Genomic DNA, 72,089 nt, shown 5'->3' on the forward strand with positions numbered 1-72,089 from the left:
CAGAGTGCAGATTCAGAGTGCAGATTCAGAGTGCAGATTCAGAGTGCAGATTCAGAGTGCAGATTCAGAGTGCAGAGTGCAGATTCAGAGTGCAGATTCACAGTGCAGAGTGCAGATTCAGAGTGCAGATTCACAGTGCAGAGTGCAGATTCACAGTGCAGAGTGCAGATTCAGAGTGCAGATTCAGCCCTTTGTGTGGTGAGGAGGGCCCCTCAGTGTTTCACATGCTTTTACGGAGGTTTAGGGACCTTGTTGCTTCACTGCTGATTGGGCTCTGAGACGACCATCCTGCCTAGTTGCCTGTTGTGAATGGGTATAAACAATAAACGTCCGATTATGGTGCCGGTTGGACCTATCCCCCCTCAAGAACACAAAGAACCTACTGACATTTTCTACCTGAAATAGACCATCTAATTTGGAAAGACCACCCTGTGTCCTTCCTGATTTTATTTTCACCCAGTCACTAATCTCAAACTTATACTCCTTTCTCTCCATGCTCACATTTGTCCCCTTGCCTCCTACACCATTTCAACCTTTCAGCCATGCAGGGACCAATTTAGTACCAGGTAAGCATCACACATCTATTGAAATGGGGGTCGCAGTGTGTAGGGCTTGCAGTGTGTGGGGGGGCTCTGTGTGGGTGTGTGTGGAGGGCTCCGTGTGGCTGTGTGTGTGGGGGGCTCTGTGTGGGTGTGTGTGTGGGGGGCTCTGTGTGGGTGTGTGTGTGGGGGGCTCTGTGTGTGTGTGTGGGGGGGGGGCTCTGTGTGTGTGGGGGGGGCTCTCTGTGGGTGTTTGTGGGTGTCATTTGCGAGAGATAAAGCTAGTTGCATTGTAAATGACAATGCCATTTATTTATGTTTTAAAAAAACACATAAATAAAAATAATGTCAAGAGCAATGCCAATAGCTCTAACTTTAACAAAGGCAAAACCATTGCATTGTAAATGCTTGTTCTGTAGAGTGATCTGGAGGAAGAGATGTCCAGACACACAAGTATACTACTTTGTAGTAAATTTGGGACAGACCAGTTGAAATGGAACAAATTAGGATTGTTTGTTTAAAGATGGGTGGGGAGCAGGAAAATTTAAGGAGTGTTTTAGAAGGAACATGCTAATACAAATCACACACACATAAAAGAGCAAGACACCACAATTCATTAACATTAATACAGCCTTAAAAGTGTCCAGTCAAGTCACATCAATAATTTTTATTTGGTCAGAATCTGACCATAAAGACACATAATAAAATATTTGATACAATAATCATCAAGAACGAAGAACATGATACAAGCTCTAAGAAGTACAAAATCATACAATCATAAAAAGCATCTTATTAAAAATGATAACAACAGGCAATGGAGTATTAAATTTACAAGTAAAATTTCATTTCAAGAGGCTAATTTATTCCAATCAACGGGTACATACAATCCATAATACAAAATACCTTTTAGCTAGGGCATAATTATAAACCATATTTCTTCCTCAGATTCAAAGCCTCAAGGATATAGTTTTAAACAGAGAAGCAGATTGTCGGAGAGAACAAGCTTTGTAATAAATGCAAACCCTCTTTATGAGCCTTAAGAACCATATCACTTAAGATGGGGTCTGAAAAATGAGCACTTAAAGTGACAAAAAAGCATAACGTGTATAGTGGATTGCACAGACACAGCACCACAGGCACAACATGGGAGAATAGCGAACAAAAAGCCTGACCTAGGAAATGCAGCTATGAAATGGACCTTCTTAAGTCGAAGTCATGTAAGATAATATCCATGTAATCCATGTCAAATTTGGCTCCATCCCAGAGGATTTAGAAATCAGCACATACATAACAATCATAACCATACTGGGAGCCTTAACTATTCTTACTGTATCCCTGTCCTTGAGAAGCCTTTCTTTCACCAAAACTTTTGACCTGGGGTTAATACTGCCTGGGTGGTCAAAGGTGTCACTTAGCCCCAATTGGGAAAAAAATGTTTTTAACATATGCAAACTAAGGGATGGCAGACATTTGAGTCAAATTCATACAGTCCTTTATCACCTTCCGTGAAAAGCTGGTCTCGGCAGTAGACCAGACTTTAAGCCAAAGAAAAAGTGGGGCCAGTCTTACTTGGACATCCAAAAAAACAAGAGCAAGTTCTTGATGTGAAATGAAACTGGGTGTGGATTTCGGAATGGCCAAGAGCCTACAAAAGAAATTATTCTCAGCTATCAATACTTTACCTATGCCAGTGTACCCCAATGCACCCGCACCATATGTACCCGATGGAAGGCATTTACTTTTATACAGTGTGCACATTTCTCTGAGGGGCTCGTGACCTAGCTTAGTTGCAAATCTACAAACAGTATCACACAAAGCCACAATCTTCTGTGTTCTTAAAGCAATTATCATGTCCCAACTCAAGTTTGCACCAAATAAGATACCAACGTAATTAAAACTAGGCATCTTAGCAATAGGGCTAGACCCAATACAAAAGCTCTTGGATAATAGTTTACTTTGGACCACCAATATCAATTGACTCTAGATACTAGGGTGGACACAAGAGCATTAATATAAAATAAAAATGGTGCAGAAATGGAAACCATGCTTTAGCCCTCTAGTAACCTTAATAGGAAGAGTGCCTTCACCATTAGGTGTATAACAAACTTTAGTCAATGTGTCCCAATGAAGGTGCCTAAGAAGAGCCATTAAAAGTGGATCAAATACCAGCTTGGCACATTAACTCCAATAATGTACCTCTGTCGTCAAAGGCACAAGAGAGGTCCATAAAAGGCATGTGTACAGGACATCTCCTGGCCTTGACGTACTTCCAAAGGATTAAGGATAGATTTAATGCCTGATCAACAGTGTCTAAACCGGGCCGGAACCCAAACTGGACTTCCGAAAACAAGTAGCTATACAAGGTCAATTCTTCCAGTTTGCCCACAATTAGCTGCCCAAGGATTTTTGAAGAATGTGGAAGCAATATTGTACAGTAATTAATATAAAGGTTATGGTCACCTTTTGTTTAAATATAGGCACTATGATTGATTCCTTCCAGGACTCAAGAGGACCGGATTTAAACACAGCTCTCAACACATTAGTTAATAAAGGGGCCCAAAAAGCCAGGTTTTGCTTGAAAAGGTCTATTGGCAACCCATCAGGGCCAGGGGCCTTTCAGGCAGCAGCACTCAAGATGGATTTTAACACGTCTGCTACGAGGAAAAAACTCCTAAAATGTTTTATCATCAATTACTAAGGGATCAGCTTCACATTGGGTGAAAGATTGATTTTCTACTGGGGGGCTTGGTTTGAAGATGTGTGTAAAATGGGCAACCCAGTCACCGTCCAGTAGAACACCCTCCATGCCTGTGGTCTAGTGATCTAAAAAGAAGAGGAGATTAATGACCTCCCAAAAGACTCCATTGTCCCTCATCTGTGCTGCGCCTTCTGGGTTTTCCCAAGCTTTATTTCCGATATCCTTGTTCCGTGCATTAAGGGCGCATTTATAATTCTCTCTTGCTGCCTTAATATCCACAGGATTACTTGCTATTAAGTTGGTATTTTTTTAGGGTTTTGTAGGCACTTATGCAGTCCTGATTAAACCAGGAGTAGGGTGACCCCAGTATTTGTCTCAAATTCCTAGCTAACATGTGACTGGCTGCACCGCTAATCTCTGTAAACGATCATAAACTCTCGTGGGGTCTGCATGTGGAAAAAAGACAAGAGACAATGTCTTCATAAGTAGCTTTGATCAAGTTCTCAAAACATTTGTGTGGATCCACTGAGGTCCACTTCACGTGGACCTCTCTATTAGCAGAATAATGTAGAGACAGCCTAATCTCAGGGTCATTTCTAGGGTAAAAAGCAGAGGAGAAGTTTACATTAATTAGGTTGTGATCACAGAAAGATTGGGAGGCACCTTATAAACAGAGTTTACGAGCCAAGTCCTTTGAAATGAAGATGAAATCTATTATACTACCCTTATCTCTTCCAAACCATGTGTGCAGTTTAGCTATATATGAACTAATACATTTGGATGAAAAAGACAGGTTTTGAGTGAGAACTATCCGATTGAGGGCCACCCCGTAGATTGGGTGTACAAAGTGAATGATGTTATCACTTTGATCATTTGAAAAAACACATGTGTGCTTACCACTGTGAGTATATTGAGCTATGTTAAAATCCCCTGCCCAGACAAGTGATACATTAATCCTGTGGTATAAGTTAACTCATCGACAGACTTTCAAACTCTTCAATAATACCAATCAGTGAGATGTAAAAAAAAGTTACAAATTAAGAGAAACACATTAAATGACCTATGCAGTGATAACTTAAAAATCTGGTAAAATATTTTATTCCCAGGGATCTTGACCCTCAGATTCTTGATATCGACAGAGACCAGGACAGCTAAACCTCCTTTCCCCTTCCTGCAGGAGAGGGGATGGCAGTGGTACAGTAGGATTTAAAGCCTTCGACATGAAAAGGATCAGTAGACCAGGTCTCTTGACAACATATTATATCAAAGTGATAAATAAAACAGAGCTAATCCATATAAAAAAATTGAATGAATCCCAGAAACATTTCAGGATTTAAAAATCAGGACTAAGTTATATTAGCCAAATTATGGGCCACATTCAGGTTTAAATCTAGTGTTGAAACAGACAGAAAGTCTTGAGCAATGATTATGTGATTATGGGTGCCAGAGGCAGATGGGGATATTGGGATCTCAAAGTCAGCGAATGCTTCAGGCTTAAAAGGCACAGCACATCCCCGATTCAGAAGCATATTAGGTGAGGCTCGCTTTCCATATACTGTCCAATGTCTGGGAGTCAAGGCGGCTCTCAAGTCAGCCTGGCTCCACCATGTCAGTCAACCTCATTACAGTCTGCAGTGTGGTGTACCTGTTCTTACACAATATGCCACAAAGTGGCTGAAGATGAGGCTGTGGAGCAAATGTAGGTAGGCATACAACCTGAATTGGCTATTTATAGGAATATCCCAGCAGTATTGTTACTACGTTAGTTCTAAAGGATGCTCTTGCTAAATTTGGAATAAATAGTTTCCCCACACAAATTGGATGCCTATTACAACTATACAGTATCCAGTTATGTCTTTAACAGCTCGACTGATCCAACTGTCCCTGTGGACTATTAAGATAACATTTCCATCTGGATTGTTAAAGTTTCTGTTTCCTTCCAAGCCAATGGATGACCTTATTTCAGGTTTGATCCTAACTCTCTGTTTGGTATGGCTTCAGGGCTGGCATGCCTATAGGATTAATATGTAGGGAGTGGCCTCTGGTGGTAAATTTATATGCTCTAGGCTAGGCTTGTTCACCTCGGTTCACATTCCCATCTTTAAAAGAGCTGTATTATTCTGTACTGCTGGAGTGCACAGGGAAGTACTATTTCTTGTGTCAATATTGACTCCCATTGTGCGATGGCTTGCACTAGAAGAGGCCGCAAGGTCACCAGCAGGGTCATTCGATTTAAGAGATGTGGGAGGACACATGGTCCGAGTGGATACAGGCTTCTGGGAAAGTAATGGGGTGGAGTTTGGCTGAAACATGCAGGCACATGCGGAGATAGCAAAACCCTTAGAAATTGTGGGCTGTCAAATTGAGCTTAAAATTAGACGAAGAGTGGGAATCAAGGAGGATGGCTACATGGTTCTCAATTTTTGCCAAATGTTCCATTAAAGGACATAACTGCTTCTCTAGGATTAACTTGAATGTGTTACATATTCCCTCAATGCTGAAGTCACTAATTGGAGCCAGGGCCAAACCCTTGTCTGCATTCAACCTAGCTGATTGTTGTCTCGTATGTGGAGCTCTACTGCCCATTTTTAGGTCTCGGCCTGCATAGGCTGCGCTTGCGCAGTCTCGCTGGGTGAGAAATTATGTCTTAGAGTAGGGAGGTAAAGGAGCCAGCTCTTCTCCCTTGGCTGGCTTCCTAAACAGCCATTGGGGAAGAGCTCCGTCTGTCCCTTTAAGCCCCGCCCGTTTCGGATTGAGGGGCGTGTTTTTTGCGGTTTTCTCTCCGTCACTCAACAAAAAACACGCCCCCCGAGTCTGAAAAGGACGGGGCTTATCTGCAGCTGCTGCCACCATGTTGCTTGTTTTCTCCCTCGCCGTTTTGTTTCATTTTCGTCTCTCTCTATCACCCTGTGGCCCCTCACCCGCTTCTATCTCTTACCCTGTCACCCCCTCCTCCACTTTTGCCTCATCCCGTTGCCCCTCCCTGCCCCCTCTCTCTCACCCCTGCTACCCTTCATTCACGCCACACTTTCTCCTCTTCCAGTCCATCTGTCGTACCACATTCCATCTCTTTTTAGGACTGGTGCCCTGGAGCTATATAAATGTTACCCAATGCCACATGATTGTCCACTTAAGTTTCCGCCAAGAGCGTAAGTAGCTTTGTAAATCGACCCAACATGCGCAAGCCGAGCGTAGCCCTGGCTGGTTAAAAGTGGTGCAGTGAACTGGGCTGGTTTACTCTTAAACCCCCCGCCCTCTGCTGGCCCAGGGCTATATGCTCCTATTTTAGGATATCAGCAGCACGGCCTCTGGTTTTTTGTATTTCTTTTTTCACAGCTAATACCTTGCAGATGTTAGCAGCTTGTTTTGGTGTTAAGCACATTGTCTCTACGCATGCCAAACCGCGAAGACATTTTATTTGAACAATTTACAGTTCATGGAACCCAGAGATACTTATCGACAACAAACAGGTATATGTGCGTGCTCCCCTTCCAGGCATCGCGCCGCTCGCTCTTTTTTACTGTAATTGCAAGCCGCTCGCTAGCTTTCTTCGAGGCGGGAAAGAGACGATGCGCCGAGCAGCTCTCGTTACATACCTTTCTTCCAATCTGCGAGGTAATTGTGCATTTCACTGTGTCGCCAAGACACAGATTTTGAGTCACTCGAAATGTAGATCACTTGATTTGTGTCAATTATGGGCGAGTAAAACAATCTGCTTTAGGTGCCTGCTACATTTGAGTGGTCCTTGCTTCGCTGAACTCTGCAGAACGTTGACACAGAAAAGCAAGTCTTTTGAGATTCAAACTAAGTCTGTTTGGAATTTAAAAGCAGATATGAGCTATCAGATTCAGAGACGCCTATAAGTGTTATGTATGAGTAGTCTGTGATCGCTCATCGACGGCAACATTGTTTTGGCTCTAAAGTCACCGGTGTTAACACTGCACAGTCCCAACTCCTGCTCGTCAATTCTACCTCGCTGACTCGGTCTTTGTGACGCAGTTATTGAGCAACAGCACCCCCTGGTTCTGTTCCCTTGAGCCCAGTGCGCTGCCCCCCCGGCCCGTGCTCTTTCTGCAGTCCCCTCCTAGCGGCCTGACGGCTTATCCTCCAGTTCCCTCTGCTTCCTCTTGGAGGCGGCGTTGCTGAGCCTGTCTTTGCACAGTGACAGGCGAGGCTGAGGGAGCACCGGGCTGACCCTGTGGCTTCAGGGCACCGACTGTTCGTGTACGCCGTGTGCTTCTGCTTTGAGTTTGGCAACCTGCTGATCCTGTGTTTAAAGTGGGTGATGTTTCTGATGGCCCGACCCACTCACCCAGCGGTGGGAGTTTGTTTACCCCTCAACCAGTTTGGCCCCCGCCACAGCAAATTGCTCTCCGTTCGCATTTAATTGCCCCCCTCTTGCCCAAAGGCAGCGCCTCGGGCAAGAGGGGGGACTGACCCAGCGCCAACATGAGCGACAGCAGCGAGGACATCACCTTCTCCATGGCCCACCTCCCTGCTGCCGGGCATTTCGCTGCAGGAGGGGCCGCCTCGGGGCGCCCCCTGCAGACCCGGCGGCTGGCAGCCTCCGGCACGAGGTGAAGGAGGGCGGCGGGCAGGCAACTGGGTGTGCGGCCCTGCTGCGGTCCAAGCCCTGGTGCATGAACTCCTCCGTGGTGTACGTGGTGAAGGAGGCCAGCCCCGGGGTGCAGGCCTGCAAGGGCGCCGCGCTGGAGAGCCTGCGGGAGGCGTACAAGGGGGCCGGCATCCGCCTGGAGATGCTGCCCTTCGGCAAGCTGGACTTCGGGGAGACCGGCGTGCTGGACCGCTTCTACAATGCAGGTGAGAGGCCCTTTTCCCTCGTTGTGCTTGCTTTTCTGCCCCCTCCTGTTCCCTCGTGATCGTTTTTTCTGGCCTCTGTGTGTGTGTGTGGGGCTCTGTGTGTGGGGCTCTGTTTGTGTGTGTGGGGGGGGGCTTTGTGTGTGTGTGGGGGACTGTGTGTGTGTGTGTGGGGGGCTCTCTGTGTGTGGGGGGCTCTGTGTGTGTGTGGGGGGGCTCTGTGTGTGTATGTGGCTCTGTGTGTGGGGCTCTGTGTATGTGGCTCTGTGTGTGTGGGGCTCTGTGTGTGTGGGGGGGCTCTGTGTGTGTGGGGGGGGGGCTCTGTGTGTGTGTATGTGGCTCTGTGTGTGGGGCTCTGTGTGTGTGGCTCTGTGTGTGTGGGGCTCTGTGTGTGTGGGGCTCTGTGTGTGTGGGGCTCTGTGTGTGGGGTGGGGCTCTGTGTGTGTGGGGCTCTGTGTGTGGGGCTCTGTGTATGTAGGGCTCTGTGTGTGTGGGGCTCTGTGTGTCTGTGTCATCTGATGTATGTAAAACATATTGTAATTTCTTTACATAAAAAGGGTTTACCATATGAAAATGCAACCTACAAAGTGAAAGGAAGCTTTTTGTAACCTTTCACTGAAAAAACCCACCTATCTAAATGGTATGCTATTGACATATTTTGATTTAAATATCAAGCAGTAAAAATATCATACCCAAAATAGTGACTAAAGATTTAGTAAACTAACTTCAAATGTAAGACTAAAAGCTGCAATATTGTGACTGGAGTCCACAAAATGCACTCACACTGATGATGTAGGGAGGTTGCAAGAGAAAAATCTCCTTAAAATACTCCACCAATTGAATATTTAAAAATAAGCAAAAAACAGTCTGGTCATCCAGTATTCCAACATTGACATTAATCAAAAAACATTCTCCTCAACTGGGAAGATATTAAACACTGCATAGAAGACAGTTCTTGAAAACAAACTGACTTTGAGACTAAGTTAACACTGAAACAGGCAAGGTGAATAATCCTCAAAATGACCAAGGGATAAAACCCAGAAAAGATGGGGGAACACAGTGGTACTTGCAAAATGAACACAATGACATTAAGAAAGGTGCTACAATAGAGTAATACAGCACTCCGGAAATGGGACACACACACACACACAAAATAACACAGAACCCCACAGTATTGTCAGGGGGGTTGTCATTGTGATCTAAAATTAATAACTTTATGGTGACAGTGCTGCTGAAAGGAGGCTACTCAGAGTCCTGATACTTAACCAGGAACTACAACTCCCTAAACTGCTGATAGTCATAGTAGAGTGGGGCGCAGACCCCACCGGTCTTGTTGTTAATGGAGATTTACAAGGAAAGGAGATTGTCTAACTTGTTATTAATTGGCAAAATGTGCTGAAGAATTTTTGATTGGTATTGGATGTGTTTAAATGGTAAACAGAGGCACCTGGTGGATTGTTTCTGGAACATAGACACAGAAGGAAATTTTGTCAAAAAATGAAGGGTAGTCACTTATGACGGATACATGTATTCTGCTAATTCTGCTCATCGCCAGAGAAGATGGTCAGAGGAGTTGGCACTTGTCTGTGCCTGTAGTGGATATATTGTATTCTGGGGCAGCTTCCCTGTCCAGAATGCTTCCAGTCACAAGACTGTAATATTTTCTGGATGAAGAGATTAATTTAAGGGACACATTTTCTTTGAATACTACACTAGACATCAACACTGCCTCCTGTATCTGCATTGTGGACACTGATGAGCGCTACTACTGTGCCCAGGAAGGACTCATTTGGATGTGGGCAGAAATCAGATGTAAATATTCTCTCTTGGAGAGTATCTTCCTTTAACATCTAGAAGCACCCAATGTGAGTAATCAGTCACTTTCCATCCTTCACTTCTTCTGACATTTTGTAAGAATCCGCCTTTTCAAAATTGAACATCCTCTTTGATTTAAAAGCTGACTGAGTCTAAAATTATAGCATAAAGTGCCGGGTCTGCAGTGCTACTGAAATAGTAAGCAATGTTGGAAACTGAAATTTCATCCTCAACTGAGACTTTCACCTGAAACACCAGTCACATATTTACATCCCCATCACTAACGCTAGCTCTGCGACTTCCTTAACAAACTACTGGGTAATTACCTATACGTGGAGTACATTTAAAAGAGTGTCCTGCATTGACTTAGATAGAATACCTAGGTGATTCCTCACACAATTTCTTTTCACACAAATTTTTTCTTATGTCCGGGTTTATATATGTAGAATAAAATATTGTTTCTCAGCAGCAGACAAACAGGCACTTTTTGTTCACACAAATGCTCCGTATTTAAACCCATGTCCTTAGCAATGTTTCCAATAATGAAACCTTGTTCACTACATCAGTAACTGAGTATTTCAACCAGCCTCGGATTGGTAACGTGGGCACTCGGGCAATGCCCGAGGGGCCGACGTCTGAGCTGCAGCTGTGGGCTGCTTTTTTGGGCAGCCTGGAGTCGATTTAGGTGGTTTCTGTGTTGTTAGGATGCCGCCAGCGGGTGCCGGAGTGGCCTTTGTGGAGGCAGATGGGTGTGCAATCCATGACCTCCCTTGCATCAACGGGCAGAGGTGTCACTCCCATTCTCTACCTGGGCCGGCCGATTTATATATGCTGATTGAGCAGGGGCAGGGGGCCTAAGGAATTGTTGCCTCATTTACCTCATTTGTTTCAGGTGCGGTTCAACAGTGTAAACTAATCAGTGCTTTTTTTGTAACCCCTCCCATCCCCCCCTTTTTATAAAATGTTGTCGAAGCAGTGTTGTGGTGAAAGGCAATATGTAAATGTGGGCCACTTTTTTTTTGCGTGCCCGGGCCGATTTTGAATCCCAATCCAACCCTGATTTCAACTGCCTGTTAAGTCACTCAGACTGAGAGAAATACAAAAAAAAGACGCCAGCTTTTACTATGTGACTGTCACTTCAAATTATGCGGTGTGGACACAATGAAAAGCTCGATTGGGTTGCGAGTTTCCGTTATTAAATATGCGCTTGTTCATGCAGGTACAAATCACCAACTCATTCTCTAGCAGTACAAGTGTAATCACATGCCTTTAATCTCAGCTAAAGAAGCAGGACTAGAGCCGCCCAAATTGTAGTGAAGAGAAAATCTCTCCTTTTGAGTCCCTGTTGCATTCAAATGTGTCTGTACAGTGAGGATGAAGGAGGATTCAAGAGATTGCCTTCTCTTTTACACTCTTGGGACAACAGGGACCCTATTTGGAACCAATTGAAAACGTAACGTTTAAATGTAAAGCCCTGAAGCAACTCAAACACAGAGTGCTGAATTTGATTTGATTGCTGCAGGTGTAGCCGACACCACCAATTTTAGGAAAACAGGATTTATGTTTTTTTAACATCAGCCCACTTGACCAAGAACAAGAGAGAGTAATGCACAAAATAGGTAAAGAAGGAGGAAGAGATAGAAGGGGAAAAATTATAAAGCTGGGGTGAAAAAGAACCCACAAAAGTGATATAAAAGAACATGAAGCATAGTGTGGTGAATAAGGAAGCATGAGATGAAAAGAACACTTGAAAGCCTTGGGCATTCAGCAACCCTAGCGACCAGTAGCACCGCAGTGAACCTCTTTAAAAAAAACTAGGGGATGTGGCACGTATTCTTCTACAAATTAAGCACTGCAACAACATTGTACAGCAGAACAAACTTACAATTCACAAAGTGCCTCACGTATATCATTGTGCAGTATTTCATTCAGTTTAATTGAACATAAGTAAAATGAACAGATACAATACTATTTTGGGGATGGCAGCAAGGGTCTGCATTTAATTTTTTAGGGATAAAATGCAGAAGAATCACTCACACAACAGCTGGAGATCATACAAAACTGCACATTTCGGTGTGAGGAAACAGTTTGGCATATTTCTCAGTATATATATTAGATCAGGGTTTTCCAAACTGTGGGTTGCGACCTACATGTGGGTTGTGAGCTGAATTTTGGTGGGTTGCAAAGGTTTGCACAATAAATAAATAAATATGCCTTTAAAATCTATATTTATCTTGACACATTTGTTGTGCTTCAAAGACAGAGGTCAAATATGAGGCTATGTCCTCTGGTAAATAGCTACTTTTTTAACATGGAGATTGGTGTTTATAAACTCCTCTCACTTTGCAGCCAGAAAAAAAAAGTAACATGAATTATGTGACAATCTTGCTGGTGTACAGGTGGGTGAAAGGAAAGCCTGTAGAATGTGATTTTTTTTTTTTGTCAAAGGTATGTTTATTGAAAATTTCAAGTGCGAGGAAAGTACCAGACAGCTTAATAAAACTATACATAGCCATAGCAGAATTTCCCACGTTGAACAGAGTACAGCCAGGATGAAGCAATAATAGGCAATGTTTTTTTTTAACACACAACAATGTGTAAATACCTGTAAATGAACTGCACACATTCAGCAGTAAGGAAATCAAAAAGGAAGCATTTTATGTGCTTGTAAAGTGTGCTGGAAACAAAGATTTTAAGAGGATCAAAATAAATCAAGACACTTTACTTGGTTGGGCGAAAATATACAAATAGTTACTGAAACCTAATCTCCACACAATATAATTTGTGTGCAATATAGTTTTATTAATAAAACTGTAGGTCTGTGACAATGTATTGGAAATTTGAAAGGAAAATGGGCTAACTGTAAATGACCCAAACAATGCTTTAGTTACATTAAAAAATGCCTGCCTAATGTACATTAAAGCTAGCTGGGTCGTGAGAGCTATTCATTTTACAAAGTGGGTCTTAGTTCTCAAAAGATTTGAAACCACTGGATTACAATAATTAACCAACATAAAAATAATTTTAAAAAAAATCAAACAAAAAAAGAAAAGAAAACGTTCAGATATAGAAGGTATAATCTGAAAAAAGTGATGTACTGAGCTGCCTTTGTGATCTCCTACTATTCCTAGAATCATTTTTAAAATAGTGAAAGAAAGGCTGAATAGTTAAATAAAGTGTATGAGCTATGACGATTAGCAGCATTCATTTTGACATTCTTTTTTTTCGTTTTAGAGTTATTTAGAGGAAAATGAAAAAAATTATGATTGGGTGTAAGTGACTGTATGCAAGTGGAGGTGGAGTTAAGATCCGGTTTTTATATTGTTGAAATAGAGTTACTCTCCATTCGCCAGTAAAGAAGGAGTGGTATTGTCTTTCTTCCTTAACAGAGAGAGGCACAAGCAGTTCACTGGCAGTTTCTGCTTTGTTTAGGTTAAGCTTTAGTCAAATGTTTGTTTATTGTTCATAGTATGCAACAGGTTTGTTTGAGCAGATGGAACCATTTAAGGTAATATCTTATTTGCAATAATAAGAGACCCTACAATAAGTTACAATTAGGGAAAGTATTAACTTCTGAATTGAACACTACTATTTTTTGAGCACTTGGTGTAACAATGTAAAAGCAAAGCTTCACATGCTCTGTATGTCAGAAAAGGAGTGAAACTTTTTTATCTGAAAGCAATTAATACAAAATAAAAGACACATACCTGATCAAAGGGTTGATCCTCTTTGCCAATATTCAAAAAATCTTCAATGGGGACTGCACCTTCTTTCTCACAACTCTGCTTTTCTGAAACAGAATTTGAATTGTTCGAAACAGGGAACTTAAACTGGCTTCTCCCAGAATCCATTGTTAAACAGACATCATGGGAATAGGTCTGTAGAAAAGCCCTGACTCCATCGATGCCCACAAAGTGAGAGGCTGGAAGAGAATTGAAGTTAACCCCGGGTGACTCACTGAGCTGAGATTCCCTCCAATGGTGAAGTCTGATGGCCAAAAGAAAAATTATCAGAAAAAGGAACAAGAAGGAAACAACTGCAACAGCGATCACAAGATACAGGGTGAGGTTTGACTCCATGTCTGCAGGAGCTGAAGGATTACTTATATCATGAAGCATTTCAGGCAAAGTGTCTGCCAATACTATGGTGACTGTAACTGAAGAAGAAAGAGGAGACTGTCCATTGTCCTTCACTAAGACCACCAGGAATTGTTTTATGGCATCTTTTTCCATAATGGGGCGGGCTGTCCTTATTTCTCCAGTGTGAAGGCCTACAGTAAACAGTCCCTGGTCTGTGGACCTCAGCAGCTGGTAGGAGAGCCAAGAATTCTGCCCAGAATCAGCATCAACAGCGATTACTTTAGTGACGAGATAACCTGGTTCAGAGGAGCGAGGGACAATCTCTACTCCAGAGGAGCCATCTGTTGGGGATGATGGGTATAATATTTCAGGAATATTGTCATTCTGATCCTGAATAAAGAATGTCACAGTTACATTACTCCTTAGAGGAGGAGTTCCACCATCTTCAGCTTTCACTTGGATCTGAAACTCTCTAAATATTTCAAAGTCAAAGGGCTGAAGTGCATAGATGACACCAGACTCTGAATTTATTGATATATAAGAAGAGAGAGGAATAGATCTTATGTGACCATCAGCTAAGGAGTAACTGATCTTGGCATTCTTGCCCCAATCTAAATCTTTTGCTTTAGCTGCAAAAATGGATGTACCTTGAGGAATATTTTCCATGATGTATGCGCTATGTGACATTTGCCCAAATACTGGTGTGTTGTCATTTTCATCAGTAATTTGAAGGTATATTGTTTCAGTTGTAGATAATGGGGGATCTCCGCTGTCTGAGGCTGTAATTGATAGGTTATATTGAGATACTTGCTCTCTGTCCAAAATACCATCAGTTACCAAACTGTAATAGCTCCCAAATGATTTATTTAACCTAAAGGGGACGTGAGGAGGCAGGAAACAGTTAACCATACCACACTCTCCTAAATCTCGATCAAATACTTCCAGATTAGCGATCACCGTTCCTAGGGGACTATTCTCTGAAACGTGCTTGAGCAGAGATGACATCAAAATTTCTGGGGCATTGTCATTCACATTGATAACCTCTATCAGCACTTTGCATCGAGATGAAAGACTCCCATCACTTCCTCGAACCTCGAATTCATAGGCTGCGCTTTCTTCGAAATCTAGGGTTTCTGTTAAGGCTATTTCTCCAGTTTTAGAATTCAATGTAAATGTTTTCAATGCCTCGTCCATAATGTTATTAAATGAATAAGTTACTTCGGAGTTTGATCCCTGATCACTATCAGTCGCTTTCACGGTCGCTACAACAGTTCCCTTGGGCGCAGTTTCCAAAACTGTGACTTTATAAACAGACTGATTAAAAACCGGAGCGTTGTCATTGGCGTCGGTGACTGTGACCCGGATCTGCACTGTGCCTGACCTGACAGGCTCCCCTCCGTCTAAAGCTGTGAGGGTCAGTTGGTGAACATCCTGTTTTTCTCGGTCTAATGATTTGTTAAGGACGAGTTCCGCATATTTTGTGCCTTCATCTTTAAGTTTCACATTCAGGGTGAAGTGTTCATTGTCACTGAGTAGATATTTCTGAACGGAAAATATTCCGGTGTCCGCATCTCCTGCATCTGGAAGCTCAAATCGCGTCCCTGGGACGGTGTTTTCCAGTACTTGTAATGATATCTGATCATCAATAAATGCGGGGGAATTGTCATTGATATCTTGAATTTCTATTTCCACTGCATACACGTTCATAGTCCTCGCAGATATAATCTCTACATTTAGAAGACAGTCAATGACGCGTCCGCAGACATTTTCTCTGTCAATCCTTTCATTAACGTATAAATGCCCTTTGTTTACATTCAGAATAAAATACTGCTTCCTACCTCTGGCCACAATCCGGGCTCCTCCTTCTGATAACTCCTTAATATCCATCCCCAGATCCAGAGCCACATTCCCAACAAAAGCGCCTTTCCTCATCTCCTCGGGAATGGAATAACGCAGCTGCCCAGAAGTTGCTCCACAGACTGTCAGCAGAGCCACAAGAAGCAGCAGAGGAGCCCCGGAGTCACAGCGCCTCGATGCCTGAGCCTCGGAGTAACAGCGCCTCGATGACTGATCCCTGGAATAAAAGCGCCTCGGTGACTGGTCCCCGGAGTAACAGCGCCTCGATGCCTGAGCACCGGAATAACAGCGCCTCGATGTCTGTGCTTCGGAGTAACAGCGCCGGGATGACTGATCTCTGGAATAAAAGCGCCTCGGTGACTGGTCCCCGGAGCAACAGTGCCTCGATGTCTGAGCCCCGGCGCAATAGACGCTCTGTGTCTGAGCCCCGGAGTAACAGCGTTTGGATGTTTTAGCCCCGGAGTCAGAGCCTCTCGGTGTCGGAGTACGGAAGAAACAGCGTCTTGATGTCTGATCCATGTCAGGTGAAGGATCCGTAGTGTTAAACACGTCTATCTCCAACGCAAGACTTCTGTTCTGGTCTGTAAAAAACAAGCGCTTCGCCGATGCTGAGCTTGACAGGTACTGAGCTGTACAGAAAGCTTCAACGGCGCACCGCGCATTATTCTCTGCGGTTTGCAAATCACGTGCTTTATTTGTCAGCCTTTACCTCACTTGTTGGTGAGCAGCGACACTTAACGTTCAACTAAATAATTTCAGCCGCTTTAGCACACGAAAACTGTTCCGGAATCTTGCTTTCGCAGTAATGCTATTGAGAAATCAGGATTGCTTTAGCATTCTGTGAGTTTACTCAAAGTTTCCACACCAGAGCAAATAATCACAAAGAAGCGGATCGCGTGAAACACGATCTGAAGAGGTGTGACGCCGCGGCAAGGGCGACTAACTCTGGAATCTGGGGATCACGGTTCGATCACCGGCACCAGCGGCAAATTAGCCCATCGATGCGACTCTGGGCAATATCTTGCTTAATCTTTCCGACGGCCCCAAGCGCCTAGAGACCCTTACGGGTGATTGTGCGCTTTAAAAATGTTGATTATTATAATCAGGCAGCACTAACTGACAAATCATTTGTAAAAAACTCAAACCACTATACATGGATTTTTTTGTGCGGTGCACAGAGGAAAATACATGTTTTTGTAAACATTTCGACTTAATCACCTAGCTGTTCTGTTATTTGGTTTTATGGAACAATTCGGTTACACAATAACAAGCGTTACAGAAATATGACAATCTGTTTAAAAGCAATGAGGAGATTCTTCGAACAAACAAGTAAACAAAAAGATCCTACACACATGTTGCTTTGAGATGCAGTTTCAGTTTCCATTGGGTAACACTGACGTGCATACGTCATCGTATCCTCACTATACTTACTGGTTAAGGAGAGACGAGACAAAAGCTGTGGGTTCCCCCAACGAAATGTTCTTGTGTGAGTGACTGCCTGATCGCTGTGTATCACTCTGTACCATTGCGCTGTTAAAAATGTGCAATTGATGGGTGGAACACACTTTTTGGGGCTCCCAATGGAAATAACCGCCTCTAACTTTTGAATTTATCACATTCACAAGTCTGTCATGCTGCCCAGACTGGATGCAAAGATCTTTTGCCTAAGATAATGAACACACATAGAAGGTATTGTCAACAGGGGCAGGTTCCCAGTGCATACCCTGCAGCAGCTCCTCTGCCCTCGAGAACCCCACGGGCGTAGACTGCACCGATGCCTGATACGTATAACACATACTGCGAGGACTAATGGCTACGTCTAATGGTCATATCCCTCCCCTGTAAGTCTGCCCTGTAACTGTTGGGTATGTCCTGCAGGAATGAGAGAAACCCCGCCCCCTGCAGCCATGGGAATTGTCCTGGTCCTACTGCCGCATGGCGCAGTGATGCGTCATGTCCTGCGCCTAGAACAAATGCCTTCCATACCTCCTATGTGCGGTTTCAGAAGTGCTGGAAACTGTCGTACATTTGGATTGGTTGCTGAGACCTTGACGTTTGTCCCGTGGCTCGGGATTAGCTAGGGTTATGCTTTTCAGTTGCTCACTGGCGGTGGGGACAAGCCCATACATACATTCTTTCCTATGGGAGTGATTCTGCACCATCATCTCATAGCGGCACGAGGCAGCCAGACAATCAATCAATCAATCAATCAATCAGGAGTTTGTTAAAGCGCAACTACTCACCCGTAAGGGTCTCAAGGCGCTAGGGGTGGGGGGGGGAGGGGGGGTGCAGGTTCCATTCCGTCAAGGAGGGGGTCTGTCGAAGAGACAGGTTTTGAGGTTTCTTGCGAAGATGGGGAGCGATGTTGTCTGTCTGAGGTGGAGCGGAAGGGCGTTCCATGCTTTGGCCGCGAGGAAGGAGAAGGAGCGGCCTCCCGATCTGGTCTTTCTGGTGCGGGGGACCTCGGCGTAGGAGAGCTGGGCTGATCGTATGGTCCTTTGGGGTGCGTGGAATTTTAGCCGGCTGTTCAGGTATGCAGGTCCGGTGCCGTGGAGGGCCTTGTGTGCGTGGGTGAGCATCTTAAAGGTGATTCTCGCCTCGACAGGGAGCCAGTGGAGTGTGTGCAGGTGTCAGGAGATGTGGCAGTGTTTTGGCAGGTTGAGGACCAGTCTTGCGGCGGCGTTCTGGATGTTCTGTAGCCTGCGGATGAGGTTTTTGTTTATTCCGGCGTAGAGTGCGTTGCCGTAGTCGAGTCTGCTGGTGACCAGGGCGTGAGTGACTGTCTTTTGGTGTTCGAGGGGGATCCATTTGAAGGTCTTACGAAGGAGGCGGAGGGTGTGGAAGCAGGAAGATGAGACAGAGTTGATCTGGCGGTCCATTTTGAGCTCGGAGTCCAGGATGATTCCCAGGTTGCGTGCGTGGTCTGTGGGGGTTGGCGGGTTTCCGAGGACGGTGGGCCACCAGGTGTCGCTCCAGGCGTCGGGGTTTGGGCCTATGATGAGTACTTCTGTTTTGTTGGTGTTTAGATGTAGGCAGCTGTTTTTCATCCATTTGGCGACGGCTTCCATGCCTTCTCGAAAGTTGCGTCTGACGGTGTTGGGCTCGTTGGATAGGGAGAGGATGAGCTGGGTGTCGTCTGCGTATGACACGATGTTGAGTCCGTAGGTTCTGACAATGGGGGCAAGTGGAGCCATGTAGACGTTGAAGAGCGTCGGGCTGAGGGAGGAGCCCTGGGGGACTCCGCAGGTGGTAGGTGTGGGGTCTGAGAGGAAAGTCTCACTGAATAAGATGGCTCCTGCTAATATTTCTGTACGAAGCACGCGCTGTCGGACTCCACTTCACTCTAAAGAACCTTCTATGGTGTAACCCCCTCACAAGAACTACTTGGACCGGACCAAGTCACGGGCGCGTTACCTTATATGGCAGCACTGACCCCGCTGCTCCATCCTTCATCCTTCATCCATCCACCCTTTCATCCTTCCATCCATACATCCATCCTTCATCTATCCACCCTTTCTTCCTTCCATCCATCTATCCTTCACCCTTTCATCCTTCCATCCATACATCAATCCATCCATCCACCCTTTCATCCTTCCATCCAGCCATCCTTCATCCACCCACCCTTTCATCTATCCATCCATCCACCCATCATTCATCCACCCACCATTTCACACTTCCATTCATCCATCATTCATCCATGCAACCTTTTATCCATCCACATATCCATCCATCCTTCATCCATCTACCCTTTCATCCTTCCTTCCATCCAAACATCCATCCATCCATCCATCCATCATCCATCCTTCATCATCCACCCTTTCATCCATCCGCTCATCATTCATCCACCCACCTTTTCACACATCCATCCATCCTACATACATGCTACCTTCTATCCATCCATACATCCATCCTTCATCCTTCATCCATCTACCCTTTCATCCTTCCATCCATACATACATCCTTCATCCATCCACCCTTTCATCCATCCATCCACTCATCCACTCATCATCCACCCACGTTTTCACACATCCATCCATCCATCCATCTTTCATCCATCCACCCTTTCATCCTTACATCCATCCAGCCTTCATCCGTCCACCCTTTCCTCCTTCAATCCTTCCATCCATACATCCATCCACCCACCCTTTCATCCATCCATCCATTCACTCACCTTTTCTGTGCCTCTCTCATGGGGGGGGGGGGGGGTGAGGATCTCTCTGTGTCTTCTTCCTTTTTCTTCCTCTCTCATGGGAGGGCATCTCTGTGCCTCTCTGCGGGGGTTGGGGGGAGTGGCAGACAGGCTGTAACAACATCTCACCATGAAGAACAGACTCTCAGGCACATCTCTCCCGCACAGGCACCAGATATGAGGGCTTGTGGGACTTGAACCAATGAGGACCTTTCACATGCTTTACTGGCGGGACCCACAGCTCCAGGCGCGCAACGCCCATTGAACTCAAAGGGCTACAGCCTCCTCCCCCAGCCACCCCACCCCTCCCCTCCCCTCCCCTCGTGTATGTGAGCCCGGCTGAAACCGCTTCACTGGACACACACAAAGCCACACCCGAGTACTTCACAGATCTTTAAAAGACCTTTTACTTGTTAATGAGGCTTTGCTGTTTTCACCCCTCGGTGTGAATTAGGCCTCGCCGTGAGCACCCTCAATCAGCCTGACAAAGGCAAACTGACAGAATCTGTTCTGCGACCCCCTTCCCAGGACTCCACGCCCCCCCTGGGGGTCGCGCCCCACAGATTGAAGACCTCTGTCCTAGTGGCTAGTGCTACTGCCTCATAGTGCTCTTCGGGTGCACTGCTTCTGAATGGGGTGATTGAATTAACGGCGCCAATCAGTGCCTGCTCTGCAAGAAAGTGGCGTTTAGCCGTGATTTTTGCCTTCCTGTTATGGTCTGAGAGAGCGGTTATCTTGCTTTATTTTAGATCTAGAGCGTGCTATGAATGTATGGAGCATTGTACGTGTACAGTATGACCTTTTGGGAGGCTTCGCCCATCATATTTGAGGGCGAGAGGCAGGATGGGGTGCAGCAGACCAGGTCCTCAGTTTAGGCCTGTTAGTATTCAGGAGTTATGCTTGGTTTGCGTGAGTGATACTTGTGTTGGTGCCATGCACTTCTTCTTGTAAGGGAAGGTGTCACTGTTGCAGCAGCCACCAGTCCTGCACCCCTTTATACTAGAAGAACCTTCTCCTCTGCTGCCCTTGCGGCACCTTTCTGTGCCAGTACAGCAAACATCATTCGGCCTGTCAGTGTGTGTTCTTTTTGTGATTGCACGTGGAAACTTTGCTGTGGCAACGCAACTCTCAGTGGCAAACACCCTATGCATAGGATACAGTAGTGATTGGGTATGAGCTTTGTATTTCCAGGACCGGGGGGGGGGGGGGGGAGGGGGCAGCAGGTGGGACGGGGCGCGGGAGGTGGGGGCGGGGGGGGTGTCCTGATGGTAAAGATCCCAACTGGCACACTATGAAGCCGTCCCCCCAGAGGATCTGGCTCAGCATAGAATAGCTCTCTCTGTGCAGCACAGTCTGGTGTCCCCTAAAATTACTTTTAATGTGGCAAGTAAATATCGGTGTGTTCTGATTTTGCCACAGTAGTTTGGTTTCCCTTTCATAATTCTGAGATCCAATACTCTTTAGTTCCTGGTAGAAGTTTTATTTATTTATTTATTTATTTATTTAGCTGTTTTGTAGCGCGCTCATATACTACCAGAGTGTCCTGGCGCGTAAAAAGAGAAACAAGCAAGTGGCCGGAGGAAAAAAGTAGAGATCTAAATTTTCTTTTTACTATTAGTATTTTAATAAGCCGTTCTGAAAAGATAAGTTTTAAGTGCCTTCTTAAATATCACAAAATTTTCAGTTAATCTCAGGGAAAGGGGGAGGGTATTCCAAGTCCTAGCCGCGGTGACAGCAAGTGATTGGCCTCCTAAACGAACTCGCTGAAATCGGGGTACTTTTAAAAAGTTACAGTCAGCTGAACGCAAAGCCCGAGTAGGGACATAGCGGGTAAATCTTTCCCTCAAATAAGAAGGGCCAAGGTCATGAACTGCTTTAAAGGCTATGGTAAGAATTTTAAAGGTTATCCTCTGCACTACTGGCAACCAGTGTAGTTCCTTCATGTGAGTCCGAGTACTTTCTCTATATGGCACATTGCACAGTAGGCGAAGTTTTACAATACGCTACAGATGTTCACCTTGTATTGGTTTTTATGTCTTAAGAAAATAGCTTCGACTGGACTTATAAAAAATACAAAATCACAGATCCCCAGCTGACGTGTGTCACAGATGAGAATTTTTGTCAAGGGTGTGTGGCTACCCATTTGATGAATGTACAACTACTAATTTTTAATAACTTCATTTACACTGTTCTGAATTGATGCTTCCAAGTAAACAGAAAACTTTCTAACAGAAATGTTGCCATATGGGCAAGGAAGCATTTAATTCATGATTCACTGGCACACTTTGTACCTATGACCCACGTTCAGCAATATGTGGGGCGCCCAGCCCAGTTACTGCGGGTGTTTCTATATGTACTAATCGGTGAGTGTACACGGAGATTTAATACTAGGATCAATTCAAACTAGGGCGAAGAAGCCCTCGTTCAATAAGAATAACTGAGTAAATACCAAAGATGTACAGCCAGAGCTCAGAAAAAGTGCTTTCAGGTGACGTGCCAGCTGAAGAGCTGCACTTTTATAGGATACACTTGAGACAACGTGCTCGAGGCTTAAGAACCAAAGCAGGTTCAATATGCGTGACTTTGGTATATTTGTGATTACACTTGTGTCCATAAGACTTAGGACCTAATTTAGACCCTCACATATCGTGTGTCAGTTTACCAGAGGGTGGGGGCTATGGCCTCCATCACCCTGGAGAAGGACCATTCATCTTATTTACAGCTCAACCCAGGTGGTAGGGGGCATCTTTGCTGTAAAGCGAGCTGCAATCTCATCAGCTGCCTTCTATGCACTCAAGGGTTAGCTGGGTGGGCACCGGGTTTAAAGCAGCGTTTGCTTTCTCTGTACAAAAAATGGCCCAATTGCCCAGGGAGTGTTCTCCCTGTGATTTGCATGGCAGGCACATGCAGTGAAACTGAGCGATGGATGCCTTGTCCACAAATCAATGAGTGACCAACACTTTACCAAGGGCGAGGCTAGATGAGCCCGCCTTTAGGGGCCGGCCCCCCGGCCCACGCCCCCCCCCATTAGTAGAGGGTAGCCGGTCGTCCACCCTATGGGAGGCGACCGGGCGAGCAAAGGAAGTCCTTCCGGGGTGGGCGGTGACGCGTTTCCGGCGCAGGCAGGGTCAGAGGCCGTGACCTATATAGGTCACACTTGCAATTCGGTCGGCCTCTTTCCTCGCCTGCGCACGGACCTGCACACATCTTCTGCCCCCCCTCGCATCTCTTCCACTCTCAGGCTGATCTCCCTGCCGTTAGCCGATGGTATCCCAGGTCAGAGGAATACACTGCAGAGCCAGCAGAGGATCCACCAGTGCAAGCTGTGTACTCCCCGCCTCTAAACACCACTGAAGAATTGAGTACAGCCGATTTACAGGGTGTATAAAAGTAAACATAAACTGAGAACGAGCCCTATAAAGATCCGATGCGGATATAAAGTTGTGTAATGTCATGTAACGACTTATTAAAGTTCTTTCTATAGCGGTACCTCCCGATCTTGATTATTTGTAATGTAACATATTGTAGTGTTCGGTAGGTAAAGTGGGGGCCTCGGGGGGTGCACTCATAAGGTGGTGCTAGTCCTATTTGCTTATTTTTATTCTTTTTCAGTAATGTTTGTAATTGCGTTGAGCGTTGGTATGGCAGACTATAGTTTTAAGACAGTACACTGTAGATTACCTATGTTTCTTTATTATATCTCACGCACTACATGGCCTGGTTTTATGGTTGTGTCGTACCTTCGAACAGTGTATTAATCTGAGCTTTTGCCACTTATTGCTGCGATATTCCCACACAAAAATCAGATAGTCTACAGAGCATTTTTGTTAAAATGTCCTTCCAGCTGAATCGTGAAGTAGCTACACTATGTATCTGCGAGGGGCGCTATTGCGCGGCTCCAGAATCCCATAACTAGAAGACGCATCAGTTATGAAAAGGTATTCTTCTGGTGGACTGCAGTCAGAAGCCATCACAGTTGTGTTCTTCAATGCATGCTCTGTCGCACCGCAATTCGGTACTGTAGAGATACTTATGTCTTCTTTACTGTGTCCCTCTTCGTTGGGGATGGCTAATGTCCATGTGTCCCTCGCCAACTAATGGCGTGCTCATTGTGTTAAAGCATTTCGTACATCTGATCACTATAGGTGTACCTAATGAAACTGACAATCTGTAGAATGTTGTGCAAGGGTCCACCATGGATTGCTTTGAGGCACACCACGTCCACAGCTGACTCTTACATGTTGACCTTTACAGCCTGTTTGGCAGTTGACATGAGTGGGCCAAATTGAGAACTTCAGCTTGCAGTTGCCCAGAATTACACACAAGTAGGAGTTTGAGGTTGAGGACTAAACTCTAGCAAAAGCATTGCTTGCACTTTGTTTTTCGTCCAGGAGGCCTGTTAGGGCACCTGTGCTGTAATGGGCTGCAGAAACAATACTAACTGTGCACAGAGTTTTTCTTTTCTGCAAATATGGATTTTGTGTTATTGGTAACAACTGTGAACCTAATTTAATCAGGATTACATTTCATAAATGTATATTTTGCCAGGGTGTATCAAAGCTTGCTTGTCCAGGGTCAATGGCAGTGGCTGATGACTGCTAATGGAAAGAGGGGGTCAAGACGAATACTCTCTACACTAGGCCATCAGAAGCAGTCAATGTGTACATGCACATGTGGATTGCAAAGTAATAATGTAACGTTTCTTTCAAGCTTCAATATATTATCAAAGTGATAGCCACTAATTCTCCATACAGAAGTATGCTCATTAAATGAGACAGAAGGCACATCGTGTACACCGAAATTTATTGAGTCAAAGGTTAACATTGGAAATATGTAATTTTCATAACAGTCAAAACATATATAGGAACTGCATACATATACATATTTAAAGGTGATGCTCCATATTTCAGCACACTGTACCGCAAACCACTTGAAAACAGAAACTACGAATCATTTATTTCAGTGCTCTGTAGCTACAACTTCTGTTCAAGGGCCTTTATGGTTCTCTCCTCCTGCTGAACAACAAATCACAACTGCCAGCCTGAGATGCTGCAACCCACTTCCCACCTGGACCGCACCATCTCAGCACACAGCCATTATCCTATGAATATAATTCAAATAACTGCTCACAATTAACGGAACCTGTAAAAAAACACAATATATGGCATCAACCTTACCTCTCACAAGGAAAATGGCCCAATTAAATAAACTATCTTGACTCTTTAAATTAATCGAAAGGAGCACTACCTCGCTCTCTGGATGTACCCTTCACCCAACCCCACAGAGTCCCTAAAGCCAGAATATTGAAAATGCTTACCCCTGTCATTGCAAAGTTTTTTTCAAGGAAACATGAAAAAGCCAAACTCTTTAGAACAGCATTACACCAGAGGTTAAAGTGGATAAAAAACAGAATGGGAACGATGATGAGTGCAATGGGGATGAGGTCAGAGTACTTGGGGGTTGGAAACGAAGTATCGAAACTGTTACTGTAAAAAAAAATAAAAAATGGGAACATCGTTCCCAGCATTTCCCACCCATTTAACCACTGCATTGAACGCCCACTAACCATTGTATCTGTATTATTACTATTTTTCTTTTTGCAGTTTTATATAGCGCAAACTCAACCCAAAGGTATTGAGTGCTTTACATGAGCACCAGTTACATTACACAAGGACACAATAATTTTTGGTATGCAGAGTGAGATTAAGTGATATGCCCAGAATTAAAGGGTGATGAGCCCACACAGAGCTACAAACCTGGTTTCCCAGCTCCAAAGTCGGCAGGTCTGTCTGTTACGCCACACCACAAATCATAGAGCTATAAATGACCATACATAAACCCTCACAGACTCACTTCAACGCCATATTTCTGGGATGCACACTGCATTTATGCACTGCACATATGCATTATGCAGTGACACCAACCACAAACTACATTTTGAGTAGCTACGTGGAATTGAAGTTCATGGATAGAGACAGATAGGGTGCTTTGCAAAAAAGTAGTTATAATCAGGCTCTTTGCAGTGATGATTTCTCTTTGGTGACAGCATATGTTTGCAAATTAGTGAAACCCTTTGAGATCATTACCCAAACTTTCAGTACCTTCAATATCATTACCTATACCTTCAAGTCAGTAAATAAAACAGATCAGAAATATATTCCCTCCTGCACTCTTAGATCGTCTAGTCATAATCTTTTGATCACCTCCAGGTTTAAGCATATTAAACACGGGGGACTCAGGTTTTCAACGTTGGCTCCTCATTTCTGGAATTCCATTCCACAGTCTATACGCAATATGGATGCCTATCTCCAGTTTAGGAAACAACTGAAGACTTGGCTTTTTATCAAAGCTTACAACTAACTTCTACAATCTATAGGAATAGCTCAGTTCTCTCATGTCCTAAACGCCAAGAAACCAACCCGGTGAACGTTGCACTATACAAGCAATTTTAACATAACATAACATAACATAACATCATATTTTGGAGCGCATACTATAATTTTTAATTGTAGTAGTAAAATCTCATTTGATCAAATTATTCCTAATTCATTCCTTAATAAGAACAACTCTTCATCATTAATATCCACTAGGGGATGTTGAAATATTCTCTATTACCCCATTCATGCACCCCTTCATAATAACAGGATAAGAATGTCACACGAGGAATGAACCACATCCTACAGCACAGAAACAGAGAAGAGACAGATTCTAAACATAGCTAATTCATAAAAGAAGAAAAAGGGGTGGATGCACACAAACCAAGCAAACCCTTTCAAAGGAAACTTTGAATGTCTTATGTGTGTTCATATGTTTACTCCAACCCCACAGGTACCCCTAGCATAGGAAGTTTAATAATTATGGTACCATGCACTTTCATAAGTGGATCCTGTGAGTTGCTGCTGTAGGTGTGTGAAGACAATTTGCACAATTGTGTAATTTATTTTTAGGTCTCCGTGAACTTTACAAACTGCAATGTTTACAAACCTTAAACAAGCCAAAGCGTCAGTGTCCCTTTGTGGTAGTGCAAAATTTATTTACTTCTGTGAGGGGCAGTGAATAGGAAAGGACTGGGTGCATGGTCACTATCCTGTGCACCCAACTCCATGTGGGGTCCTAAACCCTATTCCATTCCTGGACAACTAACGTGCCCCACATTGAAGCTAAGTGAAGGGCGGCTACATCCTGCAAAGCTTTACTGCTACAGCAGATCCCATTCATGGGACATCTTAGGAGTGTTGTTAAGTGAGTGTGTTCATGAATTAAGACGTTAAACGTACTGTAAAACATAGTGGAGTCTGTCTATGTGACGAACCCTAGTGGAGTGCCCCAAGCAGGGATGTGTACATATTTCATGAACACACTCACTTAACAATTATTAATCAGCATAAATGGACGGTTACGCCACCTGCAGGAGCACCCATACATAATTAACCTTCAAGAAACAATCAAAAACACAACCTCAACCAGCTGTGCACCGTACCTATGTATTCTTTTTCAAATTGATCACATCTTAGGGGTGGACATCGTCAGAGGGGATGCTGGCCTGAAGCTTTCACTATACTTTTACAAACCAGGCAAAGTCAGAAAACGTCAACCACCATTGCTAGGGTTAGGCTTCCCAACTTCACCTGACTAGACAGGCATAGTAAAACCTCACTCAAAACAAGTTGACATTAAACTCATGACTAAAGTTATCTAGAGTCAGCATCATTGTCAAATACCTTCATTTTTGCTGATAAACTATGATGCAGCCTCAACTGAGTCTCAAATTCCACTCTACTGAGCAGTGCTTTAAATGGAAAAAAATAAGTGCAGGTACTGATCAAATGAGGTTAGGGGTGTGGCTAGTGGGCAGGGCTAGGGTGGGATATGATACAATGGCACTTCTTCCATCTGATGTGTATTCATTTTGTACTTGCATTATCCTTGTTAGTAATCTCAAATTCCCCATATGGGCACATTCCCTCTGGACATGTGACATACCACATGCTTAAAAATTAATAGCCATTTTGCTGTTATGATCCACTAAAATATGTATGCAGCCCATTGCACTTAAAGTGATCTTGACATATTTTGTGTGGTCTTTGGCCAGAAATGTTTTCACACTCCTCAACATTGTGTGATTTTTAAACCTTCCTTGTCTGATCATGAGCTGCTGGTGTGATTTAGGCCAACACTGAGTGATGTTGGGCCGCAATCTACTATCTTGGGCAAGTAATGTGGGGTCCTGGTTCAGCCCTATCAAACCTTGTTTCTGGAATTTCAGATCTTTGCTCTGTACCTTGTTTCTCACAGAGAACACAGACTACGAAAAGATCAGGATGAGCTCAAGAAGAATAGCACTTCGTTCATAATGGCATGCATGCAAAAACATGTGAAACAGAGGGGAGACTTTTAGCTTTAAATTATATTTTAACTTTCTCATCCTTTTTCCTTCATTCTCAAGAAAGCTAACAGAAAATAAAATTGAAATGTATCTCTCTAATAACTCTTAGGTATTCCCAATATCTTGACATGTATACAGTGGGGTCTGTAATGTAAGAGGACATGGTCCTCCCACCTATCTTTACTACATGAAAGGAGATTGAGGGGAAAACTCTGGCACAGCAGCATCATTATGCACACTCCTACACTACTGCTTTACCATTTTTTCCTTTTATACCAGGTAACACCAAACCATATTTGTACATTCCAGGGTATCGTCCCTCCTTTAGCACCATCGTTTTCAAGAGATCCTCATTTAAAGGGCTCATCCTTATTTCCTCTTATATTAAATAAGATCTCATCACTGTGGGGTACTGGGTGTTGATAGTTTAGTATGTTAATTTGGGCACTGTCATACCGGGTCTGAAGCGGGTGTGCGAAGCAGAGTAGAGGCAGTGAGAGCTGTGTTAGTTCATGGTTTTTAAACGCGAGGGAAACAAATCAATGACAACAATTTATAGTGTATGGAAGGAGGATGTCAAACATCTCAGCTATACCTCTTTATGAGTTATGAATCCGCTAGGCGTGGCACACCCAAGCATGAAGGCAGATGTGTAGTTGTGTCTCCCTCACACCTCGTCTTCTTACATCGCCTTTAGTTGGTGTCAGAAGGCGAGTAGATAAATATTCCAGCATAGATGTTTTGTAACACTATGCACATCTCATTATGTTAGCTCAGTTATCCCTAAAGATGACATTACATTCTTTGAACAGTATTACTATTCATGCATTACTGCCACCACACTTTAGAATACTTAGCATGGAGGAAAATGAAGACCAGCTAACCCCCTTTTCATTTTAAGGTTTGGACAGAGACAGCTTTAGCTGTCTTATCAGCCTTATGAAATTAATGTCCATGAATAAAAAATACACATGTCGATGGGAATTTCACTCAACCGTCTTCATCCTAGGGTCTGGGTCTGTTCAGCTATCATTCACATTCTGATTGCACTCACCACAACAAATAGCATGGGGTAAAGCGGCAGACCATGAAGGCAACTAACCACCATGCACTGTGAGTGATGACATTTTTCCTAATCACATGTGCAAATTTGCCTTAAAAAGCGCACTTCAATGCCAGGCTGGTGGGCCGGTACTTTACTTTGTCAGTTTTTATCCATTTTTTAGTCATTGTGTTTGTTTAAAATAGGTCTCGAGGTTACAGTAATTAAGGGCCAACGTAGCTTTAACTTGCACCAATAAGAATCATACTTCCATGTGATGTGTATTAATACCAGTTGAGGAGCGGATGTTGCCGAACAACTACAGCAATTGACCTTGAAGCTGGACAACCGGGTTCGAGTTGCGACAGGGTTGCTCAACATCCTGTGATTGTGGGCAAATCAATTAATCTCCCTGTGCCTCGCAAAAAAATGTATGTATACATCTGTATTTCAACTAATGCTCATGTAAAGTGCTGTAATACCTTGGAGTCTAGTTTGTGCTGTATAAAACTCCCCCCAATCAAAAACAATTCTAAGTCACATGCCTGATAGGGCGTACTGATGCTGTTACATTATATGCAATGGTAAAATTTTTTTATTTAAAATACTTTTGGGATGCTTACGCTCACTACATATAGGAGGTATGCTTTCTTTTTTTTGTGGCATATCAGTGGAATAATCTTTTTTTAATTAATAATTGGACCAGCTTTACCAAGACCACACCTAATGGCTTTGCCAATACTTGTTTATCTAGTCTAGCTTCTTGATGCCACACTGTTATTGTCAGGAAAGTGGATTTATGCAATTCTTTTTCACATAAATTATGGATCTGCCGCATTTGCCACATCCTCCGCTGCATAATCTTCAGCTTTTAACAAAAAAAATGTTCTACCTCAAACAGTTTAAAAGTTAGTAAAATCGTACCAACACATGCTGCTGCGCAGTGGAAGGCCCTTTCCAAAGGTTGACTTCTCACCTTCCTGTTGCTTGTTGCTATGTTTAAACTGAAGTGCAACCTATGCCCAGACAATGTTAACAAGTATACAAATTACAAAATAATTAAGTTATACAATCAGGAACTATTCTGCATTACGCAGCATAAGTTGCCTTTTCTTGCTGCATATTTTAATCAACCCTGACGCATATTTACTGTGGCTCTGATTAGTTATGTATTTGCATTGGGCTTAGTACTCAAATTCTCGTGTTCAGGCACGCTCACACAGGCCCGAGCATACATGCACATACACATCAGTTCGCACACTTTCTTTAAAACACCTTCTTAGACTATCCAGATTCTATATCTTCCTCTTTCCCTTACACCTAAAGGCGCACACAAGCAGTTAAACACTCACAGTCAGTCAAACACTCACACAAAAGCCTCACAGGATAAAGGACACTTAACTCCTTACCTCCCGTGGCTTCCTAATTGCCGCTCTCAGTAGGTTGCCTGGATTCCAGGGTGTGCAAAAATGCACACCATCGTGTAAATGTGATTGACAGAGCAGTGTCCGAAAGGTATGGACACTGCTCTGTCAAGCTCAGCGTGAACGTGAAATTCTCGACACCTACATGTAAAACACATAATGAAACTGAGCTGCTGTTGAACGGATCAAGTTCCGCAGGTGCTCAGCACAGGGCTACACGGGCACTTTGGCTGTCAGAGTATGAGAGGCAGGCACCACCCTGCCTCTGCAGAATTAGCAATTAACAACATATTAGACAATAGTACCGGTACTCTCCTTGGCAGGGGAAAAGTGCCGGTACTTGAAAGGATAAAAATAAGAAGTGCTGGTACTCTGTACCGGTGAGTACTGGCCCATTTAAAGCACTGATACTACGAGCTGCTAGAGTTTGCGGCACTAACAATGCAGGAATAGGATGGGAACACATTTATGCCTTACAGCTGCACTGCAACTAAGAAAACGGGAATTCCCAGGAGAAAATCGTGCTCCCAGCAAAAGAGTTGCAAGGATTTCTAAATCCCACAGAATTCTTCTTAGAGCTCGAGGCTGGGCTGCCAGTGATGTCCAGCTCAGACACTTGTGCATTAACAACATTTAGAAGGTTATGCACAACGACTTAAAACTTGTTAAAATAATCAGTGGAGGGGGGCGTGGCCAAGATGGCGGGCTGAGAGGTCGGACTTGCCGAGAGCTCCCGGACCCCTGAATCCCTGCACCGCTTGTAACCGCTGATTCCCCCCCGGATCACGCGGCAACTGAGCCTGGTGCCCACGGTGGAGGTGTGGAGCGACTGCTGAGCCCGGTTTGCGCCGTCGGGGGTGAGATCCTGACCGGTGAAGCTCGGGTCGGGGCCCGCTGAATGGCCCGTGTGTGAGCCGGAAGCCGCGAGTCTCCCGACCCTCGGAGCGTGACGGAGCGCCCAGCCGCCTGTGTGTGAAGCCCGCAGCGGTGCATGAACTGTCGGAGTGGGAGTCAGCAGCGGCTTCGCGAACGGCTCGGAGTTGTCCGACGGCGGTTGTACGGAACGGAGCAGAGCGGAGGTGAAGAGCGGAGGCGGAGTCGACATCGCCTCACTACGCCAGCCCGTGGATTGAAGAGGCCCGCTGGGAGAGGCCGCTCCGGCCGGTTGTCTGAGCGGAGCAGAGGAACGGGGCTCCCGGGGCAGATCTCCCCCTGAGGCTACGGGCCCCGGCGACCATCGCACCGTGACTTTGCCCACTGGCCGGATTTTTGGGTCCCGGATCAGAGACGGAGAGGGGTTCTCCATATTGGGCGTTGGCCCCTCGACATCACAGAGCGGCCATTTTGTGGTCTCCAGCCGGGCAGCTCGGCCTTCCTGGTGCTCTTTATGTGGCGCTGCCCCCGGCTGGCATATAGCTGCTTTCTTTGCCCTCAACGTCCTCTACTCAGCTGCAATGTCGAACGCTAGAGGACAGCGACGGGGCGACCGAACCTTGCCGGACATGCTGGGACGCGGCGCCCTACGCAGCGGTGGAACCCAACCCGCCACGACCTCCCCGGCCCCGACCAGGGGAGCAGATGGCGGAGAACCCCCGGTGACGAGATCATTTCTCGAATCGCTCTTTAGCTCCCTTCGGGAGGACTTTCAAACGCTCAAGCGTGAGGTGGCCGGGGAGGTCCGCGAAGTAAGGAGAGAGATGGACTCCCTGGGGGAACGTGTGAACACAGTGGAGGAAGCGGGTCACTCCAGGGATGAAGAGATCACCCATCTGCAGCAGGAGGTCCTGCGACTGCGGGAGCAACAGATTGAGCTACAGGCCCACGCCGAGGACCTTGAAAATCGGTCCAGGCGGAACAACATACGGGTCCGCGGTGTGCCGTCCGGTGAGGAGGGTGAAGACGTGACTGCTTACCTGGTGGCCCTCTTTCGTGCGATCCTGGGAGAGTCGGAGGACTTTCGGATCCGCATAGACCGAGCACATCGGGTGGGCCGCCCCCGCAGAGCTACAGCGCCCGCCCCGGACATTCTGGCCTTTCTCCCGGACTTTCCCTTGAAGGAGCGGATCCTCCGAGAAGCACGAGGGCAGCAATCTTTCCGATTCCGGGACCACCCTGTGACCCTGTTTCAGGACTTATCTACAGTCACGCTGCAGAAGAGGAAATCATTCAAGATCGCCACTGACTTCCTCCGGGAGCAAGGGACACAGTACTCTTGGGGGCACCGCTTCCGTCTGATATTTCGAGGGAACGGTGTTTTGCATCAGCTTCGGTCCCTCCAGGATGTCTGCGCGGTGTTGGGCCTCACAGCATCGGATACAGATACCCCGGCTCCGCGGCGGAGGCGAAGCACTCGTGACGGATGGCAGCAAGCTGGAGGGGGGACCTCTCCTCCGTCGGAGCGTCCGGGCTCGCCCATGATCAGGGCGGACATGGCGGCCGCCATCCAGGAGGCCTCCAGAGTGGCGGCGAACGGCGAAGTGGCCCTGACGGCCTGAACTCACTCCGGGGGGAGTCTACTTTAGCTTATTCCTCTTGCAGGTGCGGGGATCCGGGGGGTGGGCTGGGAGGAATGGCGAGTGCTGGAGGAGGTGGCTGGACGTCCACTAGACTGATTTACCACGGCCCTGCCCGTTACGGGCCGGACTGGGACAATGTCTTTTTTGAAAAGTTTGAGTAGCAGGGAATGGGGTTGGGACAGGCGGGCAGATGTTTTGATTCTGGGGCCTAGAGGGGGGGCCAGTTGCGGGGGTGGTGTAGATTTGGTTGTGTGGGGACAAGGGGGGTTTTTCTAGTTGTGGGGTGTTGGGGTTCGGGGACAGTACTGTGCCAGTGGACGGTTCAAAGTTGTTCTGTTTTGAGGCCTCGAGTGGTGCCTTCTGTGTTTGCCTGCGGGGCTTTGCCTCTTGACATGTGCTCCATTGATCCCCCTCCTTGATGGCTCTTAAGGTGCTTACTCTCAATGTGAAAGGGCTGAATAATCCGGTTAAGAGGCGGGCAGTGTTATCCTTGTTAGAAAACTCACAAGCGGATATCTGTCTGTTGCAGGAGACCCATTTGCTGGCTAAGGACTGCTCGAGGATGCGTACCCCTAAGTTCCCCACGCAGCTGTTCTCCTCTAGCACCTCCAAGACGGCAGGGGTGGCGATCTTGTTTTCTAGGGGGTTCAGGGGAGAGGTCGTGTGCAAGGTAGCAGAACAGAAAGGGAGACTTCTAGTGTACAGGATCAAGATGGGGGGTTTAGCACTGACTGTTGGCACCATCTACTGCCCCAATGATCACCAGGACCAATTCTTACACAGGGCTTTGGAGGACGTAGCATCCACCTCTGATAGGCACATAGTGTTGGGGGGGTGATTTGAACCTGGTTTTCGACGCGGCGATGGACAGGTCTGTGCAGTGGCGCCACTAGTTGGGTGAGCTTTCGGGCTCGATTCGAACTCGACTTGAGGAGCTGGATCTGCATGACATGTGGCGCCACCTCCACCCCACCACCCGCGCATACTCTTACTTCTCACATGCCCATAGATCTTATGCGCGATTAGATCATCTCCTTGTGTCGGGCCCAATGCTCCCTTTGGCTTCGAGTGTGGACATGGGGGTCCTCTCTCTTTCTGACCACGCCCCGGTGGAGGGCGCTTTCACTCTGCCCCCGGTGGTTCGGCCGAGAGGGGTCTGGCGGCTCCGGGACACGCTTTTGCACAGGCGGTCGGTGGTGGATCAGATCCGGGCGGCCATTTTGGATTTTCAGACCATAAATGATACTGGGGATACTTCTCGTGCGACACAGTGGGCAGCCCTGAAGGCGGTGCTCCGAGGCGAATTTATAGCGATTTCCTCGGCCGAGAATAGGGACCGACAGCTCAAGAGAGATGAGCTCACCCAGCAGGTGAGGGAGCTGGAGCAGGTTCATCACAGGACAGGGGCCCCCAGGGTGTGGAGGCAGCTGAAGGCGGCACGGAATCTCCTGGCGGCCCTTGACACGGACCGGGCGGAGTATGCGATGCTTCGCCTGAAACACAAATATTATACAGGGGGCGATCGGTGTGGGCGGCTCCTGGCTAATAAACTTAGGGTGCAACACCAGCAGCACCGTGTGAAGGAACTGGTGGACCCGACCGGTGGTAGGGTCACGGCTGATGAGCAAATAGCAGACGTCTTTCGCAGCTTTTATGCTGACCTCTACACCGGGGAGGCCCCCTCGGCCCGGGCTGAGATGGCCTATCTGGACTCGGTCCCGCTCCCGTCGTTGTCTCAGGAGCAGGCTCAGTATCTGGAGCGTGACATCCGTATCGAGGAGGTGATCACGGCGATATCCCGGCTTAAATTGGGCAAGGCCCCGGGTCCGGATGGCTTTATCCAGCTGTTCTATAAAACCTTCTGTCAGGAACTGGCGCCTCTACTGACCCGCCTTTTTAACTCCTTCGCAGAACCGGGAGCCATCCCCTCCGAATTTCTCCAGGCCACGGTTTCCGTGATTCCGAAGCCGGGTAAGGACAGGACCGCCTGTGGGTCCTACCATCCCATTTCGCTACTGAACACAGATTTGAAAGTGTTCACCAGTATATTAGCTGCACGCCTGGCGTTGCACCTCCCGGGCATGGTTGACTCGGACCAAGCGGGCTTCGTGCCCGGTAGGCAAACAGTAGATAACACAAAGAGGGTGACGCACATCCTCGAGAAGGCTTCCAGGATCCCTGGGGAGAGGATGCTCCTGTCCATAGACGCGGAGAAGGCTTTCGACAGGGTGCACTGGCCCTACCTAGAGAAGGTCCTGAGCAAATTCGGGATTGGGGAGAAGTTCCGTCATCTGATCTTCAATTGTTACCGGTTCCCCTCTGCGGTAGTCCGGGTGAACGGCGGCAGCTCTCGACCCTTCCCCATTGAGCGGGGTACGAGACAGGGGTGCCCTCTCTCCCCTCTGCTCTTTGCCCTGTGCATGGAGCCCTTTGCTCAGAGGGTTAGGCAGAAACCCGACATTGTCGGTGTCAAGATGGGTGAATTCCATCATGCGATCAGCCTGTACGCGGATGATGTCATTCTGACGCTGGATGACCCGCGGAGATCGCTGCCGGCCTGTGTAGAGGAACTGAACTTATTCGCCGACGTGGCGGGCTTCAAGGTGAACCTGGGGAAGTCGGCCGCCCTTGACATTTCGCTTACTAACGCCACTAGAGTGGAACTACAGAGGCTTTACCCTCTGAGCTGGTCCAGGGACCGGATCCCGTACTTGGGGATCCTATTGGCGCCCTCCCTCCCGGAGATGGTCACGGCCAATTACGCGGCTCTGGGCGCGAAAATCAGGGAGGAATTAGGCCGGTGGGATAAGGGCACGCTGTCGTTACTGGGTAGGGTGGCCGCGGTGAAGATGACCCTCCTGCCTCAGGTGCTTTACCTCTTCAGAGCGTTGCCGCTCCAGCCCCCCGCGGGGTGGCTTGCGGAGACACAGACTGCCATTGCAAAGTTCGTGTGGCAGGGCCGCAGGCCGAGGATCAAGAGAAGCATCGCTATGCTGTCACCGGAATCCGGGGGGCTGGGGATACCGGACTTGCGGAAATATTTCCAGGCCGCTCAGCTCCGCTATCTAGTGGAATGGAGCCGGTGGGAGTCTGATAAGCACTGGCTGTTCCAGGACCAGGCGGTGGCGGGTAGGACGCTGCAGGAAGTACCATTCTTGAAGCGGGCCCATCGACCCCCAATCTCTATGCGTCTCTGGTAACGCGGGTCCCGCTCCGGACGTGGGACTCGGTGGCTGCCAGGTGCGAGCTTACCACCTTCCCCTCTCCCTTTACGCCGCTCATTGGCAACCCGGACTTCGGCCCCGGGATGGAGCAGGGCGCTTATGAGCGCTGGCGGGTGGCCCGCTGCTGCACTCTGTATCACTTGTACTGCCCTGAGGGGGTTGTCCCCTTCCCGGACCTGAGGAGGGATTATGGCCTCCCGGAAACGGAGCGCATGCGATACATGCAGGCGCGCCACTGGGCATTACAACCCCAAGTGCGCGACGCGGCACACCGGGAAATCACGGCGTATGAGCGTTGGTTAATTACTCGCACGTCGGACGCTAAACTGATCTCAGACCTGTATAAAATGCTGCAGCCCCCCTCCTTTCATATTCACAACCCCGGTCGGGAACGTTGGGAGCGTGAGCTCGGGCGCGTGTTGAGCCATAAAGAATGGGAACACATCTCCTTCCGCGCACGTCACTCGGCCTACCACACGGGTCTTACGGAGACCTTCACTAAAATCTCGACCTACTGGTACCGTACTCCGGAGAAACTGCACGAGATGGACAGGGCAATACCAGGGACGTGCTGGCGCAACTGTGGCAATACTGGTACACTAACACACATACTATGGGAATGTCCCCTGCTGGCTCCTTACTGGGAAGAGGTTTTGGGCGAGGTAGACAAATGCTTTGGGATAGAACTGCCTAGATTCCCGGCCTATGTTCTGCTAGGGTTGCCGAATGGGCTGATGTATCCCCTTAGATCTAAGAGAGGTAGACAGATCGCAATTGCGCTGGGGTCAGCGGTGCAGAATATTCTCATACACTGGCGCACTACCACACTTCCCTCTGTAGTTGGTTGGCTGCACAGATTATGGCATGTCCTTGGAATGGAGAAGATGTCCTTAGTAGCCTTGGGGGATACTGATACCTTTGAGGAACTGTGGGAGCCCTTTCACAGCCTGTTATGTTCCGAGTTTCGGGAGATCACCTGCCCTAGATACCTTAGGTTGTTAAGGCTGACACCGGACCCGCCTGCTTGATTGGGTGGGGTCGGTACTGTATAGCGGGGATTTTCGGAGAGTTGCATGTAGCGGAGACTGTAGATATTGGCACAGTACAGGGGGTGGGTTAGGGTTAGGTAGTTGGGGGTTCTGTTTGGTTGGGTAGGTTCTTGGAGCGGGGTTGCTTCTCCTCCCTTCACCCCTCCCTTTTTTCCCTTCCCCTCTTCCCCTCCCCCCCCCCTTTTTTCTTTTCTTTTTTTCTCCCGTTCTCTCTTGGTCCCCCCCCCCCCCTGATTTTCTTTCCTCCCCCCCATCCCGTCCCTCCCTCCCTTTCTCCCCCCCCCCCTCGTTGTTTGTATGTGACCACAGGTGCGAAAGCTATGCTCCCGAGTCGGATGGGGCCTCTTACGAAATTGTAACTGCATTACTGTACTTGCTGTACAATGCGCATTGCTGTGCGGTTCCTGTGGTTTACTTGTTCCTTGCCCCTTTGTGTCCTACCCCACCCTGCTTCAATAAAATACTTTAAACCTAAAATAATCAGTGGATTTTCAGCACATTGTGTTCCTGTTAAATGGATCATTCGCATGCAAGGTGGAGGTTGCTGCGTTTAGAGTAAAATATTGTTTCTCGGCAGCGGTCAGCACAAGGGGTTTCTTGGTGGTCAAATGGAAGAAATCAGCACGAAATCAATTGCAAAGTTTGCAATACTAAAAAAAAAATGTTCTTCTCCCCCAGTTACATACATGAGCCATGAAAACGTCCTCACAGAGCGAAAGAAATGAGGAAAAAGTAACTGTAGTCTGCTTCTCAGCCATGTGTCTCAATGAGTGCCTACATTCCAGCTACATGCGGAAAGTCTTGCATTTATTGAACAAAATATTTCAATCATCCACCAACGTGCAAAGACAACAACAACCTCAAACTTTCATGGTACCTTTATAGCAATCTCATAAAACCACAATGCCTGGGCAATATCAGGTAGAAAGTTATGATCTCTCCTAAGTTTCTACTTGCTTGATTTTGCAATGACATTTCAAACTGAAGCAACGCAACCTAGCTCTTGAACTAAATTGGACAACAGCGCCACCTTTTGCAACATTCTAATAACTACAGTCACACTACAAAGAGTTCAGTACTAGTGCTTCAGGAGCTTTGCTCATCGAGGTGTAAATAGATGTTAACATGAATCTATGCACATTTACAGTATAATTCCCTATTCTGGAAAATCAAATTGCAAAGGCTTATCAACTACAAGTCAATGTTTATGTACCTCTGCATTTGCTCTTGCAAATGGATGTAAAATAAACATGTGTTAATAATGTATGCAAAGAATGAATTAATCTTGGGATTATACTATAAAGCAGTCATTTGTGGTAAAATTACAGAAATACCAGTTGTCGGATACGAAGATATGAAAGTGTACCTAACTTAGCATTTTCCATGCGTTTTAGGTTTCTGAACTAGAGAGTGATATCCAAGATAAGATTATATGATATGACCAGAGGCTAGTAATAGCTCTGCATTAACTCTGTAAAGCTATTCACTTAGCAGTTACATATAAATTAGATTCACGTTGTTTAAACAAAGCTAGAAAGTAAAACCTAGAGGTCGACGAGCCGCTGAAGAATTGAGCCAGGATCCATCCAGACGCCTGCCTCAGTCTTCTTGGAAACTCAAGCTCAAAATTAGCAAAGTTTTCATGAATTTGGAGTATTGCTGCCACCAACTCTCCAACCTATTGCTGCACAAATTAAAAAAAAGGGAACACTATAGAAGAGTATCTCTATCTTGTTCCCTTTTTCTCCACTTAACCAAAAGTGTGATTCTAGCCAAATATCTTATTACACACATCTCTTTTTCTCTTCATTATCGCATTTGAGAGCACCTTGAAATATGTGGGTTCAGGATGGGTGATGTTCAAAAACCTCCAGTGGTCGATTTAATCAAATGTAATGATGTTACATGTTTAAAAAGAATCTGCACAAGGCAAATTGACAAGCCTCTTAGCTCATTATTAGCATATTTGTCAGAGCAGCGGGTAGCAGTTGAGGCTTAAAAAACTTTGCCTCAATTTTAGTAAATACCTCTAGATGCAGCAACTGATATAATCTGATGTACTAAAGTAAAACACTTCTGCATGGTAAAGAAATAAGTTTTTTTTAATGCTAAAGAGACTATCATATTTATTGCATGATGTGTGTTGCTAGGTTTGCATGGCAAGTATTTTCAAGGCTTGGGCTCTAGCACATGATCTTTGAGCCAATCCACTCTCTTTGCTCAACTCTGGCGATTATAACAGAAGAGCACAAACTGAAATAAAGTGAGAATGCAGAGAATATGAGCAATGTTTCTCAGGTGATGGAAGGAATCACATGTGCAACCAATTCCAAGTTTCTCCTCTAATCATTGGTGGAAAACATTGTGCATCAATGCAGAATAGAAGCAAACAATGAATGCACCAAAATGTAACATTTTAGGAGCAACCAATGCTGCATCTAGTTGTGATTTTAGAATCCTTTGTATGTGAAATCATTTAGCTTCACACGCACTTGACACCGAGGCAGAGTTATAATGGCATTAATAATTAGACTATGTCGACAAATTTTCATGGTGATCATTTGATTTCCATTTTGATCAACATTTCCAAGAATGTATTTAACATATATTAAGCCTGTGCAAAATGTTGTTTAAACCAGCAAACTCTTTCATAATCTATGGGATTTTGCATTATGATTGCTATGTGAAACGCACAAGATAATGCCACTATGTAAAGTTGTGTAACTGATGTTTCATTTATGTGAAAATCCCACCGCAAAAGCACATGAACAACACAAACAAACCAAATACAAACAACTGTTTTCATGCCAAGCACTATTTTGCTCTTTGTAAACAAAATGTATCCTCACCTCTAAAATGGACAGGAGGATGAACTTTTCTGCTAAAAAATAGCGCAAAATGCTAGATCTGCGTTTTGCATAATAACCTGTCATTTTGCCTTATTTCTGGGCATTTTGCATAACATCTGCAAAAATAATTATGCACATTTTCCCCAGGACATACATTTATGAAGTGTATGTATGTGATATTCAGAAAGAGCCTTTGATTGACTGAGGTCACCAATGGGGTCGGATATCTCTAAATCATACCTTCAATTATATCTCAGTGAATCAATCAGCATTTGTAAAGCAGAGCACTATCCCAATGGGGTATCTGGGTGCTGAGGGAGCGGTGTTTCTGTCAAAAAGCCCAGGTTTTTAGCTTCTTTTTTAGGTTTGTCAGGGAGGGTACTGTTTGCAGGTGGTGGGGTAGGTCATTGCAGGTGTTGGCAACGATGTAGGAGAAGAAGCGGCCAATTCTGGGGCTGAGTCAAATGTGGTGGGGGGGGGGGAGGGGGTGAGGGTGAGAGAGGTGAATCGCAGGTGCCATAAGGGCAGTTGGAAGTTTAGTCATTGGTTGATGTAAGCTGGTCCTTGGTTGTGAGAGCTTTGAAAGTGTACGTGAGGATCTTCAACTGGCATCTTTTCTGAATGGGGAGCCAGTGGAGGTTTCTGAGTTGTGGAGTGATGCGTCCATTTCGGAAGGTCTTAGATGAGTCTGGCAGCAGCACTCTATATAGTCTGGAGTCTTGAGAGGAGCTGGGTGGAGAGTCTGGCATAGAGAGTGTTGCCATAGTCGAGGCAGCTGGTGACAAAGGCCAGTGTAATAGTCTTTCGGGTGTTGATAGGGATCCATCTGAAGATTCTACGAAGCACGCAAAGGGTGTGGAAGCAGGAGGAGGTAACTGCATTGACTTGTCATTTCATTGTCAGTTGGCTGTCGAGGATGACGCCGAGCTTGTGTGCATGGTTGGTTGGTATGGATTTAGGTCCGAGTTCTGCTGGCCACCAGATGTGGTCCCAAGTGGAGGTGTTCTTACAGAAGATCAAAACATCTGTTTTGTCGTACTTGAGTTTGAGGCAGTTGCCTCTCACCCATTTGGCTACATCTGTCATGGAATTGCAGAAGGTAGTTTTGGTGCTGGAGGGGTCCTCGGTCAGTGAGAGAATTAGTTGAGTGTCATCTGTGCAGGAGATTATGTTGAGTATGTGGGATTGGACGATGACTGTGAGGGGCTTGTCCATAGCTATGTATGGTGCATCCTTGTGGGGCTTTTCGCCACAAGGTAAAATACAAATTGCGGAAAATACTTTCCTCAGAACATTGCTAGGAGTCCCACAATCAACACCAGTTTTCTCCCTGCATACTGAGTTAGGCATAGGCTATGTAACCGATGAGCTACAATTGGCCCCTCTGGTCTATTGGGCAAAAACCTGGTTAAATAATCATATTCCTTTGAACCACTGTATACTTAAGGACTGCATGGCGCTAGACAAGGTGTCTAAAATTCCCTGGCTAGTATACATTAAGAACACGTTGAATAAAATGGGTAGGCCAGATCTTTACAAACACCCGAACAACATAGTTAAAGGAGACGTAAAATGGATCAAGGAAAACTTCCTGTTTAGGGCGAATCAGGCTAGGGAAGAGGAGGAATTAATTAAGCCAAAAGTAAGAGCAAATTTTCTGCTCTTAACTACTCCCTCTCTAGAACCCTATTTAAAAATTGTTAGTAAACCATTCCATTGTCACCTCCTCATAAGATTCAGGTTTAACATTATACAATACTCCCTGGGTGACTTCCCAGTGTGGGGGGTACCTGACATACTGAACCCATGTAGCTGTGACAACTTCTCAGAGCAGTCTCTCATGCACTTTGTAATGTTCTGTGACCACTTCAAGGAGGGTAGAAGGCGGTTCTAAGCCCCAATTCTAAGAGATGCGTGTTTTTTACAAGTACGCCCAGCTCTCTTTTACTTACAACTATTAGGAACCACAAAGGTAATTTTCTGGGTTGCTAGCTCCTACTTCCTCGGCTGAATCGCATTGCCTCAGACATCGCCTGCAACCCGAGAGCGCTTCAACGATTCATAGCGCCTGGTATCGTTTTGCTGCTATTACATTAGAGCCCAGTTGCGCTGCATTGCGGTGATTAAATTAGCCTGTACCGTTTTATTTAAATTATTTCAGAGCCCAGTTGCGCTGCATTGCTGTGATTTCATTTTAGCCTCACTATTATTTATGTTTTGCTGATATTGTGCCCCAGTTTCGCGTTATCTCCTGCCATTTTGTTGTTGTCTTCACTCGTGGCCCGTGTCTCCTCCCCGCTCCCGCCTCCCGCCTCCCAGCTGCCCCTCCCACCCACTGGTAGAGCAAGCTCGCTCCTACCAACACCACGCTGTGACCAGCCGGACTTGCTCCGTAGCGGTCGCTCCCCTGCCTCTCCTCCCTACTTCCTCGGCTGAATCGCATTGCCTCAGACATCGCCTGCAACCAGAGAGCGCTTCAACGATTCATAGCGCCTGGTATCGTTTTGTCGCTATTACATTAGAGCCGAGTTGCGCTGCATTGCGGTGAATAAATTAGCCTGTACCGTTTTATTTAAATTATTTCAGAGCCCAGTTGCGCTGCATTGCTGTGATTTCATTTTAAAAATGATTCAGAAAAGGGGGTGGTGATGAACAGAGTGTCTGAATTAAGCAGACCACTCCTACCCAGTCCAAAGATCAGGGCTTGATCCATCACCGTTTTTTAGCTCACTGCACCATCCCAGCTCAGAGCTTGGCTATATGCAAATTAGTCTGACCCTGGCCCAGTGCATCATGGGAACAGGGCAGACCAAACTTCCAAGCCAATTTTTATACTGTGAAGGAAACAAGCTACCGGGGACCGGTTTCTGGCATTTCAGCCGTCTTCGGCCCGGCTTGCTTGAATCCTGATGGTGCAATGAGCTAGGGACTCACATCTGAGTATACCCTTCCACGCTTATGGTGGACAAAAATGATTCAGAAAAGGGGGTGGTGATGAACAGAGTGTCTGAATTAAGCAGACCACTCTTACCCAGTCCAAAGATCAGGGCTTGATCCATCACCGTTTTTTAGCTCACTGCACCATCCCAGCTCAGAGCTTGGCTATATGCAAATTAGTCTGACCCTGGCCCAGTGCATCATGGGAACAGGGCAGACCAAACTACCAAGCCAATTCTTATACTGGGAAGGAAACAAGCTACCGGGGACCGGTTTCTGGCATTTCAGCCGTCTTCGGCCCGGCTTGCTTGAATCCTGATGGTGCAATGAGCTAGGGACTCACATCTGAGTATACCCTTCCACGCTTATGGTGGACAAAAATGATTCAGAAAAGGGGGTGGTGATGAACAGAGTGTCTGAATTAAGCAGACCACTCTTACCCAGTCCAAAGATCAGGGCTTGATCCATCACCGTTTTGAAATGCCAGAAACCGGTCCCCGGCAGCTTGTCTCCTTTCTGGTGAAGAATTGGCTTGGTAGTTTAGTCTGCCCTGTTCCCATGATGCACTGGGCCAGAGACAGACTGATTTGCATATAGCCAGGTTCTGAGCTGGGATGGAGCAGTGAGATAAATAACGGTGATGGATCAAGCCCTGATCTTTGGACTGGGTAAGAGTTGTCTGCTTAATTCAGACACTCTGTTCATCACCACCCCCTTTTCTGAATCGTGATTTCATTTTAGCCTCACTATTATTTATGTTTTGCTGATATTGTGCCCCAGTTTCGCATTATCTCCTGCCATTTTGTTGTTGTCCCCACTCCCGCCTCCCAGCTGCCCCTCCCACGCTCCGCCCCCCCACTAACCACTTATGTCAGACACACCTATGTGCAGCATTCACGCGCAGCGATCGCGCCCCTTGCGCGCTGAAGGTGCGCCAAAGGTAAGCCCGTCTACGCCCATCCGTGCCTGGACCACGCCCAGCGCCAGACCCCCTGGCCCCCGCTATACCCAGCCCACTAGATACACATATGATGCCGCAACTCTCCTCGCCCTCAACCCCGGACGCACACCACAATGCTGCAAAGCCACCCCAGGACGGACCCACGGCCCATTCATCTGTCACACCTGCAAGTTCACCTGCTCCAGGACCCTCACCAAATCCACTTCCTCCAGACATAGCTCCGAATCTAACCACCTGAAGTGCATCCTGCTAAACACCCGCTCGATCCACAGACACGCCACTGAACTCTGGGACCTACTCGACACTGCATCACCGGACATCGCCTTCCTTACAGAAACTTGGATGAACACATCATCAGCACCCGACATCGCTATAGCCATACCGGACGCTTACAAGATCATCCGAAAAGACCGCACCAACCAAACAGGAGGAGGCATCGCCATCATCCACAGGAACACCATCAAAATCACGACCAGCATCGACGATAATCTTGCAACCGCCGAACATCTCCACTTCCAGATCCACACCGACCCCAGGACCACACTCAGAGGCACCCTCATCTACAGACCTCCAGGAACCCGCACTCAATTCAGCGATGACATCACTGACTTCGTCAACCCACATGCCCTCGCCTCCGAGAACTACATTCTATTAGGAGACCTCAACTTCCACCTTGAAAACAATCACGACAGCAACACCAACTCCCTTCTGGACAACATACTCTATCTCGGACTCAAACAACTTGTGGACACCCCCACCCACGCTCGACCCTATCTTCACCTCCAGCAAGCACATTTCCTTCGACCGCACCACAGCTCTCCATTGGACGGACCACAGCTGTGTTCACTTCAGCTACAAAACCACCTTGACCCACAACTGCACACAACCTATTCCTCTGAGAAACTGGAACAAAATCTCCTCTGACCAACTCCTCACATCACTCAACCAAAACCCTCCCACCCTCTCATCGGACCCAAACCAAGCGGCCACCAACCTCAAGCAATGGATCACCCACAGCGCTGACGAATTAGCACCCCTGAAAAAGCACCAGATCAATTCAGGCAACAAAAAGGCCCCCTGGTTCAATGATGACCTTAAAAAATCCAAGAAGCTATGCCGCACCCTAGAGAAAACATGGAGAAAAAACCCAACCACCGACAACATGGCCACCCTCAAGGCGGCCACCCGCAAACACCACCAACTGATTCGATCCACCAAGAAATCAACTTTCAAGGATCGTCTCGACAACAACGCCCACAACAGCAAGGAACTTTTCAACATTGTCAAAGAATTCACGAACCCCGCCGCAGCATCTAACGACATCACTCCCTTCCAAGACCTCTGCGATGCGTTATCCTCCTTCTTCTACAACAAAATTGCCGACATTCACAACAGCTTCGAGAACACTCCCTGCAAACAACCCTCCCCACCCCCCTCAGATCCTACACCGTCAACTAACAACCTCAGCGCCTGGAACCCAATCACCACCGAAGACACCATCCGCCTAATGAACTCAATCCACTCTGGCTCGCCAACCGACCCCTGCCCCCACCACATCTTCAACAAAGCTGACTCCATCATCGCACCCCATCTCCGTGATGTCATCAACTGCTCGTTTAACTCTGCCACCTTCCCAGAAAGCTGGAAACACGCCGAACTCAGCGCCCTCTTGAAGAAATCCACAGCTGACCCCTCTGAACTTAAAAACTACCGACCCATATCCCTCCTCCCCTTCCCCGCCAAAGTCATTGAGAAAGCCGTCAACAGCCAGCTTGCCGCCTTCCTTGAATCCAACAACTCCCTCGACCCCTCACAGTCCGGCTTCCGAGCCAAACACAGCACCAAAACCGCCCTCATCGCAGCTACAGACGACATCCGAACGCTACTGGACAGTGGAGAAACAGTGGCCCTCATCCTACTCGATCTCTCCGCCGCCTTCGACACAGTCTGCCACAACACCCTTATTCAACGCCTCAGCAACATCGGCATACAAGGAAAAGCCTTGGACTGGATCATCTCATTCCTCACCGGGAGAACTCAAAGAGTCCGACTTCCCCCATTCAACTCAGAGGCCACTGAAGTCATCTGTGGAGTACCACAAAGATCATCACTCAGTCCCACCCTCTTTAACGTTAACATGAGTCCACTCGCCTCCATCGTGCGTCAACACAACCTTAACATCATCTCTTACGCCGACGACACCCAGTTAATCCTTTCCCTCACCAAAGACCCTAACACCGCCAAAACCAATCTTCACGAAGGCATGAAAGAAGTAGCCGAATGGAAGAAACATAGCCGCCTAAAACTCAACTCAGATCAAACGGAGGTGCTCATCCTAGGATCCTCCCCCTCTGCCTGGGACGACTCTTGGTGGCCTTCGGCTCTGGGCACAGCGCCCACACCCACAGACCATGCACGCAACCTGGGCTTCATCCTAGACTCCTCTCTCTCGATATCCAGACAAGTCAACTCAGTCTCATCCTCCTGCTTCAACGTACTTCGTATTCTCAAAAAGATCTTCCGTTGCATCCCCCTCGAAACAAGAAAGACTGTCACCCACGCACTGGTCACGAGTCGACTGGATTATGGTAACACACTATACACCGGAATCACATGCAAAATTACAGAAAAAACTCCAACGCATCCAAAACACATCAGCGAGACTCATATTGGACATCCCTCGCCAAGATCACATCACCGGACACCTAAAAGACCTCGACTGGCTTCCCGTCAACAAGAGAATTACATTCCGTCTTCTCACCCACACACACAAGGCCCTCTACAAACTAGGGCCCGAATGCCTCAACACTTGACTGTCCTTCTACACACCCACCCGCCAACTTAGATCGTCAAATCAAGCCCTCGCCGCAGTCCTGCGCATCCAAAAATCCACCATGGGTGTCAGGTCCTTCTCCTTCCTGGCTGCCAAGACCTGGAACTCACTCCCCACTCACCTCCGCCTTACACAAAACCACATCTCCTTCAGAAAAGAACTCAAAACCTGGATATTCGACAAAAACTGAACCCCCCTTCCCCAAGCGCCTTGAGACCCGCTGGGTGAGTAGTGCGCTATATAAATCCCTGAACTTGAACTTGAACTTATGCGTGTTAAGACCAGGAAGCTATCCCCGAATAACCTGGCGGGGTGACCGAATATACTGTGTTCTTTTTTACTGCTTTTAACTGTTTTTTAGCATGCCCATTTTTAATAATTTTTGTATGTATTCAATACAATCAATAATGTTTAATGTCTTTTTTAACTGATGAAATGTGACATTGTCTTTTATTGCTTGACCCTGCTTTTATGATTTTAACAATCGAATAAAGCTTGTTTTGACTTGACTTGACTGTGAGGGGCATCATGTGGATGTTGAAAAGGGTGGGGCAGAGGGAAGATCCTTGAGGGACACTGCATATGATGTTTTTGGGTGCGGAGGTTTAGGTGGACAGGCTGGAGTTCTGTGTTGTGTGAAGGAGGTGATCCATTTGAGGGTGTTTTGCTGTATGATAATACTGTAGAGTCTGTCGATGAGGGTGTGGTGGGAGACAGTGTCGAACGCAGCACAGAGGTCGGTTTCTCCACGGTTGAGAGTTTTGATGTTATCTGTGGCAGCAATCAGAACGGTCTCAGTGCTGTGGTTGGAGTGGAACTCTGATTGGGAGGCGTGGAGTAGGTGGCTCTCTTCTAGCTATTTGATGAGTTGTTGGTTGATGGCTTTCTTAAGTACCTTTGCTGGGTAAGGGAGCAGGGAGGTCAGTCGGTAGTTTGAGGATCAATATCTAAGTGCTATATTTACTTTGTTGTCTTCTGGAACAATGGGGTGTTGTATGAGAAATCACTGCACATGTTCCCAATAAGCTATCTTAAATATCAATTCTGTCTCAAAGAAGGTTTGAGCCAACAGCACATCAATACTGTTCCAACAGAGCATGGTCAGCACATGAGAATGATAGAAAATAATGCGGATCTATCTTGTCTGATAGTCGCACCCGGCAGTACGCACAAACAAAACCAGGTGCATGTTGAATTAAAGTCAAATTATCAAAACAATAGCATACAAAGACCGAATATTAAAATAAAAATGTACCTGAATGAAAGGATGTTCTTCTTTTCCAATATTTAAAAAATCTTCGATAAGGACAGCCCCACCTGTCTCACAATTTTGGTTTCCTGTAAGGGTGTCTGAATGGCTTGAAATGGGAATCTTAAGTTGACTATTCTGTGAATCTACTGTTAAACACACATCATGTGAATAGGTCTGTAAAAAAGCTTTGACTCCATCAATGCCCACAAACTGAGAGGCAGGAAGTGCATGAAAGTCAACCCTGGATGACTCGTAGAGTTGAGATTCCCTCCATTGGTGAAGCCTGATAGCCAGAAGAAGAAGGATCAGAAAAAGGAACAAGAAGGAAACAACAGCAATAGCGATCACCAGATACAGGGTGAGGTTTGACTCCATGTTTGTGGGAGCTGAAGGGTTACTTATATCATGAAGCATTTCCGGCATACTGTCTGCCAACACGATGGTGACTGTAACTGAAGAAGAGAGAGGAGTCTGTCCATTATCTTTCACTAAAACCACCAGAAATTGTTTTATGGCATCTTTTTCCATAATGGGGCGGGCTGTCCTGATTTCTCCAGTGTGAAGACCTACAGTAAACAGTCCCTGGTCTGTGGACCTCAGCAGCTGGTAGGAGAGCCAAGCATTTTGCCCTGAATCGGCATCAACAGCGACCACTTTAGTGATCAAATACCCTGGTTCAGAATTACGAGGAGCCATCTCCACTCCCGAAGAGCCATCAGTGGAGGGTGATGGGTACAATATTTCTGGAGTGTTGTCATTCTGGTCTAGTATAAAGAATATTACTGTGACATTACTTTCAAGAGCTGGAGAACCACCATCTTGAGCTTTCACTTGGATCTGAAAATCTCTGAACTCTTCGAAGTCGAAGGTCTGAAGTGCATAAATGACACCAGATTCTGAATTAATTGATATGTAAGATGACACTGGTACTCCTCCAACATGTCCATTAGTGATTGAGTATCTGACGTTGGCATTATTTTCCCAATCTAAATCAGTTGCTCTGGCAGTGAACAGAAAAGTCCCGGGAAGTGTATTTTCCACTATGTAGACGCTGTATGATGTTTTCTGAAACAATGGTGCATTGTCATTTTCATCTAAAATCTGAAGGTTTATTGTTTTTGTTTTAGACAGTGGGGGACTTCCACTGTCTGTGGCTGTAATTGTTATGTTGTATTGTTCAACTTGCTCCCTGTCCAATACACCATCAGTTACCAAACTGTAATAGCTTCCTATTGACTTCTTTAACTCAAAGGGCAGATGTGGAGGAAGGAAACATGTGACTTTGCCATGCTCTCCCGAATCCCGATCATATACCTCCAGAAGAGCAATGACTGTACCGGGTGAGCTATTCTCAGAAACTTGCTTCGTCAGAGAGGACACCACAATTTCTGGACTATTGTCATTCACATTAATGATCTCGATCAAAACTTTGCAACGCGACGACAGACTTCCTGCATCACTTGCCTGGACTTCAAATTCATGAAATTCAGATTCTTCAAAATCGAGCTCACCAGTTACTGCTATTTCCCCTGTTTTCTCATCAAGTTTGAATTTTCGCAAAGTTATTTCCTTGATACTGCTAAAAGAATACATTATTTCGGAGTGTGGTCCTTGATCACGGTCAGTAGCTCTAATCGTTGCTACAACAGTTCCCTTCTGCACGTTTTCCAACACACTGACTTTATAAACAGACTTGTCAAACACTGGGGCATTGTCATTGGCATCAAGAACATTGACACGGATCTGTGCTGTGCCCGATCTAGCAGGGACTCCTCCGTCTTTAGCAGTGAGGATCAACTGGTGAAAACTAAGCTCTTCTCGATCGAGTGATGACTCAAGGACCAGCTCAGCATACTTTATGCCATCACGTTTCATTTTGATATCCAATGAGAAGTATTTATTGTCACTGAGCTGATAAACTTGAAGCGAATGGTTTCCTACATCCGCATCTTGTGCCTCAGGCAGAATAAATCGTGCCCCGGGTGCAGAGCTTTCTATGACTTGCAAGGATATTTGATCAGTAATGAAAGTGGGCGCATTGTCATTTACATCTTGAATTTCTACTTCAACCGCATACACTTTCAGAATGTTCGCAGAAATAATTTCTACATTTAACAGGCAAGGAACGACGTGCCCACATACAGTCTCCCTGTCAATCCTTCCATTAATGCATAGGTGACCGGTTTTGGAATCGAATATGAAGTATTGTTTCCTACCTCTGGACACAATCCTGGCTCCGCCTTCTGAGAACTCCTTTGTATCCATCCCCAGATCCAGAGCCACATTCCCAACAAAAGAGCCTTTCCTCATCTCCTCGGGAATGGAATAACGCAGCTGCCCGGAAGCGGCTCCACAGACTGTCAGCAGAGCAACAAGAAGCAGCAGAGGAGCCCCAGGGTAACAGCGCCTCGAAGCCAGAGCCCCGGAGTAACAGCGCCTCGATGCCTGAGCCCCGGAGTAACAGCGCCTTGACAACTGAGCCCCGGAGTCACCTTGCCTCGATGACCGAGCTCCGGAGTAACAGCATTTTGATCTCCGATTTTCGGAGTAACTTCTCGCCTGCATACGAACCATGCCAGCAAAATGCAAAGTGATATAGCAAACCACCAGCGACGTCTCAAACGATGGCCTGCAGTGTTTCAATGAGGACAAGCTGGCAGTGCACTGCTCTTTCTGAAGGGAATTTTACTCTGCGGCCGACGGACTCCGACTACCTATGGATTGTTTTGTTTCGCTTGTATCACATGATCTCTCTGATCAGCGCGCCTTAATTTTTCTAGTTGGTGAACAGCGGCACTCAGTGTCCCAAACAGTAACTGCAAGCGCGCAAAAAACAATTGGCTAATGTTGTACCCGTAAGGTTGCAAACTACTTTTGTTCTGCTTTGTTGAACTGAAGTTCCAAGCAACAAAAAATGAAAACACCTGCCTGCCCTGAACCCTTCAGACGCCATCCCTGTCCTCTACCTCGCCTTTAAGGAGGGGGTTAGGGTGGTCCACTGGCGCTCGCACCGCGTCACAGGAACGCCGTCACGCTGTGCATATTTTGAATTGTGAGGAGGAAAAATACCTTCGTCCATTCTAATCAATTAAACGTGGGGCAACGCCTTGACAGACTTACATAACACGTCTAATGTTTCTTACCAGATAAAGCCAGCGTGTTGTTCAGCCACATTTATTTGTCGAATCTGTCGGCGTTCACGTGTCTAGTGATAAAGTGAACCGTGGTTTATTGATAAGTAAATACGTCAGTTGTGCGTATACCTAGACAACTTGTTACTGTATGCATGTACGTAAAAAAGAGAGGGTGGGGAACATTGCTAAACTAGTGAGACTAAATGTAGTGAAAAGATGTATCGTCTCCTAAAAGCAAGGTTATTTTCCTAGATTAATAACTTGTCTGGCAAAAACTGAGAATGCAAAGACGCTGCAATCCGAGAGATAGCTGTGCAGTAAAAAGATTGAACCTGGAAGATCTCTGTAAGCGGACAGCAGCTTAGTTGTAAGATACCCGATCCAGCAGCGTACTGGAAACTTATAGATTAGATAGGTCTAGTGCCAAAAACATGGCTGAAAAGATTTTCGCCCAGGACTGTCATATTTTTACAATTCTGATGGACAATTCTCCAGTCTAAAGTTATTGTCTGATAGATCCAATGCGTCTTGTTTAAAGGTGAGAGGGCCACTCTGAGGCTGGTAGATGCGAGTCTGTACTGAACAAGTTGGATGTCTCATCTTTCTTCGATGGTTCTCCCACCCAATTTAGAAGTCGAGAGAATCCACGGTTTTTGGCAGCAGAACCACAGTCGGATCTGCCAATGGAAGTTCTTTACCTAATGGCCGGTTTCCCACAGTCCACCATCCCCCAGTGATGGACATCCCACCCTAATTAGGTTGAGGTGATTGTCATTAGAATTCGCTGTCCATGCCTGGCAAGCGACCGAAAAATCACAATGAACCCTCCACAGAGGGAGAAACCTCACTGCCACCAGGCGCCCATAAAGCTTTTCCTTTTAAGAACTATGCCTCTGCTGTGCTTGTTTGCTTCTGAAGAAAAACAAACGGTGAGTGTGAAAAAAGCCATGGAGCCCACTCAGAATTGGCAATGAAAAACATGCAACCACCATAATGGAGGCAGCCAAACTGTGGTGAGCAATGCTCCACTAGTTAGTTGAGTGGATGCCACAGCTGTTTCTGAACACGCGGGCTGTGGGTCCAATTGAACCTGTGAGCTTGCACAATCCTCCTACATTTGTTGTAAGAGATCTTCGTCTGAAGAGGGCTGTACCCTTTAAGATTTATTTGTGGTCAAAATCCTGGGTCTATGAGAGCTCTGTAGCCAAAAGGCAGGTTTGCTGTGGGATTCATGAGCCTGAAGGAGCTCTGCACCGTGAAGTACAGTGCTGCGCTCACTGTTCAGGGCCTGTATGATCTGCATAACTCGGCGGTTAGCACTGGTGTTCTAGACACAAGCCTGTATTCACAAAGTAACCTGGGGTCACAAGCCTACATTGTTAGATCCCTGGAAGCAATGATTAGCTCTGCTTCAAAGGGCACCTATCCATAATGTGAGTGTAACCTGGGTGATCACTCTGTTGTCACGAGCAGAGTGTCAGCCTGCATAGCAGGAGCCTTCAAAAGCTTGACAACCAGAATGACAGCTCAAGGTCAAACACCAGGCAGAATAGGGTGTGAAAAGCTTGAGGGACAACTTTGCTGTCAGATATTGAGCCTACAAGAAAATAACGAAAGAGAGAGAGAACTTTGCTGTCGAATGCCCAAGCCTGTGAAACCTCTGGATTTCCTAATGTGATGGATATTCCATCAGCTTCGTTACAAGTGAATTATCCTAGTGTACAGAATATCAGTCAGTTTCATGAGGAGTAAACTGTCTGCCAAACTCTAAATCAATCAGTATGTAAACCAAGGAACAACTGTCCGAGCTACGGCTGAGGCTACACAATCTTGGTAACCTCATTGATATCTTGCTGTCATTGGTCTAAGTGTCAGGGCAGGGGATGTTTTATCGTGTGCACGTGCAGCACACATACCCTGGAGATATAGAACCATAGTGCAGGTGTAGAAGTGGTAGAGAAGGTTTGTATAACATTGTGAGCTCTGTGAGCACAGTCTGGGTGCACAATACAGTCCGGGTTCATGGTCAGTCACTTCTGGAGCACTATATTCAGGGAATGTAAAACAAGTGGCCACTGTCACAAATTAATGTATGTGAACATCTAGAGTAGTTTGCCCAGCTTGTCCTCGCTAACACCTGATCACACCCAGGCCTTTTCAAGCTTACCAATTATTTTATTCTCATTCCACTTTCAATTCAGTTCATCGCCCATTGGTACATGTTTGAGTCTTTCCTTTTTTCCTTCTTTCATTCAGTGGCAGGTCGTGTCCTCCAGTCTTCATGGGGGCAGCAATCAATTCTTGGTCTTTGCCAGTGCTTGTCAAAGCCAACTTGTCTTCAAATGCTGGGATTGATAAGCCACATTTACAATTAGTTTACAGCAACTGGTTGCTGTATCTTGCATTTCCATTTAATGTTGTAACTTGCTACATATACTGTGTATGCAATAGGTGCAGCAGGCACCTGACATTCCTGCAATGAGTGTTCTTCTACTGACAGAGAATGCAAACTCTTATGTTTTATTGAGTTCCTTCTTCCACCTTTTCTTCAAAAGTTCACACACATGCCTAGTGCAAAATTGTAAGAAATGGTTCAAATTGTGCAGTGTCTTCTAAATTTCGCAAACGGCGGTATTCCCATATTAGTTTCCCTAAGTAAAGTAACCTATGACTACTAACATCATCAAACAAGATATACTTACCAATACTTAATTCACTCAACCCGAATGGCTTCCCTCCATCTCCTGTCTCCTCATTCATATCACTGGGTTTCACTACGGGCAGAACTCTATCTTTCATCACACACATAAATAAAATAGTGAGAGCAGCACACCTCTATCTGTGAACTTCTAAAAACAGGGTTGCATGCCCTAATCATATCAAAACCTTACTTCAGAAATGCCACTCTCACAGGAGTCCCTCTATCTCACCTTACCCCACTAAAGCTGTCTTCCACTTTGCCACCAAATTAGTACACAAAGTACAAATATTTATTCACGTAACAACTATCCTTGAAACCTTCACTGGCTTTCCATCTTCACAAGGATCACGCTCAACCTCTGTACACTCACTAATAAGATTCCACAAAAACATTCCTTCACTTTCCTGAATATCTGATCATAGCAGGCCATCTAGAAATATAAGAAGCAAAGATTTACTCCTCCTGGGAGTCCTCAAGTTCCAATTTGTCTCTGCCCATCAGCAGCCTTTATGGGGTAGAGATGCCTCCAACTGCCACTGGCTACCTCACAACTTCAGGACATCAACACTTCTTGTGGCATTCAGCAAGCAACTTAAAGCTCACCTTTCTTAAAACACACAGACTAATGTCACACTGTCACATGTGCTCCCTATAACAACTGTACCAATACTACTATTTATTGCTAACTTACAACTGGTTAAATGCATCCAACTTCAATTATTCATTGAACTCCAATTTTTTTGATTTTTCAGTTCTGGCTTCTTGTAAAGCTTCACAATACCCCTGCTGTGCTGGCAAGATTGCATACAACTATAAACAGATGCACATACAAATAAATAACGACAACATTGTACAGGGAAATCGCATTATTTCCATGGACAATGAGGATACGTGTGGAGTTGCCTACTATTATAAACACTCTCTACTGGCCAAGACAAGCACGTTGATAACCACCTCAAAGCTATATTGGTGCTTCAAGAAGCTCATCTGAGGAGGAAGTGGAATATATCATCTTCCCATGCTTGCTTTTGCTGACAGAAAGGAGTCATACAATGGATTTTAGTCATCTCCATCTTCTCTTCAACCACTCTTTATTAAGGTCTACTTACCTTAGCAAAAGAAAGATAGTGGTATGATGGTAAAGTTACTTTTTTGGCATACAAAAGTAGACAGAGCGTGGCTAAGATGGGGGTGACACAGCTGCATACTTTGGAAGACAATTACTTGGGGCTAGACACTCAGTAAAAACAACTTAATGACTTATTTTTTGACACTTGTGACTCCTGGCAATTTCAGTTTATTTCAAATGTATTGCTTGAAGCCATATCACTATTGAGCGAGTATGGCTGCTCAAACTACATTTCAGGCAAGGCTGGGGAGCAACAAAACCTGCCCCTAGCATTTTTGAAGGATGCACGTTAACATCTGAAAAGCATAGAGTGCCAGAAAAAAGTGGAGACACATTTCTCGAACAATTCTTCTGAACCCCACAGTTGCACCTTGATGTACTCATAATATTGATATTCAGGTCTGCAGGTCAAGTAAACAAACTACTAGATGTCAGAGTGGATGAATTGTATCAAGATATTAGCCATATCATTGTTTGATCCCCTGCAAAGCCCCTGGCCTAGCCCTGTGACTCTAGTATGAAGTACTTATTGAAACACCTCTGATTCTGTGCTTAAAACTGACGATTCAAAAACACAAATACACACACACACACATATACACAGAACACTCAGCACATCAAATCTCACGAGTAGAAAATGTACAGACAATGCAATATGAAGAAAAGTTGCCCTCTCACTCACCAACCAACAATTCAATTGAGTAAAACAAATATATGCTCACTACTTTTCAAGCGTGTATGAGATCATCAAAAGTTTGGGTTCTGTGCGTTTATGACCAGCTCAATCTGACCAGTGAATTCAAACATATTGTTCATACCACTGAAATAAAAGAGAAAAAGAGCACTCCTAAATGCAGAAGGCATGTTACAGTTCAATGGCACGCCTTTTGGATTATAGAATGCACCAGACACTTTTCAGAAGTAAATTAATCAAGCTCAGATTGGCCTTAATTTTGCTTTATTAGAACATTGGAATGTTACTAGCTCCACTGAAAACAATGGTCTGGTCTTATAAAGGTTCGTATAAGCCTTCTGCTCCAGCATTCCAATGTTTGCCTTTATGTTGCTCTCTTTTAATTTTGAACATTCTACCCTTTGTGGGTGAAAGGTGTATGGGCTACACCGGTTGTTAAAGACCCTCTCCCTCGGTATAAGCCAGAGCGGAGCAAACATGGAATAGCGCTCGGCAGCAGGCTAAGAGGCTATATAGTTTACCTCTTTAGAGCACTTAGATTTAATCAGGGATATAGCCTTTTATGTTTGGAATCAGGTGAGTGGTGGAATGGTACAACCTGTTTAACCACTCATCACGAGTTGGGAGAATCACATCACCCACACCTCACTAGGTTTCAGATTTATCAAACTTTCATGCAACACAATGCAGCAAGACACCTTGCTACACTGCACGAAAGGAAGAGGGCAGGAATATACCATATTAAACATAATGTGGGACATTCCAGTACTCTCCTCATGCTGGCGCACAATGTGATGTTTGCGCCAATCCAGGCACTCTTGCACCATGGTACAAGGGTGCCTGCATTGCAGGAAGGATTGTTTTGGTGAAGAATGGGTGCATTCCTGCACAAAAACAATCCTTTGAGGCTATTCCTCCTTCTAAGTGTGCTGAATGCAGCATACATAGAAAGAGGACAAAATAAGGAGAAATACACATATTTCTCATTGTTATGCCTCCTGTGGGATGGTGTAGCATTTTGAAGCATTCCCAGGTCTACCACTCATGGAAAATCTGGGAATGGGCCAAAATCCATGGGTGGAAACATGAACACACCTATCCCCAAGCATGGAATACCTTCTAAGGGCAGACTAACGCAAGGCAGCGGCTTGTACTGCCTTGCCATACTACCGATTTACCAAGCACCACATGGTAAACGCAAGGTGGTTTTGCATTTCTTTGGAAATGTAACTTTACTGTTGTGTTGCCCTTGTGTTACCATGCATGATGCAAGGTCAACACAACAATATGATAAATCAGTCCCTGGGTGTCTGTAAAAAATTCTGAAGCACTATTTATGCAAAGCAACACCATATAAAGTACAGAATTCTTTGAAGCACCCATGAAATTGAAATAAACCAAGGTGTGTCTCCAGGCTTTTAACCAGTTGGAGAAGGTCCTCGGTGGTGCACCAGTTTCAAACGTGCCAGACTACAGCCAGGCCATCATTATTTATGTAAATGTCCCCACTTAAAGAGTGGTGCCATAGTAACCTCATTCCAGAAGAAAGATAAATAGCACCCAATGATTTTTATCGACTAGCCATAAAAGTTTTTTTTAAGCAGAAGTAGGTAGACACTGAAAAGGAAAGTTATTTGAGCATCTAGGGTGAAAGATTCCATACCTTGTTTGGTAACCTTCTATGGTTCAAACACATGACGTCTTTCAAAAGGCAGATAGGTGTAATTGTTTTTAGGTTTAATGAAATTCATTATACAAATTATTATTTAAATGACTAGTGAACATTACTTTTGTGGGACATGCTTCACAGATTGTAACAATAATAAGAATAACAGCCACAATGTTTGATGAGGTAATAATTACACTCGTTAATAATAAAAACAGCAATATCAATAATAATAAAAATAATATAATAAAAATAATACCATGAATTTGAAATCTTTATACATGGTGGGCTGAATTAAAACATTGTGTGTGAAGTGATAAAAAACGTTTCCACTGGGTGATTCAACCATATTATTTGATAAACTGTGATTTATCATTCGAGATTAGCAAGAAGAAATAGTCACCGTGACCTGCATCCCCCAATCTAGCTGGCATGGCTACCTTCTCTGGTGGCTATAGGCCAGGTTCTCCAACAAGTAGCTCCTGTGCTACTGGTAGATTTCCAGAGAACTGTAAGTAGCTCTCCTGTGCGCAGCCATGCCTACTAAATTAGAAGCTTTTGCTTAGTTGACTCTATACCAAATTTAAGAATGTGTATTTGAGGCAAATCGTGTATTTTCAGTATTTGTAAGCTGATGTTTGAAGAAAAATGGATGAATGTCTACAATATAATTGAAGCTGATATATAAGTTATACATCATGTGGTAGGATTATTAAATTAGCGCATTCATTAGTGCATTATTAATGAAAGTTAACTTGCTTGATAGTTGGTTGGTTGAAAGCTTTTATTCGATATGCAAGATATCTTGAAAGCATACATACATAAAAAAACAGCATTTCAAAACAGTAAATAGATATGTCAACATTTGGATACTAAGACAATAAAATAGGATTTAACCCTAGATAAATTAGCTAAAAAGTGAATTAAATTGAAATTGACAATCTCTTGCAGCGAATCAACCATGAACGTTTTAAGAATTTGGAGACACCGCAAACAATTGGAGGGGAGGTATCAGTCAATAAAATACGTAGTGCAACCAAATGCCTACGTGTTCCCAGGCGTCTAAATAGAGGTTTGAGCCAGTATCTCCTAGGATTAATATAATCCGGGCACTCAAAGAAAATGTGTGCTACCGTTTAGAGCCTAGATGGACAAAGGGCACAGAAGGGCGATAAATGAGCACCGGATTTCCATTTTGACACATAGGCCCCAATCGGGAGGGTGCCTTCCCTGAGCTTAAAGTACAGAGCCCTATTAACTGGCAAGGTGATTAAGTCCAGGTAGGGTTCGTAGGCTACCACATCCTTTATTTTCAAAAATGCTGCAGTCGAGTTACAGTGGTTTGGATTCCCGATAAATTGTCCAGAGACCCAGTCCCAGTAGAGTTTTTTGAGGACAGCCTTTGGTGGAGCAGATTTTGTAGTCCAACAGTCCCCCAGACCCAGCTCCCCCGAAAGATTTTTGGTGTCCCTCAGCCACTTTATCTTGGCCCATCCTCCCATGCTCATTACTTCCGCCAAGCCGTCAGCATAAGATTTTAACTCCGGGACCCTCCATATGCGGGACCATAAGAGCAGTGGTCGAAGGCGAGCCTGGTCTTTAATGCTCTTGCAACCCACGTCCAAGAGCACCGGGACTGTCGGGGTGCTCGAGGGGAGAACTAGGAGGTCCTTCAAAAACGTACTCTCCGCCTTGGATAGGGACTCCAAATTGCAGTGGCCCCACAACTCTGCCCCATACAATGCTGATGGTACGCCTCTGGCCTTGTAAATCTCGATTTCAGGTCTCATGAAATGTTTAGGTGATGCTCGAAATTCCCTAAGCAGAGCACCCCCTACCTTCTTGTGATTCAGGACCATCTTGTCAATATGGGAGGACCAACTCATATTGTCAGTTATGCGTAGCCCCAGGTAATCAAATTCGGAAACTTTCTCCAAGGGGACGGTGTTCAAAGCAGGCGGGCGTCCTAGTTTCCTTGGGGGATGCAAAATCAGGTATTTAGTTTTGTCCACATTGATTACCAATCCTCTGGATGAACAAAAGTCCTGGAAGCGGGTCAATAGCTTCTGTAGCCCTTGGGGAGTCGTTGAAATGAGGAGGGTATCATCTGCAAACAGCAGAGTAGGAATCCGTACTCCCCCCCCAGACAGGGTGCGTCCGCTGGTTCTTGCTGGAGATGCTCAACCACACCGTTGACATACAGCGAGAAGAGTGTGGGAGCTAGCACCCAACCCTGTCTGACACCCCTACGGACCGGAATCCTATCCGTTGTTTCCCCATTTTTCCCCCAACGGACCTGGGCATAATTGCTGGTGTGAAGTTTAATGAGTAGGGACAAAATGTAGGGGGGCAGCCCCAGGCCCTGTAGTACCCTCCAGAGTTCCTCCCTAGGGACCAGGTCAAAGGCAGTCTTCAGGTCAATAAAGGCCAGATAAAGACTGCCCTTGCCTAGTTCCACGACCTTCCACTTTAAGAGTGCTAGCCTGAAAACCTGCTCAATGGTGCCTGTTCCTGAGCGGAATCCGGCTGGAAATCAGATAGCACTCTGTTCTCGTCCACACAGTGGAGAATCCTTCCCAAAATTGCCTTATATGCCACCTTTTGCGTGGAGTTGATCAGGCTAATTGGCCTATAATTCCCTGGGCTATCTCTGCAACCCTTTTTATAAATGGGAATGACCACCGCCCCTCTCCATAAGTCTGGTACTGGGCCACCCTTCAAGATGTCATTTAGAAGCGCAGAAATTACAATGCCCCAGTCAGATGGATATGCAAGCAAAAGGTCTCCTGGAAGCCCATCCGGTCCTGAGCTTTCCGTGGTGCCACCCACTTGATAACCTTCTCTACCTCCCGTGCCGTAAAAAGGTCAAGAGTGACATCCCCTAACGAGAAGGTGAGTGGGGCTGGATCATTTAGGGGCCCTTCTACCAGGGAATATAAGGCCCCAAAGTGTTTTTACCAGCTCTGAGGAGGGATGTTACATGTCCTCAGGGTCTCGTCGGGTCTGTTACGGGAGCCTACCAGATTCCAAAACCCTCTTGCGTCCTTGCTTTTACTGGCAGCCAATAGGTTCGCCCAGTACTTTTCCTCCCATTCCTTCTTAGCAATTTGGAGGGTCCTAGAGTAAGCCTTTCTGGCCTCCCTGGTCTTGATTTGCGATTTGGATTTGACTGCCTCTACCAGTCTAGTCTTCATCACCCTACATATGTGGGTGTACCATCCCTTAACTTTCACTTGCCTTCCTTTGGTCCCTGATCTACTTGGGTGAGCAGTGAACAGATTAGTTAGGGCCTCGGTAAGGTCACAAAAAACCCCACAGGCCGCCCCCACCCCTCCCGTAGTGGTCCCCAGATTTAATTGTGCTTGGGCTAGGAGATGGGTTATTGCTGCAACCTTCTCCACAGAGAGGGCGAGTTTCGTCCACTTCATTCGCCTCCCACAAAGTGATACTTGCGACTCGCCCAGATCTGCTGTGGAGGAGGGAGCAGAGCCTCCCCTGCCGGCTAACCACCAGGAGACTAGAGTGAGGGAAAGTAAGTTGTGATCACTCTCTACTGAGGGGACCACAACCATGTCCCTCACCGAGTTCCACAAACACACATCAAGCAAGATGTAGTCAATTCTTGATGTGTGATTGGGCCTATTGTAAGTGTGGCCCCCCCGTGTCCAATTCTGACCTCCCGTTTAGGGCCCTCAAGTTGTACTCCATACTGAGGGTATACACCTGCAAGGCCACCTCTGTCCACCTCTTGATGGGAGCTATCTCTAAAGCGGGGATCCCCCTCCTAGCATCCTCTCCATCCAGGTCCAGGGAAACGTCCGAGCCTAAGGGCTCGAACGTACAATTGACATCACCAGCAACCAGGGTACAAGCCTTGTATGGGGTTGATCTTAAGAGGCCCTCCAGAAGTGCAATTGTTGGGGACTGCCTTCCCCCCTTAGTACCTCATGCATAAATATTGTAGATATTTAAAATTGCACGGCCCCTGGAGTCCTTCAAGGTAATATTAAGGAGGTCCAGGCAACCGGTCTGGTGCTCCACTATCCTACAATTCAATGAAGCAGCAACCCAGATGAGGAGGCTACCAGAGGGGTGTCCCCTCCCCGATTCTGAGCATACTGCTGGGATAGAATAGGCCGAATAACCCACCTTATGAATGGGCTCCGTGCTCCATGTCTCCTGAAAAATGCATATGGAATGCTCGTCCACCAATGCATTCCAGTCGGGCAGTGTCAGTTTCCTTGAAATTCCAGCAACGTTCCAGCTGAAGACCTTGAAGACTGGGTCCATCACAGCTGGGACGCTACCGGATACAAGGTCATGACAGGGGGCCGCCCCTTGCGGGTCCACCGATATTCCACATACCCCAGTAGTTTCATGGGTTTTGATTGGGGGTGGGGATAAGAACCGCAATGTGGTAGATGGTGAAGACTCTCTCAACTCCCCTTCTACCGTCCCACCCTTGCCCTCAAGTCAATAGCCCCTGGAGCCCCAGGTCATCTCCGGCCACCCAGCTTGGGGATAGAACTGGGGCACCACAGAAGAACGTGGGCCTCCACTAGGGCCGTAGCAAGTCTCCCTAGTGACGGGACTGAAAAAGTTAACAGCAGGCCTAGGGTAAAAGTAAGTCAAGTCCACTGCTCTGACACCAGGACCATCCACCTCTTGGTTTTGGCCACAGATTATCTTCGCCACTCTGTTGTCCTGGAAATTAATGATGATACAATCTCCCTCCAATCGCTTCTTGCCCTGTCCCACCCAACCTACCCTGCGGACACTGAGAATTAATCCATCCACACCTATTGGAAGTGGTTTGTTTGTTTTTAACCAGTGGAGACTCTTATTTTTTAGAGCCTGGTGGGTCTCAATCTGGTTAGCCTTCAGCGGTGGGACGTTGACAAGCACTACTACGTAGGGATGGCAATCAGGGGGTAGATTAACCAGAGGGCTCCAAGGGGTGGCCTTTGGGGGAGCAACTACAGTAGCGTCAGATGCCAAGTTTCATCTGGCGACCTTAGCTGGAGGTGCTGCCCCGACCCCCTTGCCATTGACACACGGCTGGGCAGTTTGGCTGCTCTTAACCAAACCCGCACCGGCCGGTGACTTTACCTGAGGTGGTTTCTTGTGCTGATTTTTGGAGACCACGGGGGGCTTTGTTTTTGTATGGGAAATATGAGGGACAGGACCTGGCTTTCAAGTGGGAGGGACCGGGGTCTAAAGATGGATCCCTGCAGGGTGCTACCTCAGAGAGAGGAGTTGACATTGGTACAACCTGTACTGGGACTGGAACTGCAGGCAATCCTTTTCCCATGTTCCTACCCGCAGTATCCTCACTTACTCTAGACTGGTGTTTAATAAGGGTCTTGAGTGAGAAAAAATTATCAAGGGTGGATTGTTCAAATTTGTCCACTCTCGCCCCCAAACCCTTGAGTTGATCCATCAACGGGACCAATAGACTTTTAAACAGATCCGTAATTAGTTTGAGGGAGTCAGGTTCTAGGGGGACGGCTACCCTATCATGGGCATTAGGATGTACAAGCAAAGAGTCAGAAGTTGTTCCCGCAACAGGAGGCTCCCCTGCCCTACCATTGTGAGCTGGAGCTACGCCATTTTCTGCTTTTGACCCAAAACCCATTTGCCCCTGCTTTCTTGGACGCTTGTCGAGTGTGGTGTGACTACCTTTGCGGGAGCTCACAACCCTTTTTCTTTTCGCCTGTTTTGTGGTGCCTTGGAACAGGCCAGGCAATAGCGGCTCGGTAGGAGGAGCCTGATGTGACGGTGGGGAAGTCTGGCCGATGGCGGGGCACCATGAAGCCTGAGAGTTCGTTTCCCCCGCCGCCTCAATACCAACCACCACTGGCAAAAGAGCAGTAAGATTCTCTAATCTATCTATACTTGTTCCTATTGCCGACAACCGCGGCTGCACTGGGGCATCAAAGGGGTGGAGAGATGGAACCCGTTCAGAAGTTGGGGACAAGGCCTGGGCCACAGCACCAAGGGAGGAGCGTCTAGCTGGTAAGTAGACCTCAGAGAGGCGGCGTTCGGTCATCACGAACTCCTTCTCAATGACCGCTGCTACTCTAGTTATGAAACGGTCCATAGTTCCTATTGTAGAACTCCCAGCAGCTCCTCCCTCTCCCCCACACCTGAGCAATTTCCCGGAGCGGGTAGACATAATAGGGTCTACTCTCTTTGCCGCAGTCACGCAACCTACCAGGTCCACAAGCAAGTTGTTAGGGACGTGGCCCAGCCCAGCCTCTGTCAGCCCCTGACTGCCACAGACTGCCCGCCCTTTGCTCGGGCTTCGCTCGGCGTCCCGCGGAGCGTCCGACGTGGTGTTAAATGAGGGGCGTTGCAGCTGTGGTGGGCGTGTCTCACTGGGGGAGCGGCCGTGCACACCTGTGCAGCGCAGGGACTCCTGGTCTTCCAAGTCCCTGCTAGCGCGCTCCCTCTGCAGCCTCTGGTGATTCCTCCTCCTCCTGTTGGCCCCAGGCGGGCAGTCAGCTCCTCCTGCCCCTCGCCTCTCTCCGCGAAGGGGCACCCGCAAAGCGGGTGCGGCGAGCAGTAGCGGGAAGCGGCGGTACCCTCAGGGGGTAAGGGCAGGCTGGTGCAACAACTCCGGTGGCTCTGATGGCTTCAAGTAAGGTGCAGCGTTTTGGCGTGTCCCGCCGATGGAGGGGAGCACACGCCTTTTCAGCTTGGTCAGGCGCGGTGGGCGTGTCTCGCTGGGGGCGCGGCCGTGCACACCTGTGCAGTGCAGGGACTCCTGGTCTTCCGAGTCCCAGCTAGCGCGCTCCCTCTGTAGCCTCTGGTGACTCCTCCTCCTCCTGTTGGCCCCAGGCGGGCAGTCAGCTCCTCCTGGCCCTCGCCTCCCTCCGCGAAGCGGCACCCGCGAAGCGGGTGCGGCGAGCAGTAGCGGGAAATGGCGGTACCCTCAGGGGGTAAGGGCAGGCTGGTGCAACAATTCCGGTGGCTCGGATGGCTCCCAAGTAAGGTGCAGCGTTTTGGCGTGTCCCGCCGATGGAGGGGAGCACACGCCTTTTCAGCTTGGTCAGGCGCGGTGGGCGTGTCTCGCTGGGGGCGCAGCCGTGCACACCTGTGCAGCGCAGGGACTCCTGGTCTTCCGAGTCCCAGCTAGCGCGCTCCCTCTGCAGCCTCTGGTGATTCCTCCTCCTCCTGTTTGCCCCAGGCGGGCAGTGAGCTCCTCCTGCCCCTCGCCTCTCTCCGCGAAGCGGCACCCGCGAAGCGGCGAGCAGTAGCGGGAAGCGGCGGTACCCTCAGGGGGTAAGGGCAGGCTGGTGCAACAACTCCGGTGGCTCCGATGGCGCCCAAGTAAGGTGCAGCGTTTTGGCGTGTCCCGCCGATGGAGGGGAGCACACGCCTTTTCAGCTTGGTCAGGCGCGGTGGGCGTGTTTCGCTGGGGGTGCGGCCATGCACACCTGTGCAGCGCAGGGACTCCTGGTCTTCGGAGTCCCTGCTAGCGCGCTCCCTCTGCAGCCTCTGGTGATTCCTCCTCCTCCTGTTGGTCCCAGGCGGGCAGTCAGCTCCTCCTGCCCCTCGCCTCTCTCCGCAAAGCGGGTGCGGCAAGCAGTAGCGGGAAGCGGCGGTACCCTCAGGGGGTAAGGGCAGGCTGGTGCAACAACTCCGATGGCTCCCAAGTAAGGTGCAGCGTTTTGGATAGTAGTTATATACAACATCTCACTTCTCCAATAGAAATCTCTGGGAAGCACAGCTGAGATACAATCTATGAAATGGAAAACTCCAAGTCGAAAGATAAAAAAGATACCTGAACTGCTGGTTCCCTCTTTGATAATGTAGAAGGAAACAGAGCCCACTTTTCAAGTGGAAAGCATCATCTAAAGCACCAATATGAATATAGCTCCGATACACATGCAGTATCAGACAAACCTGCAAAGCTCTCTCTTTACTGTTTATCAAAAGAGAATCAAGAGTACGTTGACTGGAAAACAATGATGCTGCTAAACATAAGCAGAAAAACAAAATGAAAGCAAAACGTTAAGGAGTGAAGAAGGTCATCAACCTGGAAAAAAGAAAGTGCTGTGCAAGTGACATGGAACTATTGTACAGCATCAGTAGTGTAATGCATTTGTAGTTGGGTGGTTAGAAAGGAGTCCATAAATTGGCAGCCCTCTATGCATTCTTTTGTGACCCTCCAGTGTCTGCTCACCTATACCTACACTGTTGCCGCCTGACACCTACTCTCTCTGACTCATGCTGCACAGCCAGACTTCCTCTCCATTTACACAGAGTACAGTTTCCGAAGGCCATGCCTGCAAGTTTATGATGTTGCATTGGTCCAAAATTAAAAATGACTTAAATAAAAACACTTCCACAAATTACGCCTGGGAAGATGCACCAGCTATTTCCTTCTAGCCATACTTCAAGAGATGCTTTGTGATTTCCTAGATATGCCTATCTGCCACAATTACATTGGAATATTTGTACAGATGTAGAATCACTTATATTGAAAATAAGCACTTTTTTGAATAGCAAACATTTTTCATTATTTTCCAGAAGGGAATCTGTTTCCTTGCAGAGAACTCTCTCCCTCTAAAGACTCAATAATTTTTGGGGTACACATTTACCTTCCTGCCCCATTAAGGCTAATAAACCTACATTTGACAGGGTGTGAATACCCACTCCCATGTTAGTCAGTGTTCACAAATGTTCATGGCTAACCATGTCTGAGCACGTCAAACTCCCCATCACTTATGTGATTTACTCATGCAGAGAAATAAGCAACTGTGGCTGCATTGTGTGAGTACAAAAGTATTTAGATCTACAAAAGTACCAGTAAATTCCTTGCATTTATACATTTAGCCCTTTGAGAAGTCTGACATACAATTGCAAATGCTTTGGGAACCATGTAATACATTTTCATGCAGGGTCAAGGAATGCATTATTGAGCAGATAGAAGGCTGATGGGACCCACACATGCAGGCAGCCTGTATCTGAATGGCCCTTATTCTTTGGTATCTATTTGCACCATCTGTGCTGGTGCAGTTAGCTACCATTACTCTTCCCTGCTTACTTCACCCATCCAGACTTGGTACAACTCAGCCAATAGATGTACCATCTAATGCTGTAATCCATATAAGTTTTCTTGAATAATGCAATCCTCTGACAAAAATACTCCGTGACCACCACATCAAATGTAATCATGTAAAATCTGAAAAGAATTTTAGGATTTCCCATAAATAGCCTTGATAAACTCTTTTATAAGAAACCCAAATGTTCACAGGATCCTCCATAATGTTCTTAAAGTTGATGAAATCGTCGGTGCGGTTCTCCCATAAAATTGTTTGCATTCATTCAGAAGAAAACTATACATATTCATTTTTTTCTAATATTGACTCTCACTACAAATAAACAATACTTATAGCGATAAAGTCAGTCCCCACTAACTCACAATAGAAACTCAAAGCAATTTATTTTAAAGTATCTTCTTTATGTATTATATATTTGCACAGGTAACTTTATCCTTTTCATAGAGACATAAGTATTATGTATTCCTTTCTCTCTTTTGGGTGATAGCCACATATTATAATAACAATGTATGTATAGCGCTGTGTGGTCCAACACTAATTTATACCTTGCATTAGTTTAAAAAAAATGGTGTGCTCTTCTGCTAACATTGGCACATATATCATATCTATGAAGCATGTATTGCTCACACTTATATCAAGACAATTGTCTCAGGCTTGGAGTGCTTTTGTATGTTTTATATTGTGTCTATTCTACACTTTGTTATAGAGAAAGATAAGATGGTTCCCTTGACGAAGGCTTACATGCCGAAATGCGCATAGTGCTTTCATCGACCGCCAGCCCCTGAATTTTTCGCCAACACATCAACTCTCTCACATTTTTAATCTTGTGTACAGTAATGTCAATTGTTGTCTTTGTTATAATTTAAGATTTATACATTTGTTTCTTGAACATAAGTGCTTGGGTTTATGTAGATGTATATGTTTTGTACATATTAGTGATTTTGGATTAATTACACTATATATGTGAAAGAAAACATATCAAAACTAAGGGAAAAATGAAAGGAACAAATATGAAAACAATACAAAATAAAAAAATAGTTTGTAAGAAAAACAATCTTTTCCAGTTATGTGTACATTTTTATGTTAAATGCACTCTGATTTCTATTAGTTAGTCTTAGTTATGATTTAAGCCTGACATAGTTTTGTGATTAATTATTGTAGGTCTTGTGTATAGCCTTTCTCTTTACCCCTTATACCATCTAATGGTGTCATCCATATCTCAAAGTTTTTCATGAATAATGCAATCCTCTGACAAAAATACACTGTGACAACCACAACAAATGTAATCTTGTAAGAACTGAAAAGAATTGTAGGATTTCTCATTAATAGCCTCGATAAAGTCCTTTATAAGAAAACCAAATGTACAGGATTCTCCATAATGTTTTTAAAGTTGATTAAATCATCGGCGCGGTTCTCCCATAAAATTGTTTCCATTCATTCAGAAGAAAATTATACATATTTGCATTTTTTTTCAAATATTCTCACAGTACAAATAAACAATACTTATAGCAATAAAACCAGTCCCCAGTTCTTCAACAACCTTAAGGTGAGGAGGAACGAATAGTATCTGAACTAAATTTCTTTATACTGTAAAATAATCTCACTATATTTAAAAACATATTTGCACAACTCTGCTATATTAATTAGAACGTTTTTAGATTAAAATTCCTGGTTATGGTACATTTAGAAGGAACTGTTTCCCTTTTGTTCCTGCTAAACTGGAATGTGCCCATACTGTCACATGTGTTAGTCCTAAAACTGTCTCAAACAGACAGAACAACTGTAAAGGAATGCCTTTTATTTGCCTATTCGAGGAGGGGTTCCATTCCAGCTACGGACAGGTCTGCTCATTTCTGCTCTTAGGGCCTGATTACAAGTTGGGTGATTAATTCTGTCCAGTGCAAAAAATCCTTGTTTAAGCAAGGAACGGAATTATCAGTTTGTTTGAATTTAATGCATCTGATAATTATCGGATGTGATACATAACCCAACATATGTTACATTTCGCCAGGTCAAACCTGTCAAAATTTAACAGGAGAAACCATACGGTATTTACTCATGTGGATATTTGTGCTTTAAACACTAAAATCCAAGGTACATACTGAGCATGGAACATATCTTTCTTTCCCTCTCCAATCAGAGGACCTCATTGCCAGAACTCTGTAGACTGTTCCTATCACTGCTTACCTTCGAATTCTGCAAACTCACATGTCCAAAGTATTTGAAAATTCTACGCCTTACGGAGCCCCTACATGGTTGCACCTTAAGAAGTAGCCGTGGCATACCATATACATCTGATACCTAAGGGAACGGTTGGGGGGTTGGGCCCTGTGGGTAGGGAGGAAGAGTTTTTGGAGAGAAGGGATTGTTTTGTTATAAAGTCAATCTACCTTTTTCATGACAAGTATTATATCAGCTATGTCATATGCCTTGTCATAAGCCTTGTCTCCATTTTCTTGTTGAAAATCAATAAAGAAATGTAAAGAAACATAAAATCAACATGTTAATCCCCATGAACTCATAATAGGTAGTAATAATTGCACCCGATAAATGACACTGCCCATGGTATTAATTTATCAGGGTTAATAAATAACGCCTCAACTTGTAATTAGGCCAGTCATGTTTAAATAAGCCCATTGCTGCTCAAACATTCAGATGATAAATTCATTATCAGACAATAAAGAGGAATCTATATCGGAGTTGAACTAGAAAATGGGGAATGACTGGTTGTCCTTGGAAGCGGTGTTATACAAACTTCATTCACAGAGATTCTGCCATTCTCCACTGTAACTGCGATTGAACATTGTAAGAAGCCAGAAGGGCCAGTAGAGTACCTTCCTGATGGACACCCAGCAATATATTAACAAAATGGAACAAATGCTTCTTGTTAGACAGCACTACATTCACATAACTACTGACCCCACAAAACAAGTCTAGAAGTTAGTACTTAACATCACCACACGAGCATTAAGACACAACCTCATCTGTGATAAGGAATGAGAATACTTAAACATAGACAAACCCAAAATGGCAGCTATTTACGGTGTTCTGAAAATCCATAAAAACAGCATAGACCCACCGTACAGACCTATAGTTACCACCATTGGCTCAGTAACTGAGCCCTTGTCCAAATATGTGGACACTCTGAGATCCCATATCTCCAAAATACCATCCTATGTGAAAGACACCAGTGACATCATCAACAAAGTAGAACACCTTGATTTCAATGCCTCAGCCTATACTATGATCACCATGGACATCGAGGCATTATACAGCAATATACCACAAGAGGGATCCATTGATACAGTTAAATGGTTCATGGATGTCTTTGATATTGAATGCCCTAGAGCCTTTATCCTTGAATGTCTTACCCTGGTACTGCAAGAAAATACCTTTGAATTCAATGGGTCCCTCTATAAACAAACTAAGGGGGTCAGTATGGGGGCAGCTTGTGCCCCCACAGTAGCGAACATCTACATGGCCCTGTTTGAATTTAAATATATTGATAACGAAATAGCCCCCTTTAGTGAGTCGGTCAACTTATGGTCTAGATATATTTATTTGGACTGGCGACCCTGAGGACATCCCGCAATACATATCTTGGATCAACTTATGTGACAGTCATCATCTTTACAGCAAACTCCAGTGATATCAAAGTGGAATTTTTAGACATCACAATCCAAGTAAATGGGGACCTTCTGGAAGTAGACCTGTACACCAAACCCACCGCTCGCAACACTCTATTGCACTTTCAAAGTTATCACCCGTCATCACATTAAACCCGTATTCCATTCGGTCAATTCCTACATCCCCACAGGAACTGCACTACAGTACAGGATTTTGACTTGAGAGCTACAGAAATGAAAGCTAAATTCATCATTTGAGGCTATCCCAAACGCCTTGTCCGAGATTCGTACAAATGGGCTCTATTTACGATAAACAGCATCTCCTTACCCTCCAGAATAAAACACCTATCTCCCGATTGGTGTTTGTCACCCGCCACTCTACCATGAATGACACAATCTACCACATTGTGAACAGTAACTGCCACATCCTCTATGCAACCCGAGAACATGACAACTCCCTAGCCAAACCACTCTTTGCCTACAGGAAAAATACAAATCTCAAAGACTTAAAAGTACACTCAAGAATGCAAGTCACACAAAAAAATTCAATCCAAAAATCGATTTCTGGCACAGAACCCCCTATTGGAAATTTGTCTTGTGTCACCTGTCATTTTGCCATAGGAGCCAGCACTTACACTATAAATGGTACCTATATCAAAATTGACAGTACTGACTAACTGTAACACAACTAACATCATATACCTTTTGGTATGTCTCGGTTGTTTAGGTTCTGTCGGTGAAACCTCACGGACCATGGCTACCCGCCTAACTGAACATAGGTCAGCCATCAGGACCAAAAAGACAGCAGCCCCACTAGTTAAACACTATATAGAGGCACTACACACTGCTCAAGATATACAGAGGTTCATCTTAGAAAATATACGTACCAATTCGAGCAGCCAAAGTATGGAAAGCGGAAAAAGAAAAGAGGTTTATTTGATCTACTCTCTGGATACATATAAAAATGGGCTCCAGAACGAGATCCCCTGGGTCCAGGTGATCAAATATAATAACACCTAGACATATAGTTTTTCTTTCACCATGTCCCCTTTTTTTCATACCCAGATATCTTTGACAACACTTACCATCGCTCCATGTAGAGTTTCTGTTCATGCCTTAATGCAGATGTAAACACTGTGTCAGTACTTCTGTTCATAGGCTATCCACTCCTGACCATATGCCATCCACTTTAAGCCATATAACTTTGGCAATCATTGGCGATAATTTCACTTTGCCTGTGCAGCGCATGTGCTCTTTTACATCAACAGTCCACCTTGTTTCCCGTGGAACTTATCAGCCCAAGAGTTCCACTTAGCAAGAACTTTCTAATATAAACGTTCACGTCGGACTTGCTACCAACACGAAACAAGGACTAATTTAGCATTCCTGCCACCACAACCTTCATACTGTGGGTACACATGCAGTCTCTATATATTAATAACGTACGCTATCTTCTGTAGAATGTGTCAGTCCACCACCCACATATAGTAAGACATTTTTGTACATCGGAATATACTAGCTGACCCTTGGTCTGATATCTAGGACAAACTGAAATGTAGGACACATTTTAAATACTTTTAATTGTAACCTGATGTTATACATG

At 45.8% G+C, this 72,089-nt stretch overlaps 2 pseudogenes across 1 annotated transcript; both read right to left on the reverse strand.

Annotated features, from left to right (window-relative positions):
- Positions 1 to 12,317: 12,317 nt before the first annotated feature.
- On the reverse strand, positions 12,318 to 16,325 carry LOC147702749 (protocadherin gamma-A11 pseudogene; annotated as a pseudogene). Its single transcript, XR_015297372.1, has one exon. The product of XR_015297372.1 is annotated as a protocadherin gamma-A11 pseudogene (transcript).
- A 10,302-nt stretch (positions 16,326 to 26,627) lies between these two features.
- Positions 26,628 to 54,013, reverse strand: LOC147702750 (protocadherin gamma-A11 pseudogene; annotated as a pseudogene).
- Positions 54,014 to 72,089: the final 18,076 nt, after the last annotated feature.

The sequence above is a fragment of the Lissotriton vulgaris genome, chromosome 7 (assembly GCF_964263255.1).
Source record: "Lissotriton vulgaris chromosome 7, aLisVul1.2, whole genome shotgun sequence".
Classification (NCBI taxonomy): Eukaryota; Metazoa; Chordata; class Amphibia; order Caudata; family Salamandridae; genus Lissotriton; species Lissotriton vulgaris.